Source organism: Psammomys obesus, unplaced genomic scaffold, assembly GCF_907164565.1.
Source record: "Psammomys obesus unplaced genomic scaffold, mPsaObe1.curated_primary_1811, whole genome shotgun sequence".
Taxonomy (NCBI): domain Eukaryota; kingdom Metazoa; phylum Chordata; class Mammalia; order Rodentia; family Muridae; genus Psammomys; species Psammomys obesus.
In genome coordinates this window covers 669,904-741,992 of record NW_026596356.1, presented here as the reverse complement: position 1 = coordinate 741,992, position 72,089 = coordinate 669,904, and the positions used below count along the sequence as shown (strand labels likewise).

The window sequence follows — 72,089 nt, the reverse complement described above, 5'->3', positions numbered from 1 at the left end:
ATCTTAGCCATTCTGATGAATGTAAGATGAAATCACAGAGCCATTTCAATTTACATTTCCATGATAACTAAGAATGTTGAACACCAGAAAGCGGCTACAGAAGGATGCAAAATGAATAAATTATAATTAATAAAAAATAAAGTATTTAAGAAAAGAAAAAAAAGAATGTTGAGCATCTTTGATCACACCCCCCCCCCCCCGCTGGGGTAGCAGCCTTATCAGGCCACAGAGGAAGGCAATGCAGTCAGTCCTGATGAGACCTGAGAGACTAGGGTCAGAGGGAAGGGGAGGAGGACCTTCCCTATCAGTGGACTTGGGGAGGGGCATGGAAGGAGATGAGGGAGGAAAGGTGGGATTGGGAGGGGATGAGGGAGCGGGCTACAGCTGGGATATAAAGTAAAAAAAAAAAAAAAAAAAAAAAAACCTGTAATTTATAAAAAAAATAAATAAAGTTTTAAAAAAGAATGTTGAGCATTCCTTTAAGTACTTCTCAGCCATTTGACATTCTTCTGCTGAGAATTCTCTGTTTACACTTACCAAAGTTAAATCAAGATCAGGTAAACAGCTTGAACAGTCCTATAACCCCTAAGGAAATAGAAGCAGTTATCAAATGTCTCCCAACCAAAAAAAGCCCAGGGCCAGATGGTTTTAGCACAGAATTCTACCAGACTTTCAAAGAAGAGCTATTACCTATACTCCTCAAATTATTCCACAAAATAGAAACAGAAGGAACAATGACAAACTCATTCGATGAAGCCACAGTCACCTTGATACCTAAACCACCCAAAGAGTCATCAAAGAAAGAGAATTTCAGACCAATTTTCCTCATGAACATTGATGCAAATATATTCAATAAAATACTTGCAAACGGAATCCAAGAACACATCAAACAGATCATCTACTGTGACCAAGTAGGCTTCATCCCTGAGGTGCAGGAATAGAATGACATATGGCAATCCATCAAAATAACCCACCATAAAAACAAACTGAAAGGAAAAAAAGTTGCATGATCATCTCATTAGTTTCAGAGAAGATCTTGGAGAGATCAGGGATGAAAGGCCAATAACTAAATATAATAAGGACAATATACAGCAAACCAATAGCCAACATCAAAATAAATGGAGAGAAACTCAAAGCAATTCCACTAAACAAGACAAGGCTGCTCACTCTCTCCATATCTCTTTAATATAGTACTTAAAGTTCTAGCAACTAAAGGAGATCAAGGGGATACAAACTGGAAAGGGAGAAGTTAAAATATCCCTCTTCAAAGGTGATATAATAGTATAACTAAGTAACCCCAAAAATTCTACTGGAGAACTCCTACAGCTGATAAACATGTTCAGCAACAGGGCTAGATGCGAAATTAACTAAAAAAAAAAAAAAAAAAAAAATCAGTAGTCCTCCTGTATACAAATGGCAAATGAAAATTAAGGAAACAACATCCTTCACAATAGCCACAAACAATATAAAGTATCTTGGTGTAACTCTGACTAAGCAAGTGAAAGACCTGTATGACAAGAACTTCAAGTCTCTGAAAAAAAGAAATTGAAGAAAATATCACAAGGTGGAAAGCTCTCCCATGCTCATCAGTAAAATTTGCATAGTAAAAAAATGGCCGTTTACCAAGAGTAATCTCTAGATACAGTGCAGTTCCCATTAAAATACCAACACAATTCTTTACAGACCTTGAAAGAACAATCCTAACTTCATACAGAAAAAAAAAAATAGAATAGCTAAAAGAGTCATATACAACAAAAGAACTTCTGGAGGTATCTCCATCCCTGACTTCAAGCTGTACTGCAGAGCAATAGTAATAAAAACTGAATGTCACTGGGATAGCAACAGACTAGTTGATCAATGGAATCAAATTGAAGACCAAGAAATAAACCCACACACCTATGAATACTTGATTTTTGACAAAGAAGCCAAAACCAAACAATGGAAAAAAAGATAGCATCTTCAACAAATTGTGCTGGTCCAACTGGATGTCTACATGTAGAAAATGCAAATAGATCCATATTTATCACCCTGCACAAAACTCAAGTCCAAGTGGATCAAAGACCTTAACATAAAACCAGAAACACTAAATCTATGAGACAAGAAAGTGGAAATCTGTCTTGAACTCATTGATACAGGAAACAACTTCCTGAACAGAACACCAATAACTCAGGTTCTCATATCTACAATTAATAAATAGGGCCTCATGGAAATGAAAAGCTTCTGTAAGACAAAGACACTCTCAAGAAAACAAGAGGGCAACCTACAGACCGGGAAAAGATCTTCACCAACCCTATATCTGACAAAATGCTAATATTTAAAATATATAAAGAACTCAATAAATTAAACACCAAGAAACCAAATAATCCAATTTAAAATGGGTTACAGAGCTAAACAGAGAATTCTCAACAGAGGAATATCGAATAGCAGAGAAACACTTAAAGAAATGCTCAACATCGTTAGTCATCAAATCAAAATACTCTCAGATTCCATTTTACACCCATTAGAATGCTTAAGATCATAAACTCAAGTGACAGCACATGCTGGTGAGTATGTAAAACAAAGGGAACCCTCCTCCATTACTGGTGGGAATGTAAAATTGTACAACCACTTTAGAAATCAATCTGGTGCTTTCTCTGCAAATTGGAAATAACACTATCTCAAGATCCAGCTATACCACTTCTGGGTATATAGCCAAAAGATGCACCACCATACCACAAGGACATTTGCTCAACTATGTTCATAGCAGCTTTATTCGTAATAGCCAGAAACTAGAAGCAACCCAGATATCCCTCAACTGAAGAATGGATAGAGAAAGTGTGGTACGTTTACACAATGAAATATTACTCAGCTATTAAAAACAAAGAAATTATGAAATTTGTGGGCAAATGAATGGAACTAGAAAAGATCATCCTAAGTGAGGAAACCCAGACCCAGAAAGCTGTACATGGTATGTACTCACTTAGAAGCAGATATTAGACCTATAGTACAGGATAACCATATTATATTCCATAGACCCAAATTAGCTAAGTAACAAGGAGGGCCTAAAGAAGGGTGCCAGAATATCACTCAGAAGGGGGAATAGAACAGACAGCAGAGTAGATGAAGAGAGTGACCTGGGCAGGAGATAGAATGGCAAAGGAAACAAGGGTAGGGATCAGATGTAGGAAGAACCAGGGTAGGAGGTAAGAGGGCTGGGAATAAGAAGGGAAACTGAGGGAGCACATCTCTCTGTCAAGCTGGAAGCCTGCAACAGGGTAGGCTCCTGGGAGGATAAGGGTGTGTCTCTAGCTGAGACTCCTAGCAGGGGGACATGAAGACCAAAGTGACCAGCTCCTAGCCAGACAGTGGAAGGTGGGGAAAACAACAACCCACCGACAAAACCTTTGATCCAAAAACTACCCTGCCAACAAGAAATGCAGGGATAAAGAGGGAGCAAAGCTTAAGTGAATGTCCAACGAATTACTGGCCCAACCTGAGACCCACCCCACAGTAGAGAGCCAGCCTTGACACCATTAGTGATGCTCTGCTATGCTTGCACACAGGAGCCTAAAAGAAAAGAATTTTAATTGACTCAATCATTAAAAATTAAAACAAAGGATCAGAACCACTAATAACTGAGTTAATCACTACCCAGTGTATATGTGAATCACATTGTACCTCGGATAGAAATATATATATATTGCATTTTATAATAAATCCTACTCTATTAAAAAAATTCTGTAACACTTTTCACAAATGTTAGTGTTATAGTGGTGATAAAGAGTTTCAGTAGGGGGTGGCACTACTAGGAAGCATGGCCTTGTTGGAGTAGGTATATCTTGTTAAAGGAAGTATGTCCCTAGTGGGTGGGCTTTAAGTTTCATGATCTCAAGCCAGACCCATTGTGTCACTGTGTCTTCCTGCTGCCTGCTGATCTGGATATAGAACTCTCAGATGTCTCTCCAGAACCATGTCTGCCTTTGTGCTGCCATGCTTTCCACCATGGTGACAATGGAAAAAACCTCTAAACTGTAAGCCAGCCCCAATCAAATGCTTTCCTTTATTAGAACTGCCATGGTCAGCCAGGTGATGGCTATGCATGCCCGTAATCCAGCTCTCAAGAGACAGAGTCAGGCAGATATCTGTGAATTCAAGGTCAACCTGGTCTACAGATTAAGTTTCAAGACAGCCAGTGGTAAACAGAGAAACCCTATCTCAAACAAGAAAAAGAAAAGGAGTCGCTATGGCCGTGGTGTTTCTTCACAATAATAGAAACCCTAAGACAGTGACATTTTATTATTTTACAATTAAAATGATTACAAAAACAAAAGACGGGGGATCCAAGATGGTGGCGACCAGCTCGCACCATTTCTGAGAGGCAGAGGATTAGAAACTCCGAAATTGGTGAGTGGAGGGGCAACTGAAGACGGAAAATCGACATTGTGGTTTCCTGAAGGAGGGAGGACATAACAGGAGCAGAGATATTTTTGATTCATGTCAGACACGAACTTTTCGGGGAATGGAGAGGAGCACTTTCCTTCTTTGGGCCTCCATCCTCCTCAGAGGAGTCGAGCCACAGTGCCAGTGACACTGAACTTGCTGCCTGAAAACCGAGACAGCAGAAGCGGGGATACTAGCACCTCAGCCTCAGCAGCCAGCCTCACCCACTTGCCAAGGCCGAGATCTGCAATACTACCCTGTCTGGGTCCCACACCTGTGAGCGGTTGGCCATATCAACTCCACAGAGCCTGACTGTACCAGCTGCTCAGTCCCTCAGTGGCAAACAGCAGGCTGTGCAGCCACCGAAGTCCAGCAGACCTGCAAAACCACCCAGGTGCACCAAGTGCCGAGCCACGGTAGTGGCTCCACAGGACTTCCCGGCAGGCACCTGGACATCCCAGTTCTGCAGCTGCAGCTGGACTCCCAGATACAGCGGCTGCAACACCACTGAGCTGTCTGAGCACACATTTGGCTCAGCACGTCCAAACCTGCCAGTGGAAAACAGGAGGAACCCTTGTGCTTTACAGTTTGACCTACTAGAGAGTGAGAGCGCCCCCAAGTGTCTGCAGATCCCCAGATCCAGGATGCTTCTAAACTAGCAGCCAGACATCAGAAATCTCCCACCCACACAGCCACTGTGGGAAACAGAGGATTTCTTGGGACAAGGAAGCCCCCAGCTCTGTGGAACTACCAATGGAGTTTAGGCAAATAACTCCTGGAGCTCAGTTACCAGTGGCCTGGCCACTGAGGTATTCAGGGAATTTGTACACATGATCATCGCCAGCTCTTGCAATAACTTCAGCACCCGTGACCCCTTCAGTGACCACAAGACTTGCCTCCCTCACACTGAAGGCCTCTACATTCTCTGTCCCTCAAGGCAAACTTCTACACACACACACACACACACACACACACACGTGCGCACACATGCACACATACACACTTGCTCACTTTTATCCTTCTTCACTTCAGACTTTCCTCCCACAGGTACAGCTGAAGCACCAATTCACACACTGAAACCACTGGACCTCTCTCATTTCCCTGAAGAATTTTCCAGACACCAGAGAAAGACGGTACCAATCTGAACTTCAGAATCCAAGAACAAACAGTGAAGGTTACAGATAAGCAAATGGCCAGAGGTCAGCGAAAGAACACATCCAGCAAAAATCAGGAAATCATGGCTTCACCAGCAACCCCCCAAAACAATGGATACTCCAATTCATCGGAAACACAGGAAAATGACCTTAAAGATATGCTAATCCGGTTATTAGAGACACATAAAGAGGAAACACACAAATCTCTCAGAGAAATAGCCATGCAAATACAGACAGTTACAGAGGAAACGAACAAATCTCTCAAAGAATTGGCCTCCCAGGTGGAGGCAAAGAAAAAGGAAATGAACAAAATTCTCAAAGAAACACAGGCAAATATAGCCAAACAAATAGAGGGACAAGTAGAAGCAAAATTACTGGCATATAGAGAAGAAACAAACAAATAAATAGAGGCCATCATACAGAGACAGGAAGCCACATTTAAACAGATGAAGGAAATGGTGCAAGACAAAAAATAGAATTAGAATCAATAAAGAAAACACAAACTGAGAAAACCCTGGAGCTGGAGAACTTAGACAAAAGATCAGGAACCACAAAAGTAAGCATCACCAACAGAATACAAGAGATGGAAGAGAGATTCTCTGGTGCTGAAGATATGCTTGCAGAAACTGATACTTCTCTCAAAGAAAAAGTAAAATGAGAAAAGTCCCAAACACAAAACATCCTGGAAATCAAAGATGCCATGAAAAGGTAAAATCTAAGAATAATAAGAATTGATGAAAAAGAAGATTCCAGTCTCCAAGGCCCAGAAAATATCTTCAAAAAAATCATAGAAGAGAATTTCCCCAGCCTAAGAAAAGAGATGTCCATAAACATACAAGAGGCCTACAGAACACCAAACAGACTAGACCAGAAAATGAAATCCTCATGTCACATCATTGTCAAAACACTAAATATACAGAACAAAGAAAAGATATCGAAAGCAGCAAGGGAAAAAGGCCAAGTAACATATAAAGGTAGACCAATCAAAATCACACTGGACTTCTCATCAGAAACTATGAAAGCCAGAGGGCCAGGGCAGATGTCATGCAGACTTTAAGGGACCACAGATGCCAACCCAGACCACTCTACCCAGCAAAGCTTTCAATCAATATAGATGGAGAAAACAAAATACTCCATGATAAAACTAAATTTAAGCAATACCTACACAGCAAAACGGCCCTACAGAAGATACTAGAAGGAAAACTCCAATCCAATGAAAACAACTATACCCAAGAAAACATAGGATACAGATAATGTCCCTACAAAAATTAAAAGAAAACAATCAATGAATTACAGTAAGACCACCAACTCCACAATAAAAGGAACTAATGTTCATTGGTCACTATTATCTGTCAACATCAATGGACTCAACTCTCCAATAAAAAGAGTAAAAGAGTGGATGGGGAAACAGGATCCAACATTCTGCTGCATCCAAGAAACACACCTCTGCAACAAATAAACACTACCTCAGAGTAAAGGGAAGGAAAAATGTGTTTCAAACAAATGGACCCAGAAAAAAAAAAAAAAAAAAAACCTGAGGTAGCTATCCTAATATCTAATAAAATAGACTTTCAACCAAAATTAATTAAAAAAGAAAGATGAGGAGGGGCACTACATTCCAATCAAAGGAAAAAAAATCTACCAAGAGGACATCACAATTCTGAACATCTATGCACCAAATACAAGAGCGCTACATTCGTAGAAGAACCATTTTTAAAGCTTAAATCACACATTGATCCCAACACCTTAATAGTGAGAGACTTTAACACTTCTCACCAAAGGACAGATCATCTAGACCAAAGCCAAATAGGGAAATAAAGGCACTTACGGAGGCCCTAATTCAAATGGACCTAATAGATGTCTACAGAACTTTTCACCCAAACTCAAAAGAGTATAGCTTCTTTTCAGCACCTCACAGAACCTTTGCCAAAATAGACCATATAGTTGGTCACAAAGCAAGACTCAATAGCTACAAGAAAATTGAAATAATTACCTGTATTCTATTTGACCACCATGGACTAAAGCTGGACCTCAACAACAACAGAAATTACATAAAGCCTACACAGACATGGAAACTGAACAACTTGCTACTCAATGACAGCTGAAGAATTAAAGAAAGGAAGAATTAAAGAAAGAAATTAAAGACTTCCTAGAATTCAATGACAATGAAGATACAACATACCCTAATTTATGGGACACAATGAAAGCAATGCTCAGAGGAAAATTCATACCACTAAGTACCCTCAAGAAGAAATATGTAACATCAGACAGCTAGAAATAATCAAACTCAGGGCTGAAATCAATCAATTAGAAACAAATAAAACTATTCAAAGAATCAATGAAACCAAGAGCTGGTTCTTTGAGAAAATCAGCAAGATAGATAAACCCTTAGCCAAATTAACTAAAAGGCAAAGAGAATCTATCCAAGTCAGCAAAATCAGAAATGAAAAGGGGGACATACCTACAGACACTGAGGAAATCCAAACAATCATTAAGTTGTACTAGAAAAGTCTATATGCCACAACATTTGAAAATATAAATGAAATGGACAATTTTCTTGATAGATTCCATCTACCAAAATTAAGTCAAGCTCAGATAGAAAGATTGAATAGCCCTATATCCCCCAAGGAAATCAAAGAAGTCATCAACAGTCTCTCTTCCAACAAAAGCCCTAGGCCAGATGTTTTCAGTGAAGAATTCTACCAGACTTTCAAAGAAGTGCTAACTCCAGTTGTCTTCAAACTATTCCACAAAATAGAAACAAAAGGAACATTACCAAACTCATTCTATAAAGCCACAGTCACCTTGATACCTAAAACACACAAAGACTCAACAAAAAAAAAACTTCAAACCTATCTCTCTTTGAACATTGATGCAAAAATACTCAATAAAAATACTTGTAAACCGAATCCAAGAATACATAAAAGATATCACTCACCATGACCAAGTAGGCTTCATCCCAAGCATGCAAGGATGGTTCAATATATGGAAATCCATCAATGTAATCCATCATATAAACAAACTGAAGGAGAAAAACCACATGATCATCTCCTTAGATGCCAAAAAAGCATTTGACAAAGTCCGACATCCATTCATGTTTAAAGTCTTGGAGAGATCATGAATACAAGGTACATACCTAAACATAGTAAAGGCAATATACAGCAAGCCAATAGCCAACATCAAACTCAATGGAGAGAAACTTAAATTAATCCCACTGAAATCAGGGACAACACAAGGCTGACCATTCTCTCCATATTTATTCAACATAGTACTTGAAGTCCTAACTAGAGCAATAAGACAAGTAAAGGAGATCAAGGGGATACAAATCGGAAAGGAAGAGGTCAAAGTTTCACTATTTGCAGATGATATGATAGTATACCTGAGTGATCCCAAAAATTTAACCAGAGAACTCCTTCAGCTGATAAACACCTTCAGCAAAGTGGCTGGATACAAAATTAACTCAAAAAAATCAGAAGCCCTCCTGTATACTCAAGACAAAATGACAAAATGGCCAAAAAAGAAATCAGGGAAACAACACCTTTCACAATAGCAACTAATAACATAAAGTACCTTGGGGTGACTTTAACCAAGCAGGTGAAAGGCCTGTTTGAAAAAAAACCTCAAGTCTCTGAAGAAATAAATTGAAGAAGATATCAGAAGATGGAAAGATCTCCCGTGCTCATAGATTGGTAGGATTAACATATGGAAAATGGCCATCCTGCCAAAAGCAATCTACAGATTCAATGCAATTCCCATCAAAATGCCAATAAAATTCTTTACAGTTCTTGAAAGAAAAATTCTCAGCTTCATATGGAGATACAAAAAACCCAGAATTTCCAAAATGATCCTGTACAACAACAGATAATTTGGAGGTATCTCCATCCCTGATCTCAAGCTGTACTACAGAGCAATAGTAACAAAAATGGCATGGTATTAGCAAAGAACCAGAAAGGTGGATCAGTGGAACTAAATAGAAGACCCAGAAATAAACCCACACACCTATGAATACTTGATTTTTGACAAAGAAGCCAAAACCATTCAATGGAAAAAAGACACCATCTTCAACAAATGGTGTTGGTCCAACTGGATGTCTACAAGCAGAAAAATGAAAATAGATCCATATTTATCACCCTGCACAAAACTAAAGTTCAAGTAGATCAAAGACCTCAACATAAAACCCAATATTCTAAATCAGTTAGGAGAAAAAGTGGGGAACAGCCTAGAACTCATTGGTACAGGAGACAACTTCCTGAACAGAACACCAACAGCACAGGCTCTAATAGCCACAATGATAAATGGGACCACATGAAACTGAAAAGCTTCTGCAAAGCAAAAGACATTGTCATCAGAACAAAACGACAGCCTACAGATTGGGAAAGGATCTTCACCAAACCTTTACCTGACAGAGGGCTAATATCCAGAATATATAAAAAACTAAAGAAATTAAAAAGCAATAAATCAAGCAATCCAATTAAAAAAATGGGGTATGGAGCTAAACAGAGAATTCTCTGTAGAGGAATATAGAATGGCAGAGAAACACCTAAAGAGATGCTCAACTCCTTAGCCATCAGAGAGATGCAAATCAAAACGACCCTGAGATTTCACCTTACAACCATCAGAATGGCAAAGGTTAAAAACTCAAGTGACAACACATCCTGGAGAGGATGTGGAGAAAGAGGAACCCTCCTCCATTGCTGGTGGGAATGTAAACTTGTACAACCACTTTGGAAATCAATCTGGTGCTTACTCAGACAATTAGGAATAGTGCTTCCTCAAGAGCCAGCTATACCACTCCTAGGCATATGCACAAAAGAAGCTCGAGTACACAACAAGGAGATTTGCTCAACCATGTTTGTAGTAGTTTTATTCATAATAGCCAGAAACTGAAAACAACCCAGATGTCCATCAACAGAGGAATGGATACAGAAATTGTGGTACTTTTACACAATGGAATACTACTCAGCAATTAAAAACAAGGAAATTATGAAATTTGCAGGCAAATGGTGGAATCCAGAAAAGATCATTCTGAGTGAGTATCCCAGGAGCAGAAAGACACACATGGTATATACTCACTTATATAGACCTATAAGATAGGATAAACATACTAAAATATGTGCACCTAAAAAAGATAAACAAGAAAGAGGACCCAGGGTAAGATGATCAATCCTCACTTAGAAAGACAAATGGGATGGACATGGGAAGTAGGAGAACACAAGTAACAGGACAGGAGCCTACCACAGACTCTACCTAGCAGTGTATCAAAGCAGATGCAGAGACTCATAACCAAACCTTCAGCAGAGTGCAGGGAATCATACAATAAAAGGGGGAGGTAATATGACAGGGAGAGGACAGGAGCTCCACAAGGACAAAATATATCAGGACACAGGGGTCCTCTATGAGACTGTTTTTCCAACCAAAGACCATGTATGGAAATAACCTAGAACCCCTGCTCGGATGTAGCCCATGGTAGCTCAGTATCCAAGTGAGTTTTCCCTAGTAAGAGGAACAGGAACTATTTCTGACATGAACTCAATGACTGACTCTTTTACTCCCCCCCCCCCAAGGGAGGAACAGTCTTGCTAGGTCACAGAAGAAAACATGGCAGCCAGTCCTGGTGAGACCTGATAAGCTAGGGTCAGATGGAAGGGGAGGAGGACCTCCCCTTGCAGTGGACTTGGAAAGGGGCAGGGAGGAAATGAGGAAGGGTGGGTAGGATTGAGAGGGAGTGAGGGAGGAGGTTCCAGATGGGATACAAAGTAAATAACCTGTGATTAATATAAAAAAATTAAAATCAATTAAAAAGAGAAAAAAAACAAAAACAAAATCCGACAAGAAATTTCAAGTCATAGTATTGATTTCAATTATTTCAAAAACAAAAGATTTCAAGGCTTAGTATTAATAGCAATTAATTAATTTCAAATTGATTTTATTTTTAACATTTTCTTAAGGAACCATATTTCCCTTGTGTTATTGTAAGACATTTTGCTGAACACTAACTGTACGGGAACTTAAAATCACTCATTTCTGTTAGAAAAAAAGTATTCCTTAGAGTACTCATCTCCTCTAACTGAAAAATTATAAAGATTTCCTTTATCTCTGGGCAATTATCCAGGGAAACAGAGATTGTGCTTCACCAAGATAATTCCTATGACCCCTGTTATCACTGTTAAGCTTTTGATTACTTTAAAAACAAAGTCCAATCTATTGAAGTAATTACAGTTTTTCTAAAACTATGAAACTTTATATTTGTACTTGTAGTCTTTGAATAATGATTTTAGTTAAATGAATGAGAACCATGTCACCGACATATGTAATCTTACTTGGTTATTGTGCTGTTGTTTCTTTTGCATTATCTTATTTGGTTTATAAGATAGCATCTTGTTATGTAGTTCAGGCTGATCTAAAACTCATCATCTTCCCACCTCAGCCTTACGAATGCTGTGATTACAGTTGCCTGCCAACACCTCCTGGATAGTGTGGGTATTTTGTCTTTTTCTATCTATTCTTTTGTGCTATCTTGGCTTGCTTAAGTGGTTTTCAGAATTGTCTCATTTGTATGTTTTTTATTTTGTTTTTCAAGACAGGGTCTCTCGTCAAAGTCATGACTGTCCTGAAATGCACTATGTAGACCAGGCTGGCCTCAAACTCACAGATAGCTGCCTGCCTCTGTCTCCAGGAATAAAGGCATGTGCTACAATGCCTCACTGGATCAAATTTTGTTTGGTTTGGTTTAGATTCCAATTCTTTGTTTTGTTCTTTATTTTTTACACATCTTATAGCCTAATCACATTTTCCCCGACCTCCATTCCTCCCACCCCAACCTGCCCTCTCCACCATTTCCCTTAAAAAAAAAAAGAAAACAATAAGGCTAGGCACAAACCCTCATATCAAGTCTGGATAAGGCAACTCAGGAGGAAAAAGCCCTAAGCACAGGCAAACGAGTCAGAGACACTCCTTCTCCTGCTGTTAGGAGTCACACATGAGAATACAACCTTAGCATGCATATATGCTAACTCATACTCTAGAGGGTCTAGCTCAGACCCGTGGAGGCTCTGTGACTGCCACTTCAGTCTCTGTGAGTCCCTGTGAGTTCTGCTTAGTTGACTCTGTGGCTTTAGTTCTCTTGGTGTACTCAACCCCTCTGGTTCCTAGAATCCTTTCTCCCCCTCTTATGTGGGGTTCCCCTGGCTTCACCTTATGTTTGGCTGGGGGTCTCTGCACCTGCTCCCAATAGATGCTGGATGAAACCTCTCTGATGACATCTGAGTATAGCAGAATAGTTGACCTTTGTTTTGTCAGTCATGTTTGGTTCTGTCCTGAATCTCTAGGCTGGCCAGCTTCTGGTGTGAGCCTCTGTGCAGTGTCAGCCCTGAGCTCCCTCTTCTCGTGTGGGTCTCAAGTTGGGCCAGTCATTTGATGGCCATTCACCAAGTTCTGTGCCACCATTAGCACACACATCTTCCAGGCAGGACATATTGTAGGTCAAAGTTTTTGTGACTGAGTTGCTGTCCCAGTCTTACTGATGGAAGTCTTGCCTGGTTATAAAATATAGCTGTTTTTGGCTCTGTCTGCCCCGTTACTAGGAGACCTCACTAGGGTCACTCTCATAGACTCCAGGAAGTTTCCACCACACTGTGTTTCTACATTGCCCCCCAAATGCCCAGTTCCAGTTGTCTTTCCCAGTACTTTCTTCCTGCATCCTCAACTTCTTCCCGGACCCTCCTGTTCCCACCCTACCAATTCCCATTTAACTCCCAAAATCTATCCTACTTCCCCTTCCCACGGAGATCCATGTGTCTTTCCTTGAGCTCATTTCTTAGCCTCACTAGGTCTGTGGATTGTAGTATGGTTATCCTTTACGTAACAGCTAATGTTTCTCCCACTTTCCCAGTATTAATGCAACTTCGATCTAGAACAAATGGAATTTTATACACTCTCCTGTTCCAAGAAGTCAAAGAAGTAACCAACACTGAAGGTCATAGGGTCAAGCAATACTAACAGCTAAGCATTTTTAAAGGGCCAGTTGACTAGCAACTAAGGATCCTTTAAAGGGCCAAGCAAACAAAATTAATCATGGTATAAATTAGTCCAAGGCTATGCCCCACTTTTCTTTTAGGTTCAGTATATTGGATTTATGTTGACATCTTTGATTCACTTGAAGTTGAGTTTTGTGCAGAGTGATAGATATGGATCTATTTACACTCTTCTACATGCAGACATCCATCCTGTTAGACAAGCAGCATTTGTTGAAGATGCTTTCTTTTTTCTATTGTGTATATCTTGCTTCCTTATCAAAAATAAGGTCTCCATAGGTGTGTGAATTTATGTTTGGGTCTTCAGCTCATGTTCCTCAAAATATAAATAGAACTGCCATGTGATCCAGCAGTCTCCCTACTGGATATATATTCAAAGAAAATTACATCCATGTATGTGTTCCCAAACTTTTTACAGCCGTACCCACATGTGAAATATATCTAGGAGTCTACCAAAGGATGAGTAGATAAAAAAAAAATGTGCTGTAACATACACAATAGAATATCATGCAACCATAAAAGGTGAACTCCTCACCTCCCCCTGGTCTTTAATTACCTCCCCCTGAGGGGGAAGCAGCCTTACCAGGCCACAGAAGATGACAATGCAACCACTCCTGACTAAGATCAGAAGGAAGGAGAAGAGGACCTCCCCTATCAATGGACTTGGGGAGGGGAATGCATGAAGAAGGGGGAGGGAGGGTGGGATTGGGAGGGGAGGAGGGAGGGGCTTATGGGGGATACAAAGTGAATAAAGTGTAATTAATAAAAAAAACAATGATAAGGCATATGGAATTAAAAAAAAAAAAGAATTGTGTTGAGGGACTGCCTCTGACATAATCTGATTGGCCTGCTCTTTGATCGCCTCCCCCTGAGGGGGGAACAGCCTTACCAGGCCACAGAAGATGGCAATGCAGCCACTCCTGATGAGATCTGATTGACTAAGATCAGAAGAAGAGGAGAGCCTCCCCTATCAGTGGACTTGAGGAGGGGCATTCGTGAAGAAGGGGGAGGGAGGGTGGGACAAGGAGGGGTGGAAGGAAAGGCTTATGGGGGGATACAAAGTGAATAAAGTGTAATTAATAAAAAAAAAAAAAAAAAAAAAAAAAAAAGGTGAACTCCTGCTATTTGTGACGTGGATAAAACTGCCAATCATCATGTTAACAGAATAAACCGAACACTGCTAGGAAGGATGGCACAGGGTAAAAGCACTTTCAGACCAGAGCTTTTATAAAGGTTTCAATAAAGCATATACTCTGTGAACAGAAACAGTAGTTGAATGTTCAGAATCACCCATCAGAATCATAATTACGGAATGATGTCCATAATTAGCAGGGCTTTGATTAGGGTGGAGGAGTGTGTTTCTGGTTTGGTTTGTTTTTGAAAAGTGGTAGGCTACAGCCCTCTAGCTAGTCATAGTCACTCCTGGAAAATGTATATTGTGTTTATAGACATTCTGTATTCCAAGATTATAGAATGTAATCTTGTGTGTAGTATGATTAATTAGTGTGATGTCCCTAATTTAAATCCAGAAATGTCTTTTTCCATTCAATGTGAATGTGTTTCCTTATAGCATGCCATAAAGGAGCCACAAAAATCTTGGGGCTGGAGAGATGGTACAGTGATTAAAAGTACTTGCTGCTCTTCAGATGATCAGGGTTTGATTTCCAGCACACATCAGGATGCTCAGAGCTATCTCTAACTCTTCTAAACTCCACAGATACCAGACATGCATGTGGAGCACACACACCACATGCACACACACAAGCAGGCCCTCAAACACAAATATAAAATAAAAATAAAAAGATTTTTTTGCTAAGTTTCTCTCTGTTTGGAAGCTACACAAACATGGGACAATTTAACTGAACTCTGTCTGAACATGACTACACCATCTTCTCCATCTCCTGGGATCTACATGGGGTAATCTGTTTACTGTGTTCTCCTCCTTGCTGGTTGGAAGCTTGGCATACAGATTGGCTCACTACTGCCTTCTAAGAGCTCTGAACAGTCTCTGAAAGTTCCCCCAATATTTCCATAATCATGTTTAACAACTGAAGTTAAAGCCAGCCTTAAAATATATGAAAGTGTGAGTGTTTCCATTAAGAAATAATGTCTGAGTTCTCACTTTTGCTGGTAGTAGAGGGTGATAAGTGTGGAAATTTAAATTAAACTGTAAACTGGGAAATTTTTAATAGCATAGCCAAGCAGACCTCCTAGGAGTCCACAGATTGAAGACTCCTCTGAAAGAAAGATAAAACATTTGTTCAATGAAAACATTCAATGAAACATCACAAAGCGTTAGGCCTTTTTTCTCATGCAGGGGGCATGCATTTGGTGTTGAGCAAAATTACTGTTGCACTTACCTGTCTTCTGATTTTTACTGCTTAGAGAAAGTTTTAAAATGACTGATAACAACACAATTCTTTACAGACATTGAAAAAAAAATTCTCAACTTCATATGGAATAACAAGAAGCCCAGAATCGCTAAAACAATCCTCAACAATAAAATATCTTCTGGAGGTATCTCCATCCCTCATCTCAAGCTGAACTATAGAGCAACAGTAATAAAAACTGTATAGTATTGGCATAGAAACAGAATAGTGGATCAATGGAATCAAATAGAAGACCCAGAAATAAACCCACACACTTATGGACACCTGATCTTTGACAAAGATGCCAAACCATACAATGGAAAAAATATATATCTTCAACAAATGGTGCTGAACTAACTGGATGTCTACATGCAAATAGATACATACTTATCACCCTGCACAAAACTAAAGCCCAAATGGATCAAAGACCTCAATATAAAAACGGACACACTAAACCTGTTAGAAGAAAAAGTGGGGAAGAGCCTGGAACTCATTGGCACAGGAGACAACTTCCTAAACAGAACACCAACAGCACAGGCTCTAAGATCAACAACCAATAAATGGGACTTCATGAAACTGAAAAAGGCTTCTGTAAAGCAAAGAACACTGTCATCAAAACAAAATGACAGCCTACAAATTGGGAAAGGATCTTCACCAACCCTATATCTGACAGAGGGCTAATATCCAGAATACATAAAAAACTGAAGAAGTTAAACAGCAACAAATCAAGTAACCCAATTTTTAAAAAATGGGGTACAGAGCTAAACAGAGAATTCTCAATAGAGGAACATCGAACGGCAGAGAAACACTTAAAGAAATGTTCAACATCCTTAGTCATCAGAAAAACACAAATCAAAATGATCCTGAGATTTCACCTTACACCCATCAGAATAGCTAAGATCAAAAACTCAAGTGACAACACATCCTGGAGAGGATGTGGAGAAAGAGGAACCCTCCTCCATTGCTGGTGGGAATGTAAACTTGTGCAACCACTTTGGAAATCAATCTGGCGCTTACTCAGACAATTAGGAATAGTGCTACCTCAAGACCCAGCTATACCACTCCTAGACATATATCCAAAAGACCCTCAATTATACAACAAGGACATTTGCTCAACCATGCTTGTAGCAGCTTTATTGGTAATAGCCAGAGTCAAGAAACCACCTAGATGTCCCTCAACCAAGGGATGGATACAGAAATTGTGGTACATTTACACAAAGGGATACTACTCAGCAATTAAAAACAAGGAAATCATGAAATTTGCAGGCAAATGGTGAGATCTAGAAAAGATCATCCTGAGTGAGGTAGCCCAGAAGCAGAAAGACACACATGGTTTATACTCACTTATAAGTGGATATTAGACATATAATATAGGATAATCATACTAAAATCTGTACACCTAAGAAAGCTAATCAAGAAGGAGGACCCTGGGTAAGATACTCAGTCTTCATTTAGAAAGGCAAATAGGACAGACATTGGAAGAGGGAGAAAACAGGGAATGGGACAGGAGTCTATCACAGAGGGCCTCTGAAAGACTTCACCCAGCAGGGTATCAAAACATATGCTGAGATGCATAGCCAAACTTTGGACAGAGTGCAGGGAATCTTATGAAAGAAGGGGAAGTTAGAAAGACCTAGAAGGAACAGGAGCTCCATAAGGGGAGCAACAGAACCAAAATATCTGGGCACAGGGGTCTTTTCTGAGACTGATACTCCAAACAAGGACCATACATGGAGATAACTTAGAACCCCTGCACAGAAGTAGCCCAAAGCAGCTCAGAATCCAAGAGGGTTCCCCAATAATAGGACCAGGGACCATCTCTAACATGAACTCAATGGCTGATCCTTTGACCACCTTCATCTGAGGGGGGAGCAGCCTTACCAGTCCACAGAGGAAGACAAAGAAGCCAGTCCTGATGAGACCTGATAGACTATGGTCAGATGGAAGGGGAGGAGAACCTCCCTATCATTGGACTGGGGGAGGGGCATAGGAGAAGAAGAGGGAGGGAAGGTGGGATTGGGAGGGGGCTACAGCTGGGATGCAAAGTGAATAAACTGTAACTAATAAAAAATATGGGAAAAAAGTGGCTGATAATGGTGTTTCTCTATCCATTGCAACCAAACACCCTAAGGAAAAGTCTTGTGGTGAAATGAACACAATACATTTCACAGGATCAGAGAACAGTCTGGCTGTAGAAATACTAGCCAGTGAATAATAGACGTGGCTATCCAAACTGCCCCAAATCTTCATGTTTTTAGTGGATCTCTGGTCCTGGCTTGTGTTGCCAGGCCAACTAGAAAAGTATAAATGTGTTTTTATATCAGGTCATTTTATTTGGAACTGTTGTTCTGAATTGCCGTTATGGCTCTAAGAAAGCCCAGGACAAGGTGGGCTCAAATTCTGTTACAGTATCTTTATGACCTGAACTTTGAGCTGTGTGAATGAGATCGGTTAGGTTTATGGGGCACTTGTTAAGGTGTGTACTTGAACTTCTTGATAATTTTTAAACCTAAGAATCACAATAAAACTTAAGCACATCACAATGAAACCTTTCATAAAAATTAAACCAGTTTTTTTTTTGCTTTTTTTTTTTTTTTTGTGTGTGTGTGTGTGTGTGTGTGTGTGTGTGTGTGTGTGTGATTGGTTATTTTTTTTTCCTGCTCTGAGGATAAATTCAGTTCCCTCCTCCACAAAGAGCCAAATCCTGAGCTGAAGCTGTGAGTCAGCAGACTGTCAGCCTTGGGAAAGACGCTCCATACAGGTTTCTCGGGAGCAGCATGCTACAGGAATTTTGCCTCAAGGAGACAAGTAGGTAAAAAGAATGTGGGAAGCGGGGTAGAAAGAGATATCACAAACCTACAGAGTAAAATAGAAAGGGAAACTAATTGAAATGATCAGAGAAAATAGAGACACACAGAGATTAAGACATGCTAAACACGAAGATGAAGTTGACAAAACCAGTAACGTTAAAAAAAATAAATAAATAAAACAAAGGGAGGCATGGTGGCACACACCTTTAATCCTAGAAAACAGAGGCAAGTGGATTTCTGTGAGTTTGAGGCGAGGCCAGCCTGGGCTACATCACGAGTACCAGGCCAGCCAGAGTTTATAATGAGAACTGGTAAAAAAAAAAAAAAAAAAAAAAAAAAACAGCTGCAAGCTGCAAATCCAAATCAGGAGATGAGGAAGGGCAAATATTTTTAGTAATTTGGCATATTAAATGAAAACAAATCCAGAATTAGAAATTTTTATTAGAAAAAAAAGTATTACAAGTGGAATGGGATTACTGGAATAGAAAGAAACAGTCCAACCATAGGGTTTTTAACATCTCAAAGGCTACAAAGAATAGGATTTTTTTTTTTTTCAAGGAGACTCAACAAGGATAGGACATGATGCCTGGTAAGGACCAGTGGGATCATCTGGGAATGTTCTTCCCAAAGCCAGCAGGTTCCAAGGGATCCTTAAGGGGGCTTTCTACACTGTTTCAGAAAATATTAAAGTCAAACTTCAGGATCCTAGATGAAGAAGCTTATCCAGTGTTTGTTCAGGCAGTTTGTTTCAACTAATCTTGAAAAAATAAATAATTCAGCTAATCTGTGAGGCAAAGAATAGGGACTAGATGATCCTATGAGCAGCCTGTTGCCAGTTCTAAAGGGAGGCATGAGTCCCATCTTAGGCTTATGAAGCTCTGCAGTAGGCACTGAATCAAAACATAAAAGAATGAATGATTTTTTTTTCACTATAGTTAAAAAATTTTCCAGACTATTTCTGACATGAACTCAATGGCTGGCTCTTTGACCTCTCCATCCCACCCCTGAAGGAGGAACAGCCCTGCTAGGCCACAGAGGAGGACATTGCAGCCAGTCCTGAAGATATCTAATAAGCTAGGGTCAGATGGAAGGGGAGGAGGACCTCCCCTATCAGTGGACTTAGAAAGGGGCAGGTAGGAGATTAGGGAGGGAGGGGTGGGATTGTGAGGGAATGAGGGAGGGGGCTCCAGATGGGATACAAAGTAAATAACCTATGATTAATATAAAAAATAAAAATTATTTTAAAAAATTTCCAGAAACAGAGAGCTCAGATGAGTTATAACATTGTTTTTACAGATCAGGTGAGTGGTAAGAACTATTGTTGCTAGCACAGAGGAGAGCCAATCTTTTGACCAGTATGGTCCATGAAAGATATCACAAGGAGAAACTTACACCAAGATAGGTACAGAAAGCTCCAAGCACAGACAGCATGAAAGTGACCAGGAAATAATGTACAAGGTCAACAAACACCATGAAGAAGAAGAAAGATGGCAGAGTATGGCCTTTTAAAAAAAGGGTGCATTATTGTAGCCCCTAACCATGCTGTCTGGCTCTGGATATGAACGTTCACCTGCATTTAGGGAAAACAAAATAATATAAGTAGAAGTTGAAGGTAAATTTATTTACAGTTTTAGCAAAAACTGAAGATGTTAGGAGTAATGGCACAAGACAGCGTGTGAAGACGACCCCAGCATCCTGATGAGTTACCTTCACCCTTAGGGGCTTCCTACTCAGGTAAAGCTGGCTCCTTAACTATACTGTACAAAAGACTTCAGGATGACCCAGAGTAAAACAAAATTAATGATCCGGTTAAGCATTTAGACACAGAGACATAAGGAAATGACAGTGCATGTCCCCCTGCCAATCGCTACATATACCATCCTGTGGCTACATTACATTCCTCACAGGATATACTTTGTATCAAGGCTTAAAATTAAGCTAAACTTAGCTTTAAAGAAAAGTTTAAAAGTTAAACATACATAATCTGCTTTACTTATTTTGACCTTAAAGAATTTTCTTTCACCGGGAGGGAACAGGAGCTCCAAAAGCAGACCAACCCAGCCAAAAAAACCTGAGCCCTGGGGGCCCTGAAGAGACTGATATGCCAATCAAGGACAATGCACAGAGAGGACCTAAAACCCTGACTCAGATGTAGCCCACAGACTCAGTATCCAAGTAGGGTCCCTAGTAAGGAGAGCAGGGGCTTTCCCTGACATGACATCAGTGACAGGCTCTCTGAGTACCTCCCCCTGAAGGGAGGGGCAGCCTTGCCAGGCCACAGAGGAAGACAATGCAACCAGTCCTGATGAGACCTGATAGGCTAGGGTCCGATAGAAGATGAAGAGGACCTCCCATATCAGTGAACTAGAAGAGAGGCATAAGGGGAGGAGAAGATGGAAGGAGGGAGAGATTGGGAGATGAGGGAGGGGGCCACAGCCGGGATACAAATTGAGTAAATTTGTAATAAATGATAATAAAAACATACATATAAAGAAAAAGTATTTATCAATTACATGAAAACATCAAAAAAGAATTTTCTTTCAGTTTTGTGATTAAAACTGTATTCTTATAACATTGTTCAGATTTGGAGAGGATAGATGATAATTTGACATAGCTCGAAATTACAAAATTATTGCCCTAAGTAAATACAGTTCATTTGTTAATGTTTTTATCCTGTTTGAGATGTCTTCAGGAAAACAGATTATCTGTATAGTTAATTTTGGCTTTTTCCGTTATATTGTTTCTAGATTCTCAGTCATCAGGAAAGTCAAACTAGAACCCAAGGTAAAAAGACTTCTTTCTTTTCTCATAGAACATTAATTTTCCTTGTCTTTTTATCTAGCCTCTGTTTCCCCTCCTGAGACTTTGGTACATTAATCTTAGGAATTGGTGATCAAAGATCCTGTTTCTAAACCTTGCTCAGGCTTCAAATTGATCTTGCCAATAAGGGATCAATAAATCTGTCTGGCTGATCTAAGGGGGATATCAGAGAGCTTGAGCTTAGAGATCTGAAATAAAACAGGGCCAGACGAAAGGGGAGGAGGTTCTCCCCAATCCCTGGACTTGGAAAAGGGCAGGGAGAAGCTGAGGGAGGGAGGGTGGGATTGGGAGGGAATAAGGGAAGGGGATACAGCTGGGATACAGTTAATAAAATGTAACTAATAATAATAAACAATAAAAAGAATTCAGACGCCAAAAAAAAAAAAATGAAATACAAAAGAAATGGTGTCAGGACTTGTGATATCAAAACAATAAAGCATCTGCTACGTTGTTAACTTTAATTTTTTTCTTTTTAGGCATAGTACTGTTAGTAGGCATTTTTTTTCTTTTTAGACTAATTAAGTTATGATTCCCTTAACAATTATTTCATCGTTTTGTTTGGGACAACACACTCATGTCTCCCTTGATTTCAACAGCCATTTTTAGTTTGAGAGGCCCATTCCTTCTTCCTGTGCGAGATGAGCTTGCATTTACTTTAGGGATAAAGGTTCTCTGTTGCCCCCTGGAGGACTGCATGTGTACTTTTGTTTCTCTGTGTAATTTTCTTACGGGAGTGAAAATTCCTTAAAATATGCCTTTGCCTATAATAAATATCAAAAACAGAACACAAGAAGAGGACATTCAATGTTAGGTAACCATCTATAACAGCTGTGACGGGGAACCCATGAGAGATGACCAGTCAGACACAAGTTATAGCCAATTGAAAGTCTTTATTCCAGCCAGTTGGGAGGAGGGTGTTGCACAAGAAGGCAGTTTAAAAGAAGCTAAGATAAACTAACTGGGGCATCCTGGCCTCAGGGCCTAGAATAGAGCTGAGTAATTGTCCACATCATTCTCCATCAAGGACATCAAATTGTAGTTAAACCTGAAATATCTTCACCAAGAATACAAGCTGGAGGAACCCCTGCATTGTCTTTCCCTGACACAGACTCATTTTCCATAACCACATGGCTTTAGTTACTTTTAGAAGGGCTGACACAAGTGACTCCACTGGTGTTGCTAGCTTTGCAACAATGTCTCAGTATGAAATCCAGGCTGTAAACTCATCATCCTCCAGCATTAGCTATCCTGGTCAAGGTGTGGTCCTGCTCACCATTGACCCATAGCTGTTTAGGCTCCAGTCTCTCCTGCAAGGTGGTCTGGGGAAAATTCCTAGTCCTTGGAGTGCCCTGCTTCAACAGTCCAGATTCTAAACATTCTGATTTTAAAACTCTTGAATTATACTCATAAATTATACTATGGTCAAACAAGAGAAGGAGGCTGGGGTTTCGTGAGAATAGCAGAGGCTTTCTTCCCTCAGATGAGCAACAGCTCTCCGAAATAGAGTCCCTGATAATTGTGAACAAAATTTCCTAGAGAGAAGCCATACCCTCAGTATAAAACCTGGAAGGCTTCAGTGGCTGGCTCTTTGATGACCCCCACCCCCAAGGGGGGAGCAGCCTTGCCAGGCCACAAAGGAGGACAATGCAGCCAGTCCTGATGAGACCTGATAAGCTAGGGTCAGATGGAAGGGGAGGAGGACTTGAAGAGGGTCATGAGAGGAGATGAGGGAGAGAGGGTGGCTTTGGGAGGGAATGAAGAAGGGGCTACAGCTAGAATACACAGTGAATAAACTGTAATTAATATAAAAATAAAAATTTAATTAAAAAAAGAGAACAAAGGTGAATATATGAATGGGGAAAAAAAGCCTGGAAGGCTGATTAGCTGAATAGTATTTTAATAGTATTTTAATGACTGTGGAAAGTTTGGAATGTTTCAGGTTCACAGCCTAATTACAATTTCCTTGGGCTATATTTAAGCCCCTAATAAGCCTTTCCCAACTCTGTGTCAGACCTAACATCCTGTGACTAAGAGATAAAAAGTCTATTGGGATGTGTTCATATAAACCTAGTCAATCAAAAGACTGAGTTATCCAGTAGCATCTGAGGCCTGTTCCTGATTTCTCCATTTTGCTTTCACTACCTATTTAATGTTTCCAGCAATATATTTGAAAAACACCTCTATTTCTGACTTTGTTCTTTTATAAAAACTTCATAATTTGGGGTAGCCTGAATCTATGTTCCCAGACCATAGTCACTCATCTTAATGGGGGAGGGGTGCTGAGGGGGTCTTTTCTCTGCCAGTTAAAGAATTAACAGGCAGGAAAATTCTTGAGCACAAGTAGCAGAAGAGAAATCCCAAACACCGCAGAAAACAACAGACAGAATCACCAGTTGGAGAAAGGTGTTTATTAGGGATAAGGAAATGCATGCACACAGCAGAAAGAGAAATAATAATAACAAACACTCTTGCAAAGAAAAGGGGGCTGGGGAGAAAGGCTCAGAAAGGTGAAAAACCCAGTCTCTTCTTGAGGGTTAAAGTTTTTGTTATTGCTTTGTTTTTGTTAAGCCTCTGAAAAGTCAACCTAGGGTTGATCAGTTTGAAAAAAAAAAAAAAAAAAAAAAAAAAAAACCTAGTGTAGTTGATTGGCCCAGAATTGTGTTGCATGTCCTGAGCAGGCATGGAACTTGTTGAGACAGTCCACCAGCTGGGTCCTACTGGTGGAAGACAAAAGCCTACAAGCCTTTCTTTTAAGCTGACAGGTTTTTTTGTTTTGTTTTGTTTTGTTTTGTTTTGTTTTGTTTTTTGTCTCAAGTCACGAGGATGAGGAAGAAGCCAGCCATCTTGGAAAGTCACCACCTTTATGACATCTAGCTGCCTACCAGGACTCTCTCTTAACTCCTAGTCTCTCAATATCTGGCTCCAGAATAAACTCTTCTTATCCCATTTGAGTTGAATGTTGTGTTTTTGTGTTGCTACATCAATGGCCATCAAAGCCACCCTGAGCCAGTGGCTTCTATGTCATGTATTTTGTAATCTTAAAGAGTGGATTTCACAGACAACAGGAGGTGAGATTTTAGAAGAGTACTAAAACTCTTCTTCGGTTTAGATAGAAGAGCTTAACAGAAAGGAAATGAGCAGAGTTCCTGTATAGTAAGAGGGTTACACCACTAGGCAGAGTTTAATGACAGTCACCACCTTTGAGTAGAAGCTTCTATTTGAGTAGAAGCACAAATAGAGAGCTGGTCAGAGCAGTTAGCCCACCCATGTAGTGTCCCTGGACTAAGATTCTGAACCCACCTTCATGAACAACTGCTATGCTACTGTGGTTGCTGTAAAAGAAAAAGAAGGCTAGTGAAAAATTCAACGAGAAGAAAAGACAGACAAGAGATCAAATTGACTTGCCCACAATCCCAATTTATTTGGAGAAAAAAAAAAACTGCAGAGAGGGTTCCTGTAAGAATCAGAGCCTGCCATCCACTGATAAGCTAAGGTAGTTAAAGGACAGACATACAGCAGAAAAGAGGTTTAAAAGTTTCCCTTTTGGGCGCACTGTTTGGCCACTGCTACAGGTAACCAGTGAGTAGTTAAAGAATGTGAGGTGCTCCATAAATATCTCTCCTAGGTGGCCATGATTTGGGGTCCATGGAGAAGGCAAGAATGCAGAGCAACTTTAGTTTACCTTAGTTCTGGAAACCAAATTACTGAAGTTATGTGAGTTAACACAGTTCAACCAAAATGAAAGTGGTTTTACAAAACAGCATGACCCTTGCTAACAGACAAGAAACAGAAGTGTGAGCCAGTACCCCTAAATATTTCTAGCATTTCTGGCCTCTGACAAAAACAGAACCCCCATGGAGCCAAAACCATTTCTAACCAAGAACAAGAAGCACCACTAGTCATTTCCTGTTCTGGACCTAAACTTCCTTACTAGTTTCTTTCTCCTTCTCCTAAACTGAATCACATATTAATTTTTTTTAAGTTTTGGCATCATCTGTTTTAAATTGCTCCTATTCTAGAGTACTAAAAGGGCTCCAACGGAAAGTTCTCAGGGATAGATATTTGATCACTCCTCATATTATACTGTCCTTTTGCTTAGTTAGATACCTAACAGATAAAGGATTCAGACAGAATCTGTGGTACACATTGTTCTGAGTCCCACCCCCCCTTAAAAATCTAGGATGCTCCTTTTTCTAAATTCCTCTTTTTATAGTAGGCACTGTGGACATTCCTGTGCTGAGCTGCTGTTTCCAGTGTGATGCAGCCCCAGTGCTCAGGAGCTTCTGTGGGCACCTGGGAGATCTCTGAGCATATTGCAGCTGCTTATCTTCATCTCCTTGCAGAGTTTTAAAGATAAAGCTAGAAAGCACACCCTGCTGCACTTCCTTATCAAGCTTTAAAGATAAGGTTAGCTATATAACTTCAATACAGAGCCAGTCAGATACACAGAGCAGCCCTAGAGGTTCAACAGGTTCAACCAGGAGACAGAACATAGTGGTGTTTTGCAAGCCTAGGCTTGAAAAAATCAAACATGCTATTTGTCTCAAAGAAATGCATTTTCTAAATTTTTTAAAAAAATGCATTTTCTTTAGTATCTGCAGGGGAAGGAGTTGGGTTGATAGGTGGTAGATGCTTATGCTCAGAGAAGCCCATTTTCTTCGATTCTTTCTTTGAAAGTTATGTAGGGCAGAACCTAACTTTGTCTTTCTCTTTGAACTTCACCTTCAGGCCTGATCTCCTGTGGCCCTGTTAAAATGCTTAATTTTGCAGGTTAAAAAAATCACTGCTTGCACTAAGGAAGATACAGGTATTTCAACTGTCTGAGATTTAGAGCCCGTGTAACAGAGGTTGATTGGACTGGATTGGCACCTTGCTTGTAAGTTTATTTTTACTTTCTTGACAGCCTTCAGTCTGTTCTGTTACATTTGGCTATTTCCTACTTAGCAGTTGATCACAACCAAAATTAAGGCGAAACAAACAAACAAAAATACTTTGAAAGATTAAAATCAGTGGTGAAAATGTTTAACAATCAAGTTTCAAAAAAAAAAAAAAATCCAGGCTTGTAACATTTAGCTATTTCCATTACAAAAAGACATCCTTCTTCTGTGTCCAATTTAAAGTTCCTAACTCCATTGGAAATTTAGGAAGGAGTGCACTTTCACACCCAATTCTACATATCTGTTATACATACACAGCAAACCGAAGTAAGCTCCAGAACTTAGCGAATAATAAGTCCTAGGAAAGTGATGAGCTCTGCGTTTCATTATTATTTTACACCTTAATCACACATCTATAGGACTTAATTTCATTGAAGTGAAATTTATACGACATAAATTTAATCATCGTTAAGTTGTGCAATTCAATGACATTCAGTATATTCATGAACTTGTGTAACAATCATCTCAAGCAAATCTTAAAATATTCTCCTTACCACAGAGGAAAGCCCCACACCCATAAACGCAGTCAGCTCCGTTCGTACCTCTCCAATTCCTGGGCAACCACCTGTCTTTAATGTCCAGGATTTACCTACTATAGATCTCATACAGTGTTTGACATTCTGGCTTCCTTCACTTGGAACAATGTTGTCAAAGTTCATCCATATTGTACCACACATCATTATTTTATGCATTTTCATGACTTTATTTTTATCATGACTGTTCCACAATTCATTTATCTACCATTAGTTGATGGGCATTTGGATACTGTGACTAGTACATTTATGTACAAGCACATATTTGAACACCCATGCTCAGTTTTTTTGGTTTTTTGTTTGTTTGGGTTTTTGTTGTTTTTTGTTTTGTTTTTTGTTTGTTGTTTGTTTGGGGGGGTTGGTTTTGGTTTGGTTTGTTTGTTTTTTTCTTGGTGGTGGTGGTGGTGGTGGTTTTTTGAGACAGGGTTTCTCTGTGTAGCCTTGGTAGTCCTGAACTTGCTTTGTAGACCAAGCTGCACTCAAACTCACAGAGATCTTCCTGCCTCTGTCTCCCTGAGTGCTGGGATAATTGGCATATGTCACCAAGCCCAGCTTCTTAGTTCTTTAGAGTATTTATCTAGCAGTAGAATCCCAGGCTAGTATAATAAATTCAATTAAATTTGCTCAAGAACTAACAAGTGTTTCATTCTAAAAAGTGTCTTCAATTCCTAGTTTATTATTTTTATCATGAAACAAGGTTGGATTTTGTCAATGCCTTGCCTCCATGAATTCAAGTACTTGTGCGGAGTGTTTTCCCTTCATACTATTAATGTGGCCATATTATATTCAATATCTTTCATAAGTCAAATGATGCTTGTATATCTGAAAGAAAGTACACTTGGTTAGTGTATAATCTTTATATTTCTGGATTCCACTTGCTAGTATTGTTTTCACATCAGCATTCACAAAGGATATTCATTTATTTATGATTTACTTCTCTATGACATCCTTGTCTGACTTGAGCACTAAGGTACTGCTGACCTCACAGAATGAGTTAAGAAATGTTTCCTCTTCTTCCATTTTTGTAAGAATGTGCTAAAGATCGGTATTAAATTGTTAAGTGATTGGTGGGATTTACCAGTGAAGACATTTGGCTTACTAGGAAGTTTTTGATTGTTAAGGTTATCTCTTTGTTATGATCTACTGAGGTTTTTGTTTCCCTGCTTCAGTTTTTGTGTAGTGTTCTTTTCTTTTCCTCTTTAATCAAGGTTATCTAATTATTGGGTTGCATATCTTCACAATATTCTCCCATTTTTGTTCTGTTTTGGTGTGTGTACATGTACAGTATATGTGTATGCTACATGCACATAGCTGAAATTTGATGCTTTGACTAGCTAGATCCTAGGATCTACTTGTCTCTGTTCCTCAGTTCTGAGGTTACAGGCAAATGTAACCATGTCTAGTTTTTTATTTGTGTTTGTTTTGTTTTCAGTGCAGTTTTTTATTAATTTGACATTATTTTGAGAGGTAGCTTGGTCTTCATGTGGGACTCCTAACAGTAGGAGCAGGGACTGTCTCTTACCCTGTTGCCTGCCTTTGGGAAATTTTTCTCCTACTGGGCTGCCTTGTCTACCCTCAACAGGAGAGGATGTGCCTAGGCTTACTGCAACTTGATATGCCAAGGCAGGTTGATCATGGGAGGCCCCCCTTTTCTAAAGAGAAACAGAACAAGAGTGGATGAGGATGGGGAAGAATTTGGAGGAGAGGAGGAAAGAAAACTGTGCTTGGGGTGCAAAATTAATTAAAATTTAAAAATAAAAAACAAAAAATTTGAGATTATAATATAATTACATAATTTCCTCTTTCCCTTTTCTCCCTCCAAACACTCCCATGTACCCTGCTTTTACTCTCTTTCTAGTTCATGGCATCTTTTCCTTTGTTTATATGTGTGTGTATTTACTATATATAATATATAATAATATATATTATTTGTATGTGTATATGTGTGAATATACCATTCACACATATACATAATATAAATTTTTATGTATAATATATATTAAAGCATGCATACATAAGCTTATTCTATATTTATATATCATAATAGATAAGTAGTAATCTATATTGTATATATATGTATATATATATGCATGTACCATAAAAAAACATATACATAATATATATATTATGCGTATAATAAGCACACATATGTAAGTTTATTGTAGATATTATATATCATATAATATAAATAATACAGCATATTAATGTTATTATATATACTATATAATAAGCACACACATATATACACATACATATATTCCTAAATGCATAAATATAACCTGTCAAACTATATAATGTTACTGATATGTAGTTTTTTCAGGATTGCCAATTTGGTATCAGATAATCAATTAGTATGTTATTCCCTGGATGAGACTATTTCTCCTGCCCTCAACAGTCTATAGTTGCTTGTTCTATTTATAGGGTTGAAGCCTTCTCTCTTCCTTATTAATATGCCTTTTGTTGTCCTTGTTCAGCTCATGTTTAGGCAGCCATGTTAGTGAGACTTTATAAGTATAGCCTTTGATATTCCTAACAGACACAATGTCACAGCACACTCCCTGTTCCTCTGGCTTTTATAATTGTCCATCCCCTCTTCTGCAATGATCCCTGAGTGTTAGGAGCAGAAGTTGTATTGTAGACGGATCAGTTAGGACTGTGCTCTACAATTCTGTTTTTTGATTTGTTGTGGTTTTCTCTATTTGTCTCAGCCTGTTACAAAGAGTTTTCTTTTTTTCTCAAGACATTATTTTTTATTAATTATTATTATTTATTCACTTTGTACCCCAGTTGTGGCCCTCTCCCTCTTCTACTACCAATCCCACTCTCCCTCCCTCATCTTCTCCCATGCCCCTCCCCAAGTCCACTGATGGGGTGTGGTCCTCCTCCCCTTCTATCTGACCCTAGCCTATTAGGTCTCATCAAAACTGGCTGCAATGTCTTCTTCCATGGCCTGGCAAGGCTGTACCCCCCACAGGAGGTGATCAGAGAGCCTACTCCTGAGTTAATCCAGAGACAGCCCCTGCTCCCCTTACTAGGGAACCCCACTTGTACACTGAGTCTATGGACTACATCTGAGCAGGAGTTCTATTACTTTTTTTTAATAGTTAAAAAGGATTGGCTATAGATCTTATTGGAGCATCTGATAAAAGTCTTTCTGTGAATCCATCTGGCCCTGAACATTTTTTGGAAGGGTTATTACTATTTTATTCTACTCATTTGTTATGGGTCTGGTTAGGTTATTGACTTCTTGATTTAATTTTGGTGGTTTGGCTAGATATAGAACTTCATCCCTTTTTATTAGGTTTTCCAAATTAATGGAATAAAAATTTTTAAATAATCACTTATAATATTCTGAATATCTTCGGTGTCTATTGAAATATTTCCCTCTTCATTTCTGATTTCTTTCTTTTGGTTAGTTGGTCTAATTATCAATCAGTATTGTTTGTATTCTCAGCTATTAAATTTGTGGATTCTTTGTATTCTTTCTTTCTATTTCATTGACTTCAGCTCTGATTTTTATTATTTCTTGCTGTCAACTGAGTTTAGATTTGATTTGTTCTTGATTTTTTAATTTTTGAGTTGCTTCATTAAGTTATTTGTACCCTTTCTGAATTTTTTTAGCAAAAGCACTTAGATTCTGAACTGCTTTTGATGTATCCAAGAATTTTTTTTTGTTTTTTGTTTTTTGTTTTTGTTTTTGTTTTTTCATTTTCATTTAGTTCCAGAAATTTTTTATTTCTTCTTTGACACATTCAACATTTGGCAATGAGTTATTTAATCTTTATGAATCTGTGTCTTTATTAGAGATTTGTTTGCTTTCAAGTTTTATTGCATTATGGTCAGATAGTACCTGGAATTATTTCAATCTTTCTGAATTTGTGAAGATTTGCTTTGTGTTCAAGAATGTTGTCTGTTTTAGAGAAGATTCCATGTGCTGCTGAGTGGAATGTTTGGTGTTTGGGTGTAATGTTTTGTGAATATCTGTGAAATTCATTTAACAAGTCATTCAATTCTGATGTTTTGAGTTTTTGCTAATTTTTTGTCTAGATGTGATGTCTATCAGAGAAAGCAGATGTTGAAATCACTAACTACTATTAATGGGATAATATTAATCTGTGCCTTTAAATCCAGTAGTACATTTTTATGAACCTGGGTGTGCCACAGTCTGATGAACATATGTTTAGGATAGTAATGTCATCCTGGGTAATTGTTCCCTTGATTAGAATAAATTGTCCTTTATTTATTCTAATTACTTTTAATTTGAAGTCTGTTTTGTCAGATATTAGGATAGTGATACCTGCTTGCTTCCTGGTTCCATTTGATTGGAGTATTTTTGTCCATCCTTTTATTATAATGGGTTGTCTATTATTAAAGCTACCTATAAACAACAAATAGATGGATTTTGTTTCTTGATCCCTTCAGACAGGCTATGTCTTTTGATTGGAGGATCAAGGTCATTAATATTTAAAGTCATTATTGAAATGTCTGTGTTTATTGCAGCCATTGTATTGTTATTTCTAGTGGTGTGTTCCCAGCGGTACTTAATGTTTTAGTAATTATGCTTTCATATTTCTTTTTACAGCCTCTTGACCAAGTCCATTCCTCTCTTCAGCCTGAAATATTGTTTCTTATATTTTATTTAGGTTTAGGTTTGATATAAATTTTTAGGATGATTAGATCATGGAGTTTTATTTATTCAACTGTGGCAGGTAGTTTTGCTGAATATATAAGTCCAAGTTGAACATCATGGCCTTTTATGACTTGAAATACATTGCTCCAGGCTCTTCTGGCTGTCAAGTTTCCCCTGAGAAATAAGCTGTTATTCTGATGGGTTTTCCTTTATATGGACTCTTGCAACTCTTAATACAGTTTCTTTCTTTTGTATATGTAGTGTTTTAACTATGATAGGCCACAGGAATTTTCTTTTCTTGTCTTATATGTTTGGTATTCTATGTGCTTCTTGAATATGTATGAGTGTATATTTCTTTAGTAACAAGAACACTGAATCTGAGACTTTATAAGGATCATTATTTAGAAGATGGTTTGAGTTATGTATTAGTAAAGGTATAGTTCTCTAAAGAAACAGAACTTATAGAAATATATATCTATGTCAGGTAGATATAGATATATCTATATCAGATAGATATAGATTAGATACAGATATAGATGATATAGATAGAGAGTGAGAGAGAGATACATGTAGATATAGTTGGATATTTATTAGAATGGCCTACAGATTGTGGTTCAGCTAGTCCAACAGTGATTGTCTACCAACAGAAGGACTTAGAATCCAGCAGTCCACAAGGCTGGATATCTAAGTTGGTCTTCAATATACATCAGAATCCCAAAGAAGTAGGTTCTAATGACAGTGAAGGAGTGGACCTGACTGCTTGCTAGAGCAAGAGCAAGCAAAGAGCAAGCTTCCTTCTGCCGTGTCCTTTTATGTAGTCTGCCCACAGAAGGTATGGCACAGAGTAATGGTGAATCTTCCCACCTCAAAAGGGCTGTATTAAAGATGCATCTTCCCACCTCAAAAGATACAGATTAAAAGTGGGTCTTTCCAGGGGTCCTGTCTGAGACTGATTTTCCAACCAAGAACCATGCATGGATATAACCTAGAACCCCTGCTTGGACATAGCCCATGGCAGCTCAATATCCAAGTGGGTTCCCTACTAAGGGGAACAGGGACTGTCTCTTACATGAACTCAGTGGCTAGCTCTTTGACCTTCCCACCCCCCGTGGGAGAACAACCTAACCACAGAGGAGGACATTGCAGCCAGTCCTGGTGAGACCTGATAAACTAGGGTCAGATGGAAGGGAAGGAGGACCTCCCCCATCAGTGGACTTAGAGAGGGGCAGGGAGGAGACGAGGGAGGAAGGATGGGATTGGGAGGGAATGAGGGGGGGTTACAGCTGGGATACAAAGTAAATAAACTGTAATTAATATAAAAAATAAAATAATTAAAAAATATTTCAAAAAGTGGGTCTTTCCACTTCAAATAATTTAATTTAAAAAAATATCCTTAACAGGTGTACCCAGCTACTTGGGTTTTAGTTAATTCCAGATGTAGTCAAGTTGACAGCCAAAAATAACTATCATAGGTTATACAATGACATCTGCCTTTAAAACAAAATGTTCTTGAATTTGCACATTTATGAATATCCATCTCACAGGCCTTCTACTGTCTACTTTTGAATCAAATTTTTGCTTTTATTATTGAGAATTTTTAGTTCTTTATGTACTCTAGATACTACTGTGTTATCAGGTATATAATTTGCAAGTATCTTCTAACCTGTTGTCAGTTCACTTCTCAGGTAAATTCTGGGTATATACCCTACTCTTAGAATGCATGTTGTTTTCTAAATTCTTATAAACAAAGTGCTTCTGACATCCTACTTCTGCATAAAAATCTCTGTCCCAAGTCCTTTTTAGGTTTCTAGAATGCTTGCGGGTTTCTTCATAATCCCTTTCTATGTAGAAATGGGTTGTTCTTTTACCATAGCAATTTTTATCTTATATATTTATTTATTGGTTCTGAAATAGATCTAAGCTAGGGGGAGGAACATTCTGTTGTTTTCCTTCTAGAATCAGAGGACCCACAATAGATACATGGGCTATCTTCAAGACCTCTGCTGAGCAAAAGGAGGCAATCCAATTCCACGATACTCCCTAACCATTTTTAAGCTGCCTTTTTCTTGAATTATCATTTTCTTTATTTCTGTTTGTTGGTTGATTTGATTTGGTTTGATTTGGTTTTTGAAACAAGGTCTCACATTGTCATCTAAGCTGGTCTGGAAAGTCAGTCTGCAGCCCAGAGTAGCTTCTTATTTGTTATTTTGAGCAGTATTTTTCTATCTGATGATTTTTTTTAGTTTGTTCTTTGGGGTGTTGACATAGATCATCTGTGAACAAGGACATTTTTATTTGTTCCTTTTTAATATATGTACCTTTTATTTGTCCTTTCCTCTGTATAGAATTCCCAGGAAATTTTTAATTTGTTGGGGATGGATAAATAGTCTGATGGCACAAGTGTTTCTTTAGAACAGCTCCTCTCTTTCCAGGGTGATTACAGAAATGCTTTATCATTCATGTTACACACCTTTTCTATCAGGCATTCTTCAGTATCTAGTAAACTCTTTGAAGCTCTAAAGATCTTATCTTAATTGTTTTGCATTTATTTATTATATATTAATGTGTATGTGTTTGTGTGGGTGGATCTGCCTGTGCTATAGCACATATATGAAGGAATGGAATCCGGGTTGTTGAGCTTGTTTATAAGTGCTCTTAACCACTGAGCCATCTCATGAGCTCTTCATCTTAAAATTTTATCAAGTTACTTTATATATCTTCATTAAAAGGTTAGTTTAGATGGTCTTAATCTCATTAGAGTTGATATTCTAATTTTAGTAACATAGATAATAAAAGCACAAGATGAAACGGGCAGGGAGGAGATGAGGGAGGGAGAGTGGGATTGGGAGGGAATGAAGGAGGAAGCTACAGCTGGGATACAAAGTTAATAAACTGTAACTAATATTAAAAAAAGAAAGAAAGTAAAAAAAAAGAAATTAAGAATGTGTTTTAAAACGTGTTGTAATACCTGAGATTACATACATCAATTTAAATACATAATTTATAAGGTGTGGAGAATATCAGTAAATTTTTTGTGTAATTCAAAGGAAGGATAAAGAGTAGAGGGATTGGCACAAACCAAGTTAGTAATGCATCTAAAATCCAGGAGAGATAAGTAATCTAGGGAGAACATACGTGAACTGGCTTGCAGTTCTGGAGACAGGGAAGCCCAACACAAAGGCACTGGTGTCTGGCAAAGACCTTCTTGCTACTTGTCACATAAAGTTAGAGAAGTGAAAGAGTAAAAAGAGGCTGCACTTGCCTTTTCACACAGTCATCAGCCCTGTACATAATGGATAGCTCTCATACCCTAATCCCCACCTCTCATTTTACTATTCAACAGAAGGTAAATCTCATTCTTCTATAATTTTGAAAAACAAAATTTGAAAAACAGAATTCTACAACAATACTACCTTAAACATGCTTGATTTCATCTGAAAAACAGAATTTAACCTCTTCTATCACACTAATTTCTTTATCAAATGGCTGTTGGACTACTTCTTTGGTTTTCTCTCCCAAATCTATTTCCTTATTTACACAGGTAGAATAAGAATTTTATAAATCTTTAAATACTGCTTCTCCTTAAATTCTATCTTTAAATTACTTTTCTTTTTACATTTTAATACATACAGTTTAAAACTAGCCATGTATTTTGTTGATGCATGGCTGATTAGATATTTCTTCAGCCATGTATTCTAACTCATCACTCTTAAATTGTTATTTCACAGAGCCCTACAGCCAAGGAATAGAACACAGTTCAAGTTCTTTGCCACTTTAGAATAAGTAGGTACTTTCCTCTAGTTTTCCAATACTGTTTTCTTGTTTTTATCCAAGACCTCATGAGAGTTGCTTTAACTAACCAAATTCTAATCATAACATTCACGTAATCTCTAAGAAATTTCAGACTTTGCATGTAAATCTTTTTTATGAGCTATCGCCAGAATTGCCCACTATAGTCTTATTCATGGTAAATATAAGCTTTCATAGTTTATGCATACAATTTCTTCTAGCCTCTATTACCCAACTCCAAGGTTATCTCTCCACTTCTCTGGTATTAATTCTGTCTTCATCCCTTCAATGTTGCCATAACATTGAATACCTTAATCCAGCCTGGAAGTTAAGAAGTTCAAGATCAGGGAGCCAGCCAGCATCAGAATACAAAGAAACAAATGAAGCTAACCTTGCTCTTTTATAACAGGATTAACCTCAGCTTCATGACATCAGCCAGGCAGTGGTGGCACCTTCCTTTAATCCCAGCACTCAGGGAGGCAGAGGCAAGTGGATCTCTGTGAGTTCAAGGCCAGCCTGATGTACAGAGTGAGTTGCAAGACAGCCAAAGCTACACAAAGAGAACTTGTATTGAAAAATAAAACAACAAACAAAAAACAAAAGTATGACATCTTGCCAGTCGTGATAGCACACGCCTTTAATCCCACTGCTCAGGGGGCAGACTCTTTGAATTCAAAACCAGGTTGATCTATATAACCAGTTCCAGACCAGCTGGGGCTACAAAAATGGTCCCCTATCTTAAAAATAAATAAATAAACCTCACATCTTAATACTGTGCAGTGGCTAATAAGTTTAAATGTGGGATTCTGCGAAGACAAACACTCAAACCATGGTAAATGGTTTAACTATGATTGCGACCCATAAACATAAAGAAGGTAAAATCCGAAGAAGACATAGCAGAGGGTATGAATTGAAATGAGACTGAAAGCAGACTTAAGAGAGTAAATTAACTGTTAGTAATATGCTAAATTTATATCCAGAGAAAGAGAAATAGGCCACTTTCTGGCCTATACACATGGTAGTGTAATTCTGTAGGGCAAAAAATGATAGAAGGAAAGGAAACCAGTAAATAAGAAGTTGAAGAGTGAAATCTTATCTCACTGGCTGCTTTAGAGGCCATGAGGGAGAGGTTTCCATAAAAACTGATAAAATACTGGATAAGGAGAAGTATTTGTGTCTACATACATACGTGTGTATGTTATTAGTAAATGGTTCTTCTTACGGTTCAAAGGTGATGTTAACAAAGGGACAATGAAAAATAAGATGCCTAGCACAAAACATTTTAGTAGTGTTTTTAAATACCATAAGAGAAATTTAATAGTATGAAATGACCTACAGAGAAGTGACAGGGCCAGCATGGTGATACACAGGGGTAATCCCAGCAGTTAGGAGGCCAAAGGGAAAAAATCATGAGTTACAGTCCAGCTTAAGCTCAATAGAAAGCTCCAGGCCAGCATGAGATAAATAGTAAAACCCTGTCTAAAGAGGAAGGAAAATGTGACAGAAAAATAGGAATGGAACCAGTCAACACTAATTTCACAAAACTTAATAAAGACAACATAAACAACTGATGCTATCACTTGTTTTGGTTTTTTTGGTTTTGTTTTTGGTTGGTTGGTTTTACAAGAAAAGGTTTCTCTGTGTAGCTTTGGCTGTCCTAGACTCACTTTGTAGACGAGGCTGGCCTCACTGAACTCACAGAGATCCACCTGCCTCTGCCTCCCTGAGTGCTGGAATTACAGGCATGTGCCACCAAGCCAGACTGATGTCACTTGATTTTAAAAACATCAACCAAGAAAACTCACATATATTATTAAACACTATCCTTCACATTAATTCTCTCAGGCAATTGATTCTGTGCAGGAGAAAGTTTAAAAATCAGGCAAAGTGCCAGCAGCGGTGGCACACTCCTTTAGGCCCAGCACTCAGGAGGCACTCCAGGTTCGGGTCCAGCCTAATCTACAGAGTGGTTTCCAAATCATCCAGGGATACACAAAGAAACCCTGTCTTGAAAACAAACAAATAAAATCAGGCAAACGGGCAACTCACTATATTCTCCAACAACATAAGCCATGCTGAGAACTCACAAGGATAGGCTGCACATACACACACACACACACACACACACACACACACACAGAGAGAGAGAGAGAGAGAGAGAGAGAGAGTTTTAAAATACATTGAAACAACAGGAGATGAAAAAAAACTAACAGAGTTGAAACTTATAGTAATTCACTTTTCTAGCCACACAGCTGACACTTCCTCAGGTCAGGACACAGACAAGACTAACTGCAATCTGTTCCTCACAGAGCCATGGCAACAGCGAAGAGCAACCCTGATGAGCTCCAGCTAAGATGCAGAAGGAAGCTAGAGCTCCAGGATATGCTGACAGAAGCGGGACTGTCTGTGGACTACTGGCTGCCTAAGCTTCAGGAAGACCTGGGTGTGACCTGTGCCCAGGCCTTACAACACTTAGAAGGAAAAGACCTCCAGAAGCTGAAGTCCCAGACACAACATGCGTGGGAGGAAAAGGCTCTGGAGAAGCTGCTCGACCTCTCACAGACACGCAGTGTTGAGATCCAGGAGACTGCAGGGGAGATGGTAAAGAGCAGGCAGAGGCAGGCAGGACAGGCGCTGCAGGAGCTGAGGGCCTTGCAGTCAGAAGGGAAGCACAGACAGGAAGAGGCAGTGAGGAGAAAAGAAGCAGAGCTGAGGCAAGCAGTGGAGATCCCCGAAGAGTGCTGGCCGATGCCTGAAGTGCCCCTAAGAGAAGTCACTGAAATAATGGAGAGACACCTCAGTCACATGGAACAGACCCTCGCTCACAGTCAGAACCTCTCAGATAGAGACCTGGTAAGATGGGCATCTGGAGGGCTGGCCCTGCAGGGAATTTACAAGACCAGCCACCAAAAGGATCTGCTGGCAAGGAGAGAAGAGCTACTCAGTGTCCCTAAGGAATTCTCACTTGCTGGCCCAGAACACAGCACATGGACAGAATCAAAGGAGTTCTCATCTTTTCGAGAACAAGCCATGTTCACACAGACAATGGAGAAGCTGGGTTTCAGTCGCACCTCCTCGATTAAAGGTGGAGGTTGGGGACTTAGTCTAGAAGCTGGTGTAGGTCAAAGCAAACATACTGAATCTGAGGATACTCACCAATCACATTCAGAGCAATCTTACTTCTGCTCAGCCAAATTCAGCTACATCCCACTGGCCACCTGCCACTTTCCCATCGACCATCTTCAGCTCTCCGAGGCAGCTCTCCAGGAACTCCAAAGTATTGAAGAACTCCTGGGTCAGACTACACACCCAGACAAACTCCTCTCGGTGAGGCACAGGGCTGAAAACTTTTTCCACAGGTTTGGCTCTCATGCTAGCCAAGGCCCACTGCACCTGGGAGGAATCTACTGCTGGAGGGCCATTGCAGAGGGTTTTAGAAGGGAGCAGCTGGCTGGTGTAAAGCAGCAGACAGAGGAGTCCTTGAATATTTACATAAAGGGCAGCTATAACGGCTTTGGAGTTAAAGGTGGTGCAAGTCTAAATATGCCAGACTCACATTCAAAAACAGTGTCTTACAGTAAAACTCATCGAAACTTCCAAACAAAGGTGCAGCTGTCTGTGGCCCAGACTGGTGGACCAGCAAAAGCACATGGAATTGCCCAGTGGACAGCTGGTCTTGTCGCTAGCAACCAAACCTGGTCTGTCATTGACCGAGGACTTCAGTTGGTACCTATTTGGGACATCATCCTCAGCAGCCACAGAAGTGATTTTAAGGATGCCCTTCAAGTGGCTAATTGCCTAAAAGATAACTACACTGCTCTGACTGGACTCACTGTGGAGATTCAGGAAGGAGAAGAATTTCTCACTGCTGGAAAAGAGGCTAGGCTTTTCCTAGATAATGTGAAACGCTGGGAGGTTTCTGATCCTGAAGAACAGCTCAATAAGTTGATGGATTTCATGCAAACATTAAGTCAAAAAGTAAAAAGTTATAGCATTTGGATTAATACATGCCTCACAGACTGGGATCTGCAGAATTTTCTAGTAAACACTGTCAACTTTTGCAAAAATTCACCCACCTACAAAACTCGATTTATTAAATCTCAGTTGTGCAGCCTTCTAGAACCTCACGTATACAAAGTGACAAACTTTCCTCAGGCACACGCCATCATACAGTGGATCAATCAGTCAGAGCCAGAAGAAGAACAAGTCAAAATCACCTCGTTTTCTGAATTCATTAAGACCTTAGAGAATACCTGCACAAACCTGATGGAAGTGAATATCAGAAATGAGTCCCCAGAAACAGGGGAAGAAGCAAAGAGAACGGCTACATATGAGGTCACCACAGCTCTCAGCTCCTTCCTGCTGTACCTCAGAGAAACAGAGCAGCCAGACCTGCAGCTGCTGCTACTCTCCATTGCAGCTGGTGCAGGCTATCAGGTGGAAAACAATATTTTTCAGCATCTTCTGGGATGTAATGAGTTAAACTTCCTCTTGGATCAAATGCAAAGTAACCAAGACAAATACCAAGAGCTTAAAAATATTTGCAGTTACAGAGCCCAGGCATTCCTGGTGCTCACAGCTCTAACAGCCACAGTTGAAATCACAGATATTTCTACAGAAGAGAAAAGAAAACGATTGACATTAATAAGACAACATATAGGAAATTTGTTTTCTGAAGAAGTTGAACATGTTCTCACAAAACATGGCATGCATTGTGATTGGGAAAATCTGGAGAATGATTTGAGATTACTCATTGATGGGGACTACAAAGCCACCATCCCTTCCTTGCAAATGGATGAGGTAAAAAAACAATTACAAAGTCTCTGCCATGAAAAGAAAGAGACTTATAAACAACAAAGTAGTGAAAACAACACAAAGGAAATGACAGCAGAGGGACCTTTCCTAGACTTACTCCAACGTCTAGGCCTAGAACATCACTATCCAAAAAGGATGAGCAGAGCTGACTTCCATCTGATCTACAAGACATCTGTGTACAATACACAGCCAAGATCTGAACAGGAGCTTCCATTCTACTTCCTACAAAAGCTACTGATGTTGGATTATGGGTTGAGACATCTTGTCTTCAAAGATGATGAAAACATAGAAAACCATATCTCTATAGGTTCTTCCAATCATGAAAGTGAAGATTTTGATCCATATGAAGATGTCATTAAAGACAATGACAGTCTTACCTATCCTTCAGCCACTCAGTCCCGGCCCCACATTCACCCAATGGATATCCAGATGGCCATTTTACACTGTGCAGATGATCTTACCAGGCAATATATTTTGTCCAAACTTTCCATTTGCCAATATGCACTCCCCCTTGTAGTGCCAAATCCCAACACTTCTCAGATTGAATTTTATCTCTGGTCTCTCAGACAAATTAGGAAAAGTTGGCAAAATGCAAGTAGGTCACCAGAAGACAAGAGCTACAGCCACAAGAACCAGCAGATGTGTTGTGTCTCTACCCCTATTGTGTCCTTCATTAGAGTTGGAAATGGCCTCTCTGCTTCCAAATCTCAGATCATGAACTCTCTCCTCAGTAAACGTAAACATGATGTGTTTTTTCACAGACACTGCAGAGGAAGCAGCAAGCACTGTCTCCTGATGCAGGGAGTGGTAGAGATCTGCTGGTTCTGTCCTGGGGGCCAAGGTGAGGACACATTTGACAAGTGTCTGACCTTCACCAATCTTCATGGAGATGCCAAAGAACATAGGCAACAACTCAGCTTCCTGCAGGATGTCTCTTCTCTCATTGTGATCCTCATGTCAGCTTCTGATGACAATAAAGAGAACAAAAACCTTGTCAGACACCTCTGTCAGTCATCAAGACCTTTGATCTGTTTGATTGATGACAAAGAAAAGGCTATAGCAAATAATTCTGGTAAAAGATTGAGAATTGGCATCAGGAATAGAAATGAGGCAGAGTTAACAGAGGAGCTTACAAACGCCATCAAACATTTTCTAGAGATGTCTGATTCTCCTCTCAGCTTAGAGGACTGTTCACAGATGGCTCAAAAACAAGGATTCCTTATTGATGAAGACCAGAGAGACTGCAAGGAAGCCAAAGAAAAGGCACAGACTATAATGGCTCTCCTTGAGGAATACAAGTTACCTCAGACAAAAGAAAATTTACTACCCCTTCAAGGACAACTTTGGCACCTTTGGTGTAAGAAAGACAAAGAATTCTATCATCTGAGAGAAAAGGGGAATCGAAGCATTGAGCAACACAAGAGTGAGATTGAGACGGATAAAAGAATGATTCGATGTCGGCAATTGGAAAAAGCTTTTCCTCTCAATGATTTAATGCGCTCTGTTCTCGAACTTCTCCAGGAATATTCAGAAACTCATAACAGACTCTATTTTTTACAGTGGCTGACTCTGTTTTTTGACAGCCTGTTTTTAGAACACCTGAAAAACTTGCATGAAAAACAGAGATCTTTGTGGTTGATGGTACAAAGAGAAAAGCAAAGAGCACAGAAGAGCAACTCCCTAACACTCTGGCAGCAGCAGATAGAAACCATCTCCACAGAGATTCATGACTGTACTTTAGGAACTGAGCATCTTCTCCGAGAAGTGGGCCAAATCTATGAAGCTCTGGAAGAAACTTCCTCCTCTAGAGATAGCCTTTTTCTCTGCCTCCCTGAGATTGCTGCAGACTTGATGATAGCTGGTGTTCCCATTGAGCTGATGGATGGGGATGCTTCTTATGTGCCTCTAAAGTGGGTGGCAGCTATTTTTGACAAGGTCTCAGAGAAAGTTGGAGACAAAAGGCTGTTTGTTCTCTCTGTCCTTGGCCTACAGAGCTCAGGGAAGTCCACCCTGCTGAATGCCCTGTTTGGGTTGCAGTTCACAGTCAGTGCAGGAAGATGCACCAAGGGGGCCTACATGCAGATCCTGAAGGTGGAAGACACATTCACAGAAGACCTTGGCTTTGATTTTGTGCTTGTTGTAGACACGGAAGGACTTCGGGCTCCAGAACTCAACAACAAATCCCAGAATTGGGACAATGAGTTGGCCACCTTTGTGATTGGCCTTGGAAACTTGACTCTGATCAATATTTTTGGGGAGAATCCCTCTGAGATGCAAGACATCCTACAAATAGCTGTTCAAGCCTTTCTAAGGATGAAACAAGTGAAAATCTCCCCCAGTTGCCTCTTTGTCCATCAAAATGTGGGAGAAATTATAGCTAAGGACCAAAATATGGAAGGACGAAGGTGCTTAGAGCAGAGACTAGATGAAATGGCAGTAACAGCTGCAGAACAAGAAGAGTGCTCAAATGTATCCCACTTCAGTGATGTCATTAAGTTTGATGCCAATAATCATGTCTACTACTTTGCTCACCTCTGGGATGGCAATCCCCCAATGGCCCCACCAAATCCTCGTTATAGTCACAATGTCCAGGAACTAAAGAGCAGAATTATTTTGACTGCCAAGCAGGAATCCAGAAGTAGTATCATGAAAATATCAGATGTCAAATTTCGAATTCAAGATTTGTGGAAAGCCCTGGTCAATGAGAACTTTATTTTTAGCTTCAGGAACACCAGAGAGATCATGGCCATGAGCAAGCTGGAAACTATGTATAACCACTGGACCTGGGAGCTCAGGAGTCACATGCTGGACTTTCAGAACCAGCTGATCAATCAGATTCAGAATGGGAAAGTGCAGGCACTCCAAACAAGCATATTTGAGGCTCCAGTCACAGAAAAGTATATAGCAATTAAGCAAGAACTTGAAAAATATTTTAGTGAAGACCCAGACAATGAAATACTGATTCAATGGAAATCAAATTTTGAAAACAAGCTAATAATCCTTAAAGAAGCACTTATTTCAGACACCAGAAGGAAAGCTAATGAACTTATTCAATTTAAAAAAAATCAAGACAGGCTGGATAAGAAAAAATCAAGTTATGAAAATGAATTATTAGAAAGGAGCAGAAAGTTGGCTTTAACTGTAAAGGATAAAGAATTAAATGAAGAAGAGTTACATGAAAAATTCAATCAACTTTGGAAAAAATGGGTCTGTGATGTGTCCTCAGATCTTCCTCCAGTCATAGAACCTGACATTGACACAGATTCTGAAAACATCCTTTGGGAACATTTCCAAAAGGAGATAAACATGGTGGACATACTTATGAGAAATTCTGAAGATAAATTTCAAATAAATTATGATGAACATGTAAAAATGAATAAGAAGTATAGCTTTGTGGCTCGGACATTAAAGGTCTGTGATAGAGAATCTATTAACATGACTACTGAAAAAATTATTACAAGATTTAATGAGACTATAAACAATATTCATAAGAAACAGTGTGATTATAATACAAGTTATTTCCATGAAATCCTGAGGCTAATAGAGGAAGAAGTAAAATCTGCACCTACTGAGGACAGATACACATTTACAAGCAAATACAGCATTGATTTGTCTTTATGCTTATTCCAAAGAGCAGCTAAGAGTTTTAAGGAGATGCACAAGGCATTCAAGAGAGCAAATGACCCTGTGAACTATCTGGAGAGAAAGAAAGATGATTTCTTCATGAGTTTTAAGATCTCCTGCCAAGGTGCCACCTCCATCAAAACATTTGTTGATTTTCTTTGGCACAAGCTCACCCCTGCTATCTCTGCCACCATAAGGGGGAAAATGGTCATTAAAATTGCTGGAGCCATGCGAGCTAACTGCCCTGAATTCAATGGAAACAGAGCTAACCTGGAGAAACATATTCTTATTTCTCTGGCAGAAGAAGAAAACTTTGATAATTACTGGCAGTATCTTCATTACACAAAATCTTTTTTTAGCAGCTATATTGAAAACCATATTAAAAAATACTGTTCAGATGAAGGAAGTAAAAATATAAAGACTTTTTTAAAAATATGTTTAAGTGACATCAAGAATGCCATCCTCTCTGCCATTCATGAGTCTACAACAGTAGCTAAAGATAAAGGCAGCACTGCATCTGGCTGGTTAGATTTGTTCTGTGATTACCTAGGGAGCAACCTGGTCTTTCCAAGAAGAGACCTGGTAAGCATTGAGCACCAGGAGATAAAGGATACTGAGTTTCTCAAAGAAGCCATGAGTGCAGCTTTGGATCCTGCAATGAGGAAAGTAGAAGAGGACTGTTCAAGTAAGCCCATAGATGAAATGGTTCCTGACATTGAGAAAATTCTCTCTGAACATCTCTGTGGCTGCTGGAAACAGTGTCCTTTGTGTAATGCAATTTGTACAAACACCATTCCCCAACATGAAGGAGACCACAGTGTGCCATTCCACCGTCCTCAGGCTGTCAGTGGATGGCATAAGCATAAAACAGACCACTTTGTCATTGATTGCTGTACTAGTTCAGTAGCAAGTGACCGCTTCATGCTTTTGGGAAATAACCAGGAAATCCCATATAAGAATTACAGGCAGGCAGGGGGGGATTATGCCACATGGAGCATCACCCCAGACTCATCTACCCAGTCATACTGGAAATGGTTTGTCTGTCACTTCAGATCAGAACTAGAGAAAAAATACCAGAAAAAATTCACAGGTACAGGTGAAATCCCAAAGGCATGGGCCAAAATAACAAAAGAGGATGTGCTCAATGACTTGAAAGAACAATAATATTCAGTGAGTAACCCAATATCAGATAGAGTCACAGTATTCCTAAAAAATTCTAAAACTCCTCCTCCTTACAAGAGTCTCCAATAAATCCATTATTAGGATGAAATGTGTAAGAGCCTGAGGCTTTCCTATAAAATATCTTTAATTCTCTTTGTCTCAAAGATGGCTCAGAAGTTATAAGCAGGTGCTGTTCCTATAGAGGACCTGGGTTCAATTCCTGGCATCCATTTGGCAGCTCCTCAGCCATTTGTAACTCCAGTTCCAGGAAATCTGACGCCCTTTTCTAGCCTCTGTTGGGAGCTTGCACACACATGATATAGATAGATAGATAGATAGATAGATAGATAGATAGATAGATAGATAGATAGATAGATAGATATAGATATAGATATAAATATAGATATAGATATATATATGATGCAATCATAAAAATTAATTACCAATATATGTAAATATATGATAAAAAATAAAATCCATTTAAAAGACCTAAGTCATACTTCAAACCATAGTTATGTAATTTTTAATAGTATTAAGCTTAGAGACATGCCTGTCAGTTAAGGAAGAGATACCAGGAAGGACAGGAAAGGAACCACAAGGCTAGCATATGTGTAGGATTCTGCAACATCCAATCTCATAAGATGGGAGTTACTCACTTATAAATGGACTCCAAAATTAGAATAAAGAATATATAGAAGTAGAGAATACAGTGGCATCTATCATCAGCTGAGGGTAATATAGGGGGGAAAAGACATTATTCAAAGGGGAGAAAGTCTCAGGCACAAAGAATAAGTCCTGGTGACCATGGGTAATAACGTTGATTTTGAAACTGCTGAAAGAGTAAACTGTAAATGTCCTTGAGCAAAAAGGTAATTAGTTGGTGAGGTGATGGATATGTTTATCTGCTCATATGTTTATATGCTTATTTGCTCTTTTCACAATGTATAAGTAGCGCCACACTGAACCCATCAATAAATATAACTATCAATAAAAATATTGTTTCAAAAACATGTAGGTTTCTTAAATAAAGACTGACAATTATACCGAGACTTTCAGTTTTGTTTGTTTGTTTGTTTGTGTGTGTGTGTGTGTGTTGGGGACTTGAATGAGGGTTGTTTTTTGTTGTTGTTGTTTTTTAAGTAGAGTTTCATGTAGTCCAAGCTGGCCTAAATAATTCTAAAACTCCTCCTCCTAACAAGAGCCTCCACTATATCCATTATTAGGAAGAAATGTGTAAGAGCTTGAAGCTTTCCTATAAAATATCTTTAATTCTCTTTGTCTCAAAGATGGCTCAAAAGTTATAAGAGCAGGTGATGTTCCTGTAGAGGACCTGGGTTCAATTCCTGGCATCTGCTTGGCAGCTGTATAGCTGAAGATGACCCCTAACTCTTAATCCACCACAATTTATGTGGTGCCAGGAATCAACCCCAGAGCCTTGTTGTGCTAAGCTACTCTACCAATCGAGCTACCTCTTCCGGCATGTACTGAGAATCTTTGAAATTATTCTCTTTTTCTTAGAGGGTAGAGTGTTAGAATATGAGAAAGTCTAACAATTGAGATGTGTCTAAAAACTACATCCTTAACTTAATGTTCTTCACTTGGACTATGGAGAAATATATCTGTAAAACACACAATTTTTATTACACCTTCTCCTCAAAATTGCAATTCTCTTCTTTCCAACACCTCAGTAATACCTAAGAAAATAATTCAACACTTTATATTAGTGCTGTGCTACATGTTGACAAGAGAGTGAAGGAAAAGTGTGATATTATCCCAGATACTGTCATAATCACTAGTACTGCTATCATTGTAATAATGGTGCCTGTGGGAACAGAGCCACTGTGCCCACACAGGAACCTTAACAGTGAAACGGTAGATTCCTCATGCTTTCTAAGGAAATAAATAAATCACTACAAATAAAATAGAAAAAACACAACACAGCAAGTATTTATAAGCATAAATAATTACATTATAGTGCCTATTCTTACTCTTTTTTATCAAATAACATTTTATTAGGACACACTGATAGTCTCAAACAGCCTCAACCACCCCTCACTAGGAGAAATATTCAATAAGACTCCTACATAGGAGAGAAAAAGGAGAGGGAGGAAGGTAAAGAGATCCCTGAGAGGAGATGAGGGAAGGAGGGGGGGTGAGATTGGGAGGGAATAAGGGAGCAGGATACAGCTGGGATACAGAGTTAATAAACTGTAACTAATAATAAAAATAAATAAATTTAATTTAAAAAATAGAACAATGAAAAAAAACAAGGAAAAAAAAGAGAGATCTCTGAATAAAGTTCGGGGTCTGAAAGAGGGGCAGAATTATTGTTATACTACTTCCTGATGATTCAGGGTGTCAAGCTCCTTGGGGCAACTTTGACCCTCACCATCAGGACATATAATTTCTTGTTGTTGTTTCCTCTTTGTTCATGACTACTTAACAGACTGTGATCAACAGCAACGAGCAACCAAGCAACAACCCACTGTCCCTCTCAAGGCTCTAGCATTTATACCCTCTGAAAAGTCCCCAGATTCGATATGTCATACAATCGTAGAAATTATATGCAACTTGCAAAAACATGTTCCTGCTAGAGAACAAGGCAAATGACAGCCAGCTCCTGAGGTCAGTCAAAGCAGCCCCCACCTGGGATTAAAACAAAAATACATTCTTATAACATTTTGGTGTTTTCAAAGAATAAAATTTCAAAATTCTCACTACACTTATGTATCTCATAATCTAGCTATGCAATTATTCTTTACAGCCTCCCAACTTTGAGACCTTAGTTCATCCAAAATCCACCTGAACATGAAAGTTGCAGGCCCTTTTGTCACCACCAGATGGTGGTAATGAGTTCCATCAGGATAAAGAATCCCAAGATAATTCGACTTGAGCACTAAGAACAACTAAGGCCAGACAATTCTCTGTTGTGGTGGACTATTCCACATATTACAGGATGATAAGCATCTCTAGACATTTCATACTGGATGCTGATACAATTCCCAACAATCAGGATAAAAAAAAAAAAAAGTCTCCAGACATTGCCATATGGCTTTGAAATACTTGTAATGCAGTTTGAGAATCGCTATGTAGCCAGGTGTTGTGACAGAAGCTTGTAGTCCCAGCAGCAGGAGGCTGAGGTAAAATAACCAAGAATTTGAAGCCAGCCTAGGCTACAAAATGAAACCCTATTAAAAAAAAAATGAGGAAAAGTTGGGGGAGATTTCATGGTTGTTCACGGGGTTACAATATGACAGTCCCCGCCCCTACCAGGCACCAGGGTAACAGCAGGGACTAAAACAGCACCCCAGTTCTTCAGCCTGAGCCATCACATGCCATCAGTCTTTAACTTGCCCCTGGGCCCTAAGCCAGGGCTTGGGCAGAGAAACAGGAACAAAGAAATGGGTTTCATTGCCACCTGAGAAGCCTCAGAGGGGAGGACCCAGCCTCAGTTTCCCTCCTCCCAAGTGCAAAATGTGTAAACAGTAAACGGAAAATAAAAGTGCAGTTTTAAGTGGAAAAAAAAAAAAAAAAGTTCGGGGAGAAAGAAACACTATATGATGAAACCTGAAAGAATTTTTCCATCAACTGGAATATTTGAAAGTTTGTTTGTTTAAGATTTTATTTATTTATTTTATGTATGAGTGCTCTATCTGCATGTGTGCCTGGATTTATTATAGAACCTTGCACTTAATGGGCCTTTGTCACACTTAATACGGGTCTTTATTAGAAACCCCTGACCTAAGAAGAAGGGACAATCACATAAGTGTAAGAGAACTATTGATACAAATTCAAATCCCTCCAAATTTCCAAACACTCAAAGACAAATCAGGAACCATAAATAAGAGAGGAAGAAGGAAGAACTGACATGAATTCTCTGATACTTTTCCTTATCTTCTTAAAACATGTTTAAAAAAAAGAAAGAAATCTCAATAACTTTAAAGAAGGGCAATCTGGGACTACAGTTAAAATCATGTACAAGAATAATTTATTCTCTTTTTTCAATAATCTGATATCCTGTCCAAATCCCCATGCACTGAATAGCAGGAGAAAAAAAACATTAAGTGTTCCATCTAGCTTAAGCTTAATTCAGTCTGACAGTCTGGGTGTATATATTCAAGAATGTATTAAATTTCTATCAGTTAAAATAATACTTGATCACTCAGACTTTTCCTTTCCTTGCTCTTCTCCCTGGGGTTCCATGGAAAGAATGTGGAATATGCAGTCTCCTGGCACTAAAGGCACAAATCTTCTTCAGTCTTTTTGTGTTATAATAGTGCCATCTGCTGGTTACTAGGGCACAGCTCTTTTGCCATCTAAGTATTCTGCAAGATACGCTGTTAGCATAGCAGTTCTGTCACTGCAAAAAGAACTGTACTGGCTACAGAACCCCAAGTATATTGCTATATCCTCCATCCCTACAAATGGATCTATCTGTCCATATCACCCATGCTAGCTAGTTTTATGTCAACTTGACACAAGCTAGAGTTATCTGAAAGGAGAGAACTTCAGTTGAAAAAAATGTCTCCATAAGATACGGCTGGAAGGCATTTTCTTAGTTAGTGATTGACAGGGAAGAACCCAGCCCATTATGGGTGGTGCAATCCCTGGACAAGTGGTCCTGGGTGTATTAGTTAGAGTTTTAGTGCTGTGAAGAGACACCATGACCACAGCAGCTCTCAGAAAGAAAAACATTTAACTGAGGCTGGCGTACAGTTTCAGAGATTTAGTCCATTATCGTCATGACGAAAAGCATGGTGGTGCACAGACAGGCACAGGCAGCAGGAGACTGAGACAACCACAAAGCCCATAGCAGTAACCCACTTACTCCAACAAGGCCTCCCACTCCAATAACCCACAGCTCCTAATAGTGCCACTCCCTAGGATCAAGCACTCAAACACATGAGTCTAGGGGGCTATTCCTATCCAAACCATCAACTGGATTCTAGAAGGAAGCAAGCTGAGCAAACCATGAGAAGCAAGCCAGTTAGTAGCACCCCTCCATGTCCTCTGTATCAGCACCTATCGCCAGTTTCCTTCCGTGTTGGAGTTCCTGCCTTGACTTCTCTCAGTGATGGACTGTTACCTAAAAGTTTAAGCTGAACTAAAACCCTTTCCTCTACAAGTTGCTTTGGTCATGGTGTTTCATCACAATAATAGGGATCACAAACTGTAATAGGACACCACAGTATAGTTGAGCCAGCTCTACTATGAGAGGCCAATATGCAGTCTTTTTCCATGTAACATATTCACAGGTCTTAGAGATTAAAACGTGGACATCTTTAGAGATCTTTATTAATAACGTATCAGAGAATAGCCCTCATAGGTCAAATCCTATAATGAGTAAAGATATTCTCTTTTATAATTTTAACTGAGATACAAGTTATACTACAACTAATGTGCACATTCACTGAATTTGTGACAGACAAACACAGTCTAGGACTATCCAGGCCAAGTTGTAGAGCATTGCCAACACCCCAAGTTCCTATCCCATGTTCTTCTAACCTTGTTTTAGAAATTCCCCGAGGGAATTTAACACCACAGGTTTTAAACAGGCAATTGAATAAATACAGTATTGTCCTTTGCATCGACTTCCTTCACTGAATATTATGTCTATGATATTTAATCATGTTACTACATGAGATCTTCACTAGCTCATTTGCATTGCTATATAATGTTCCATTATGTGATCATATATTGATGATTGTACTGATTTTACCAATAGTTGGCATGTGGGACGTTTCCCAACCTAGAAGAGCATCACAGATACTTAAAAAACTATTACCCTTCACTGAAGTTTAACATAGACATATATTATGCCTAGAAATTCTAGAAATTCTACCCCTAACATATACCTAACGAAAGCATGTGTATGTATTCCGAAAGATATGTGTAAAATCTTATAGAAACATTACTTTAAAGTATCTGTGGCACTTTCCGCTCTTACCAGCAATGTGTGAAAATTCTTGTTTTTTTAAAGAAATTTATGTATTTATTCATTTTATATCCCAATCGTAGCCCCTTCCCTCCTCTCCACCTTGTCCCACTCTCCCACCCTCTTCCCCTATCTCCCCTTCCCCTCTCCTCAGAAAAGGGGAGTGCCCCATACAAACCCATGCTGGCACATCAAGTTGCATCAGGACTTCCTGGTGAAGAGGAAGCACATCCTTGGCCAGACAAGGTAGCCCAGTTAGGGGAAAGTGATACAAAAGTAGGCAATAGCATCCATGTTAGAGACAACCCTGGCTCTACCTGCTAGGGGACCCACATGAAGACCAAGCAGCCCGTCAGTTACATATGTGTCAGTGGCCTAGGTCCAGTTCATGCATGCTCTTTGGTTGGTGCTTCAGTCTCTGTAAACCCCTATGGGCCTAGGTTAGTTGACTCTGTTGGTCTTCTTGAGATCTTGTCTCCTCCAGGACCTTCTATTGTTCCCCCCTCTCTTCCTCAGGACTCCCTGAGCTTGGCCTATTGTTTGGCTGTGAGTCTCAGCATTTGTTTCCATCCACTGCAAGGTGGATCCTCTCAGAGGACAGCTATGCTAGGCTCCTGTTTGCAAGCATAGCAGAGTGTCATTAATAGTGTCAGGGGTTGGCTTTCTCCTATAGGGTGAGACTCAGGTTGGGCCAGTCATTGGTTGGCCATTCCCTTAATTTCTGCTCCATCTTTATCCCTGCACACCTTGTAGACAGGGTAAATTTGGGGTTGAAGGTTTTGTGGGTGGGTTCATGTCCCCCTCCCTCCACTGGAGGCCCTTCCTGGCTAGAAGGTGGCCTCTTCAGTCTCCATGTCTCCCCAGCTAGGAGTTTCAGCTAGAATCTCCCCCTTCCCCCACATCCTTCCTAGGAGCCTACTCAGTCACAGATCTCCAGCTTGTCTCAGAGATGCCCTGCCACCTCGGTTTCCCTTCTCTCTCCCAGTCCTCTCACCTCCCACACCCCAACCCACCCCTGCTTTGCCCACATCTGATCCGTACTCTCATTCCCCTCCCCATACTCTATACTACCCAGTTCCCTCTCTTAATCCATTTCTGATATCTGTTCTATTTCCCTTTTGAGTGGGATTCAAGCATTCTCCTTGTTACTTAGCTTCTTTTGGTCTGTAGATTATAGTATGGTCATCCTATACTATATTCCACATATAAGCGAGTACATACCATGTGTGTCTTTCTGGGTCTGGGTTACCTCATCAGGATATTTTCTAGTTCCATCCATTTGCCTGTGAATTGCATGATTTCCTTGTTTTTAATAGCTGAGTAGTATTTCATTGTATAAATGCAGCATATTTTCTTTATTCATTCTTCAGTTAAGGGACATCTGGCTTGTTTCCAGTTTCTGGCTATTACAAATAAAGCTGCTATGAACACAGTTGAGCAAGTGTCCTATTTTTGGATACATACCCAGGAATGGTATAGTTGTATCTTAAGATAAAACTATTCCCAGTTTTCTGAGAAAGCATCAGACTGATTTCCAAAGTGGTTGTTATGAGTTTTCACTCCCACCAGCAATGGAGCAGGGTTCCCCTTTCTCCACATCCTCTCCAGCATGTGCTGTCACCTGAGATTTTTATCTTAGCCATCCTGACTGGTGTAAGATGGAATCTTGGAGTCATTTTGATTTGCATTTCCCTTATGACTAAGGGCATTGAGCATTTCTTTAAGTGCTTCTCAGCCATTTGAGATTCCTCTGTTGAGAAGTCTCTGTTGAGAAGTCTCTGTTTAGCTCTGTACCCCCTTTTTAAATTGGATTATTTGTTTTGTTGATTTTTAATTTCTTAAGTTCTTTATACATTTTGGATATAAGCCGTTTGTCAGATGTAGGGTTGGTGAATATCTTTTCCTAATCTTTAGTCTGCCATTTTGTCCTATTGACAGTGTCTATTGCCTTTCAGAAGCTTGTCAGTTTCATGAGGTCCCTTTATTGTTTATCTTGGTGTCCGAGCTATTGGTGTTCTGTTCAGGAAGTTGCCTCCAGTGCCATGAGTTCAAGGCTCTTCCCCACTTTCTCTTCTAATAGATTTAGTGAGTCTGGCTTTAGGTGGAGGTCTTTGATCCACTTAGACTTTAGTTTTGTGCAGGGTGATAAATATGGACCTACTTGCATTCTTCTACGTGCAGATCCACTTACACCAGCATCATTTGTTGAAGATGCTTTCTTTTTTCCATTGTATGATTGTGGCTTCTTTGTCAAAATCAAGTGTCTGTAGATATGTGGGTTTATTTCTGGGTCTTCAATTCAATTCCATTGATCAACCAGTCTGTTTTTAGGCCAATACCATGCAGTTTTTATTACTATTGTTTTATAGCACTGCTTGAAATCAGGGATGGTGATACCTTCAGAAGAAATTTTTTTATTGTACAGGATTGTTTTAGCTATTCTGTTTTTTTGTTTTGTTTTGTTTTGTTTTGTTTTGTTTTTCCATATGAAGTTGAGAATTGCCCTTTCAAAGTCTGTAAAGAATTGTGTTGATATTTTGATGGGAATTGCATTGAATCTGTAGATTGCTTTTGGTAAGATGGCCAGTTTTACTACTGATCCATGAACATGGGTGATATTTTTTTAATTTTTTAATATAATTTTTTATTTATTCACTTCGTATCCCAGCTCTAGCCCCACCCTCATCTCCTCCCAATCCTGCCCTCTCTCCCTTCTTTATCTCCTCCCATGACCCTTCCCAGTCCACTGATAGTGGGGGACCTCCTCCCCTTCCATCTGACCCTAGCCTATCAGGTCTCATCAGAACTGTCTTTCATAGTCTTCCTCTGTGGCCTGGTCAGGATGCTCCCTCCTCAGGGGGAGGTGATCAAAGAGTCAGCCACTGAGAGACAGCCCCTGCTCCCCTTATTAGGCAGCCCATTTGGAGACTGAGCTGCGGGCTACCTCTGTTCAGGGGGTCCAGGTTATCTCCATGCATGGTCCTTGGCTGGAGTATCAGTCTCATAAAAGACCCCTTGGTCTAGATTTTTTGGTTCTGTTGTTCTCCTTGTGTAGCTCCAGACCCTTCCAGGTCTTTCTATCTCCTACTTCTTTCATAAGATTTCCTGCACTCTGCCCAAAGGTGGCTATGAATTTCAGCATCCACTTTAATACGATATTTTCATCTTCTGATATCTTCTTTGGTTTCTTTCTTCAGAGACTTAAAGTTCTTGCCATATAGGTCTTTCACTTGCTTGGTTAGAGTTACACCAAGATATTTTATATTACTTGTGGCTATTGTCAAGGGTGTTGTTTCCCTAATTTCTTTCTCAGCCCATTTGTCATTTGTATTTAGGAAAACTACTGATTTTTTTTAAGCTAATCTTTTTTTTTTTTATCCAGCCACTTTGCTGAAGGTGTTTATCAGCTGTAGGAGTTGTCTGGTAGAATTTTGGGGATCACTTGCGTGTACTATCATATGTCTGCGGATAGATACTTTGACCTCTTCCTTTCTGATTTGTATCTCCTTGAGCTCCTTTAGTTGTCTTATTGCTCTAGCTAGGATTTCAAGTACTATATTGACTTGTAAAGGATATGTAATTTTTCTTCAATTTGTATGTGGGTAACAAACTGCAATATTACTAACAACTGTACTTCACCAGCATAAACAGTAATTTTCCTATCTGCAGTTGTAGTACATACCTCAACACACCATTTATGCTCATCACTACTTTAAAATACCGTAATTATAAAACCACTAGATCTTTTTATTTAACATATTAACAAAACAGCACACATTGGCAAGTCACCAATTTGGAGAGTGTTGAAAAAAATCTTGATAACAATATGTTTCCTTTCCAATACCTTATATTTTACTTTAGTTCAGTTTATATACCTAAAAATGTTATTTTCCAGAGAGCCAAATTTATATTCATCACAGGGCAGAGAAAGTTTTAAAATATCCTTGGACTAAGTAATCAGTCATAGCTCCTTGGGCAAAGTAGTCCTGACTCCAATCCCAGTACTCCACAATCTGAAGTAGAATTGCTCTTAAGTTTGAAACCAATCCGAGTTCCAGAGTACACCCTGGGGCAACCTGGGCTCATAGTAACAAGGCCCTATTCAGAACAAACAAAAACAAAATGCTGGTCTTTTCCGATGTGTCTACTGTCCAATTTTGGAGGTAGTAAGGTAGCTCAGAAGATAAAGTTGTTTGCCATAAAAGCAGGACAATCCCATGGTGGAAGAACAGAACAGACTCCAGAGATTTGTCCTCCAACATTCACATGCACATGCACACACACCATGGCACGTGAGGACCTGCACTCAAACATCACACACACACACACACACACACACACACACACACACACACACACACTTCATTTGAAAGGGTTATCTGAATCTAGGATTTCTAAAGTCAGTAGGAAATAAAGGAAAACCCAGCTCCCAGTGGCGATGAAGTATACCCACGAGGGTTAAAGGAGGGTCAAAAGCAGGGTTACCGCGTGGGTGCACAATGGATGATATACGTGACGCTGGCGTGGGACGAGCGCGGCCGACAAGCCCAGCTGAATACAAGCCCAGCTGAATAGGCACTTTCCTTCAGATCAAAGAAGATGTCATCTTTCTAAGTAAAGGCGAAATTATCAAGAAACACCAAAAATTAAAAGAAAATAAAGTGTTAAAAACTAAAAGACGGGGCTGGAGAGATGGCTCAGTGGTTAAGAGCACTGTCTGATCTTCCAAAGGACTCGGGTTCAACTCCCAGCACCACCTACAGCTCACAACTATCTGTAACACCAATTCCAAAGGATTTCACACCTTCACACTAACGCACATTAAATTAATTAATTAATTAATTAACTACTTAATTAATTAAATAAATAAAACTAAAAGACAAACAGAAAAGCATAGCACTGGCTTGACAGTAGAGGCAAGAGGAAAAGAGATCAAAAGCACAATTCGGTTCCCCTCTGACCTTGAAGGACCTTATAATTTCGGCAACAGGCAGTTCACCTCACTAATAATACAAGGAAATGAAGCAGGGAGGAGACAGAACACCACAAAGAATGTAAGCCAAGTTGGAAACAGCTTGTCACTATTTCCAGAGTGAAACACCATCTGAAGGGCTATGTTGATACCATCAAACTCTAGGCCCCTTTTTAGCCCTGGGCCACCTCCGCTTCATCCTGCATATGATCAGGAACTTATTTTTCTAATATCAAACTGTTTTAAAAATTGATCCTTTCCTATTTTTTTAATTTATTATTTTTTCTTTTTTTATTGATTATACTTTATTTGCTTTGTATCTCCCCATAGCTCCCTCCTTCCTTCCTTTTCAACCCCTCCCAATTTATTATTTTTTTATAAATTACACTTTATTCACTTTGTATCCCAGATGTAGCCCTCTCCCTCATCTCCTCCCCATCCCACCCTCCCTCCCTCATCTCCTCCCATGCCCCTCCCCAAGTCCACTGACAGAGGAGGTCCTCCTCCCCTTCCCAATCCTTTCCATTTGAAATGTGTTTTTGTTACTGTCCTCAATATTCTAGTAACTCCAGCTGTGACAAATTCATTTTAAATAAGCTCTAATATGATCATTATTTTGGTAGACATTAGAGCTAGACTGTGCTTTCAGCCAATTCCTCCCAGAAAACTGTTTTCAAAGAGCAATAAGGATGTTGAGCAATGGGAGGGAACACACACACACAGAATTTTTTTAAGGTAAAAGTATTATATAATCTGCCCAGAGACCTAGGGAAGAACCAGCCCCCCCCCAAAAAAAAAAAAATCAGTGATTCCTAATGATGTTCTGCAATATCCATAGATGGGTGCTGAATTCAGTCATCCGAGAGACCACCTCTGGCAGCTGGCGGTGAGAGGTTCAAAAACTTAGAGTTAATTCCTGGGACTGGGGCAAAATCACCAGATCACAGTCCTTTCAGAGCGGGGATCCAGCAGCAGTCCCCTGCCCAGATAAACCTTAGGGTGTGACTAGGGTCATGTAGCCCCTAAGAAAGCCCATGAAATGTGTTAACTCCCTCTCCCCCTTGCTACAGTCTAACCTTCATGTAACAGGGCAGTACGCTAGGTCAGGCAGCCCGACCTGACCATTTGCAGTGTTGGGGGCCTAAAAACAAACCAATCACTTTAAAGGTCAGCTCCCCTAGAGACCCTTTCACCCAATCCTGTAACGCCAAGACTTGCACTTCCCTGCTTCCATTTTGTCCCCTAAAAACCCTGTTCTCCTGGAGTTGGGGGTCGCCTGCCCCTTTGTTCTTGTAAAGGGCAGCCAACCAGCTCAAGTTTGTAATAAAGGACCCTGTTGGTTATTTGGGGACTCACGATCTGGGTATTTCAATGGGAGCAGATGAAGAGACCCACAGACAAACTTCAGGCAGAGACAGAGCCCAGGTTGGAGACCTCCATCAGGTCCCTCTCCTTGGAGCTCTGGGAACCCAGTGAAAGAGGAGAAAAAAGTGTGCGAGCCAGAAGGGCAGAACACGGCAGAGTATGGCCTGAAGAATCAACTAAGCAGGGTTCATGGGGCCTCACAGAGACTGAAGCAACAATCTCGGAGCCTGAACGGGTCTGCGGGTCTGTGCTAGGTCCTCTGCTTATGTGTTATAGTATGTTGGCTTGGTGTTTTGGGAGGACTCCGGACAGTAGAAGAGGGTTGTTCTGACTCTTTTGCCTGCTCTTGGGATCCTTTTTCTCCAAATGAGTTTCCTTGCCCAGCCTTAATGTGAGGGTTCATGCCTGGTCTTACTTTATCTTCCTGAGCCGTGTTTGGTGGAAGTCCTTGGGAAGCCTGCACTTTTCTGGGGAGAATTGGGGGTCAGATCTTGGAGGAAGGGGATCTGGGAGGAGCGGTGGGAGGAGAACCTGCGGTCAGGATGTATCGTATGAGAGAAGAGTAAGTTTTTTAAAAAATGTGAAGTGTTTGTCTCCTCAGCTTTTAGTGCTAAATATCTAGCCGAAACCTTTATTTATAACAATACAATGTGCAGCGCCTGCAACTTTCATGGGCATTGTTCATCTCACTACCGTCGACGGAAACTGGGTTTTAAGCTAGCGTCCTCAGGACGCCAGGCAGGACAGCGAGAGGGAGGCGCGCCACCCCTCAGACGCGCTTCTCCTCAGATACTCACTTTCCCGGCATGCTCCGCCCGGAAGGTACCGTCGCCAAGAACGCCCCAGCCTGCTGACGCTACGCAAGAGGAGCCCACCAGGGGGCGCCGCGATCCCCGGCTCACGCCGGAGGCCCGCAGGCCCGAGGCCCGCCCGGCTCGCCGCGGCAGAAACGCCGGACTGCCAGCTAGGCAGGCCCCGCCGCGCGCACGCAAGCACGTCGGCCGCGCGCCGAGCCACTGCGCCTGCGTCCTGTGCGGAGCGTGCCCGCCCCGCCCCCGCCGCGGAGCTTCCCTTTCCGGCCCCTAGAGGTGGGGCCGAGGCGGGCCAAGCATGAGGCTGTCTCTCGCCGCCGCTATCTCCCACGGCCGCGTCTACCGCCGTCTGGGCCTCGGTCCCGAGTCCCGCATCCACCTGCTGCGGAACTTGCTCACGGGCCTCGTGCGCCACGAACGCATCGAGGCGCCATGGGCACGCGTGGACGAGATGAGGGGCTACGCGGAGAAGGTGAGAGCCGCGCTGGGGAAGCTCTCCGCGGACGAGAACGCCGTGGCACCCCGCTGAGCGCGTCGCTCCCGCGCCGCGTGCCCTGGGAAGCTGGTTGAGCTGCAAAGGAAGAGCGCCCTGAATTAGCTTGGCCAGTGGGATGGTTGGATGAAGGAAAGACACTGGAAGAGTAAGGTGGGCGCCTCGGCTCTTATTCGTGTGACATCCGCTCTGTTTCGTCCTCACAGCTCATCGACTATGGAAAGCTGGGGGACACCAACGAACGAGCCATGCGAATGGCTGACTTCTGGCTCACTGTGAGTGCCCCCTGCCTGGAAGTGGGGAAGGAGGCCTTAGAGAACCGGGTACCGGGCAGATTTAAGCCAGGTCATTCACTTATGTACCAGTGTTATGAACTACCCTAGACGGGTTTTCCTTATTTGAACCGGAAAAGAGTAAGAATGTGCGCAACTGCCTGTAAGCGGTTCTGTGTAACTTGGTACCTTATTGGATGGTGGGGAAAGCCGGTGAAGATGGTTTGAACCCCACCTCTGGAAATAATTGAAAGTTAAATGCCTGTACAGTTGTGACCTTTTTTCTGATTAATTCTTCCCATCTAGGAGAAGGACTTGATCCCAAAGCTGTTCAAAGTACTAGCGCCTCGGTTCCAAGGTCATAATGGGAGCTACACAAGAATGCTGCAGATCCCGAATCGGAAGGAGCAAGATCGGGCCAAGATGGCAGTGATAGAATATAAAGGGAACTGCCTCCCTCCCCTGCCTCTGCCTCGCAGAGATAGCAACCTTACTCTCCTAAACCAGCTGCTACTGGGACTGCGGCAGGACCTGCACCATGACCAGGAAGCAAGCCCCCACAGCTCCCGCACAGTTCAAACACCAAACACTTAACTGGAGCTGGAGACTGCATGGATGCAGTGCTGTGTTCACAGGCCTTGGAGCCCATGTAATGTGTGAGAACCTGAAGTAGCATATTGTAAAGTGGACCGTCTTCGTGGGGCCCATACCTTCCTGCTGACTCAAATGGTCCTCTTTGCACAGTAGATAAATTTCTTGATGTGACTATGAAATTGTTTTTCTTTTCTTCACCTAGGATTTCTGGAAAGTGAGAGGCGTCCAGAAGGTGGGTCACCTAAGACAGTAAAATCCATAGCTTATGTTTCTGAATCTTGGGTCCAGCTTTGCTTTGCTTTTTGTCAGGGTAGAGGAGCCCTGGTTATGTGATCCAGACTGTGATCCGTTACGCAGCGGTCCTGTCCCTGCTTCCCAAGTGCCAGACCAGTTTGCTTATCTTTTTTTTTTTTTTTTTTTTTTTTTTCTGGAAGGATTTCTGTGGCTGTCCTGGAACTCACTCTATAGACCAGGTTGGCCTCGAACTCCTAGATCTACTTGTCTCTGCCTCCCCTGTGCTGAGATTAAAGGCTTAGGGCACCACCTCCTGGCTCAGTCTGCTTATCTTAACACTGATTTAGGTGGACCCTGTATCCCTTGATTCCGAACTATCTTCCTGTGGTGACTCTGGTTGACATCCAGCCTAGAGACCCACCCCTTGGGAGTCCGTCGTTGTGGCATAAGTTACACATGAGAATGGGTTTCATTGTGACATTTTCATATATGTCTATAATATGTTGCTCATATTTACCACCACACACACACCATTGTCCTGTTTTGTTCCTATTCAACTAGTCACTCCTCCGCCTTCATGTCCGTGTGGGTGTCTTTCTGACCCAGTGAGTTTGAGTAGGCCTGCTTACAGGAGCATGGGTGTCTTACCAATGGCTCTCCTATGTCCCTTAGCAGCCATTAACTGCCTGTAGATCACAAGGTGGGGTGCGGCCACCTGAGCCCCTTCCCTCTTCATGACAGGGTTTTGACAGGCTATTGTAAGAGCAAGTGTTTACTCCCAGGAGATTGCTTCCTGATAAATAGCAGCGTGAACTTCGTGAAGCTTTAAATAACCTGGTACCCCTAAGACTGAAGGGAGATAGGGCAAGCATTGTTCCTAAGCAAGGTCAACCTCTGAATGAGTTTTGAATGTGGACTCAAAATAGATGTACTACCACCCTGCCCTAGATAGGGTTGTAGGCATCTGACAGGAAATTGGCCTTCCGGATAAGTTCCTTCCTCTTTGTGGAGGGTGTGAAGAGGAGGGTTGATGAGAGTGATGAGTTAGAAAATTAAGCCTGCTGGGAATTTCCTGGAAGCTTTGTTGTTGAAAGTAGACCTCTGTGGGAACCTGGAAAGAGGAAATCCGTTTTCCAAATGGCTGGGGTGTGTGAGAAGCAAGAAACTTGTTTATATCCACTAAGTTCTATGGATATGACCCATTCTGGCTGCCATTCTGTATGTTCAAGAGGCTTGACTGGGGAGTGATGGGAAGATACTTGATGTGGGGCTTGAGGTAAGAAGAAGACGGAGAGTCACTGTTGAAGCAGAAGGACACTGGCTTCAGTAACAGAACTGAACCTAGAGCTGCCTAGACTAATTCACCTGGTCCAAAGGAGGGAGCAAAGTGTCCCTCCTTTTACTTAAAACTCAGTATGTTTCTTTATAAATCTTTATGCCCGAGTCCTGACTTGTTCTCGGAAAAGTCCTTCCCTTAAAACCAAGTCTTGAAGACTTAGCAACAGATGAATGTCCGTTTGGAGCGTTACTATTTCCCGACACTCACTGAGGGGAGGGGTTATGTTGTGTGTGTCACCGTGTGCAGGTGGAGGCCAGAGGACAGCTTTCCCAAGCCAGTTCTAACGTGTGGTCCTAGGTACCAGAGTCAGGTTGTCAAGACTTAGTGGCGAGTGCCTCCACCTGCGGAGCCACATCTCTGCCCCCTCCCCAGCGCCACCTTAGACTAGAGATAGCATGCTTCTTGAATGTCTGCAGTAAGTCTGCCCATGGACAAATGTGAACTATCTGCTGTCAAGATGCACCACACACTGCATTTCTAATAATGTGGCTGACAGATCCTAAGGGCTTTGCTAATCTGACTCTTTGTAAATAACAATCTTGGGAGGTAGAATATGCCTTTGGGTAGATAGCAACCAAAGAGTGCACTTTGAAAGAGTCTCCAAGTTGAGTTCCAGTTCTTTTCAATAAGGTTGACAAACTAATGCCTCTCACCCACCAAAAGAACTTGACACATGAACCTAACACCTTAGCACTAGAACCCAATACCTGTCCTTTTTAAACCCAGTAACCATTTCCCTATATCTTTAGTGGAGTCATGTCCTACTTTATCCCAGTAGTGGTGGGAATGTGATCCTCTTAATTGCCTGATGGGTCCGTTTTCTGTGGGCCAGAATCCAGATTCCTTACACTGCCTACTGACCTGGCATCTGCTTGCTGCTCCACTACAAGGTGCCTCTGATTTTGTGCTTCAGAAGCATAGTGCAGACCTTGTTTGGGTGGTTTCCCTGGCATAGTTCCCTTTACTTTTTGTTCATGTAGTCCCTATCATCCAAGACTCCACTTCTACCTACATAATCTGCGCACAGACTTAGGTGGTTCCTCTGACCACCCCATCCCTAAATTCATTACTTAGTTGAACAAGATACACCTGCTGTGTTTCCGTAGCACACTGAACCTACTTCCTTGCGTTACAGTTTCTTCTAGTGCAAGGCATTGTGCTGAAGACAGTGAGACTGGCAGATTAAAACTAACAAATTAGGGGCTAGAGAGATGGCCCAGCAGTTAAGAGCACTGGCTAGTCATCCAGAGGACCTGGGTTCAGTCCACACCACTCATGGCAGGTCATAGCTAATTCCAGTCCCTGGGTACCCAGCACCCTCACAGAAGTACACATAGGCAGGACACCAATGTATGGATAATAAAAAATAAAGATTCTTTAAAAAAAAATAATAATACAGTGCTTCCAAACTGCTATGTGAATTTGTGTGTGTGTGTGTGTGTGATTATTGCCATTTGGAGCATTTTGCATCAGAACACTGGTCAAATATATATCTAAATAATTACATATCCTCACAAGATATCTTTTACAAATATGTGTCACCTTTTGACCATGCTGCCTCCAGAACTGGGCACATGACTTGGTAAAGTGTCTGCCACTCAAAGCATCAGGCCCTGAGTTGAGATCCCAAACCACATAAGCAAAGTGTGGGGTCATTAAGATGCCTCATTATGTAAAGATGCTTGCTGATAACCTCAATTTGACCCCTTGAACCCACATAGTAGAAAGAAAACATACGTGGCTATGGCACACTAGTGATAAAAGTTAAAAAATAATAACAATAAGCTAAGTGTGGTGGATATTCTGTAATCCTAGTGCTGGGGGTTAGGGCAGACATGCAGATTGCAGAAATACTGGTTGGCCAGCCTAGCCAAACTGATAAATTCTAGACTGAGGAAGAAAACTTGTCTCAAAAAAAAAAAAAAAAAAAATCTGAGGTTGACCTGTCTGTAGCCTGTGCCTGCATGTGCACACACCCACAGGAACATACACATACACTTAATACTGATCCAGATTCACTAAGATTTTACAACCTAGTGATGAATTACAACCTGCTTTTTACTGGGCTTGGTCAGCCTTTTGGTGCCTGAGAATTGCCTTTGCTGGATAAAATCCAGACATTACATTGACAAAGTCCTGCTACAGCCTGGTCCACAACATCTCAACCCTGCCATATTCAACCCTGGCTGAGGTTTATAAACAACTGTGCTTTGTGTGGAAATCCTAAACTACATTGTTGAGTATCCAAGACAAAAAAAAAAAAAAAAGTTTCCTTCCTCTCTGGGGACTTGAATGCTGATAGTGATTGTCAAGAATGTAAACATAGGTCTAATTAATTTCCCACATTTCATATTCCAGCTTTCTGGATTATTTCTAACCAAGCCACAGGCAGAAAATACCTATACATCGGCAAAAACAGGAATGATCCCTTTTTCATGATACAGTCACTGAATTCCTCAACCAACGCTCAAAATTATTATAGCAGTACAAACTCCACCTCACAGACCACCACCCTTACTGTATATTAATTAAATCTGGGATTTGTTCATTTAACAACTCAAAAGTTTGGACCCAGGACTAGGGAGAGGAGGGGGAGGAGGAGGAAGAAAGGGAGGAAGGAGAGAGAGAAAAGAATGGAAAAAAGAAAAAGTTAAGGCCAGGGTCACCTCATTTCCTCCACCCCTTAGGCAAATGACAGTTGCCGCTGTTGTGGTGAGTTTTGCTTTTTGTTTTGTTGCTTTGTTTTCAACTTTTTTGTTTTTGTTTTAATTGGGATAAATATTGGTTTAAAAAATACACCCCAAAATCTCTGGGCAATACTCTAAAATACAGTGAAAAATTAGGAAGAATGTTACACACTTTTTTTGGCGTACAGTGGTTCCTTCAGTGAGAGCAAAGGCTTTCCAGAAGTTTCCACATAATTTTACACTTTTTAGAAGTACTAATTGAAAGGACACTGAGGTACAGACACAAAGGTATTACCATAAGATCATTGTTTTTGTTCTTTTAATTTTACTGGTTTTAGAGAGAATGCACGTGTACTCATTTGCCATGACATACGGAGGTCAGAGGGCCACTTTGAGGAGCTTATTCTTCCCTTCCATCTTTGCGTGGGTTTGTGGGATCAAACTCAATTGTCAGACTGGTGATTAGTGATAATGCTGCTGTTGAGACACTATCTCCCTGTGTAGCCCAGGCTAGCCTCCAGAGTGTAGTGATTATATGTTTGCATCACCACCCAGCTAAATTACTGATGTTTGACACTTTTTTATGTGCTTCTTGGCTTGTCTTTGAAATGTCTCTTGCCCATGTTTTAGTCAAGCTATTTTGTTTGTTGAGCTATGTGAGGTCTTTATATATTTTAAATTTCAGTCTCTTACCAGATAGATGGATGGCTATTGGTGTTGGCCTGTTGCTGGTATTCTGATGCTAATTACTGGCCCTTAAGATCTGGTTACTGCCCTAATACACCTATCCTTGTGTAAATCTACCTAAGACATCATTCCTAATTGGTTGATTAAAAGGCCTAAAATCTGGGCAGGGTAGAATGGGGTAGGCAGGGATAAGGTTCCTGGGCTTTGGGAGCAGGAAAATCATGAGAAACCGACAGATGGATGAAAAGAGAGAAGGAAGGAGGACGCTGTGATGGGTTAGCATGGAAAAGAAACCACATGGGCCGGGAAGAAGGACTCCAATAATGGCATGGAAAGGACCAGATGAAGAATACAAGCAAGTATTTATAAGATTATGGATGGAAGATAGTTCAGATGATGATGGTTAAGGAGGATGGCATTGGATGGGGGTTAGAAGGTAGACGGTGAGGTTATTGAAATAAGGTAGATGGAATTATCTGCCCAGCCCAAGGTTTCTTAAGGCAGTTATAAAATCTAACAGGTGTCTGTGTTTTATTTGATTGTGATAGCAGGTTAAATAACACCACTGCAATAACTATAGTGTTAATAATAAATAATACATAGCCCAATATCACATTATTTGCAACAATGGATGTCAGATATTCTGCCTGCAGCAGGTTACCTTTTCCTGTTATTATTGCTTTTTTGATATTTGGAAACCTTTCGGTTCAATATCCAGTTGGCTTATTTTTTTTTCTATTCTTTGGTGTTTTATCCAAAATTTATTACCAAGATCAATGTGGAGAAACTTATCCCTGTATTTTCTTATAGCTTTTCTACTGGTCTTCCCACACTAAGGCCCTCATCTTCCTAGGACTTTCATTCATGTCTAGTACATTTTCTGCTAACTTTGTGTAGGATTCATAATTTAGCTCAGGATACAGCATGTGCCCTGACACTATGAGACCCTAGTTTCAATTCCCAGCACCAAAAACTGGGGAGGGTAGCAGACAAAATCAAGTTAGTTAATTCTGAGTCTGGTATAAAACAAGGATTCTGATTTCCACCCCCTTTGGCTTGAGGGTATATGGTTTCCCAACAACATTTATTGGAGAGATTTTTCCCATTGTACACTCTTGGCACATTTAACAAAAATTAGTTGACTATACGTGCTTGTGTTAATTTCTGGGCTCTCTATCCTGTGCCTTTGGTCTGTGTCTGCTATTATGCCGACATAGCAGTGTTTGGTTACTCTAGCTTTGTGATATAGTCTGCAATCTGGGAAGATAAAGCCTCTAGCTTTTTTCCTTATGACATTATTTTAGCTATATGGCATAGTTTGTGGTTACAAACTTTGTTTTTCTACTTCTGTAAAAAAGTCATTGGTATTTTGATAGGGATTACATAGACTCTATAGATTACGTTGGGTAGTGTGAACCTTTTAATATTTTAACTCTTCCAGTCCATTAACCAAGGCAGTGTTCTATTTATCTGTTATTTTCAATGCCTTTTAGCAGTGTTGTAGTTTTGGCTACAGTTCTTTTGTTTGTTTGTTTGTTTGTTTTTGGTTTGGTTTGGTTTGGTTTAGTTGGTTTGGTTTGGTTTGGGTTTTCTAGTTCTCTATAGCCTTGGCTGTCCTGAACTGGAGCTTGCTTGGTAGACCAGGCTAGCCTCAGACTCACAGAGATCTGCCTGACTCTGCCTCCTGAGTGATTAGAAGTAGAGGTGTGTGCCACCACTTCCTGGCTGGGTACAGATCTTTTACATCCTTAATTATATTTATTCCTATGTGTTTGGGGCTGGGGATTGGACCCATGTGTAAAAGTCACTTTTATTTGCCTGATGTAATTGTCATCTTGGAAGCTTACTGCCTCGGTCTGTTAACTTAGGCCTAGTCCTGGAAGCATCTAACCTCCATACAGACTAGTCTAGACCTAGAATGTTTTCAGCTTCTTGGACTTACCTGAATAAGCTCACCCTTTCTAACTCTTTCTGAATTCTGGCTGGCTGGTTCAACTCAGCTGTTCTGATCCAAACTCCTCTCCAAGATGACTGATTCATTCTGGCTTCTCTCATTTCTCACTGAGTTACTCTGCTTGGCCTCAAACTAACTCCAGCAATATATTCTAATCTTCTGGTTCCTTCTCATTCTCTGGCTTACCATGTCTTCACTTGTGTCTAGCTTGTTCTCTCTTCAACCTCTCCCTCTGTAAAACTCTCCTGGCAAAAATTGCCTCTGAATTCTATGAACTTAACTTCCACAAACTCAACTCCACTGCACTGCCTCTCAACTCACTGACTCAACCAAACTGTCTGACAAAACTAACCAGATCTCAGAGATCTGCGTCCTCTGTCTCCTAAGTGTTGGGATGAAATCCTGTGCCAGCACACCTGGACCTAAGCTTTTCTTTACCTGAAACTTGCTGTATACCAGGCTGGCCTTGAACTCAGAGATCTGCTTGCCTTTGTCTCTTGGGATTAAAGGTGTGTCTAAATTCCATCCAGATCACATAGACCTAGGAGTTCTTTGGATGAGATTTTGCCGGAGCAGCCATGTTCTGAATTAAAATTCCTTTACACCAGGTTTTTGCACATACTGGGCAAATACTTCAGCACTGAACTACATCACCAGCCCTGACAGTGCTACAAATGGAATCATTTCCCTTACTCTCCTTTCCAGTGGCCCAACCTCACACTGTACATCTCTTATTGCAGTAACTGAATATTCTATTATTTGGAACCTATCACTAAATAGTGAGTTCCTCAAGGGCAGAAAATACATCTAATTCACTTCTCCCACCACCCAGTAAAGAACAAGAGACAAAATTGGCATCAAATGTCTGTTGAATGAATCAATGTGTTTTACAGACTTCTTCAGCCTGGATCTGAGAATTTCTGCTTATGAACTCCTCCCTTCCCCTGTTTCCTCCTACTTAATCTGAAAAAAAGAACTTCCTGCAAAGCTGACTCTCCATTGTTCACCCTGAATAATGTCTGCACCCTGAAGGCTCCCTTCTGTATGCTCTTAAATGCATGGGCATAGTGCAGATGTCCTCTGATTCTTCAGCATAAACTCAGTTGTTAAGTCAGAGATGCTTTAATCTTAGAAGTAGTTTGTGTGCTTACATCTTGAGGAAAGGTTTTAAACTTTCCTGATATTTTGCATTCTTCTCCACACTGTTTAATATAAAAGTAATGTTTCAGTACTTATAACTTATATGTTGTATATAACACACATGAAAGTAAGACCTCTATTAAAATTGATGTTTTGAGAATACACATTTTGTTTACTCTGTAGCTCCACATATATCTTAGTAGTTCACTCTTCACCTGAGAACCCAGCATTAAAGGAGTTTTACTGGTAATTGTTTCTAGATGAAGATACAAAACTGCTGCCCTGTGCTGGCACCGAAAGTGTAATGCTGGTGCCCTGGCTTAATTTCTAATAGTGTTTCCTTTCAATAGTTTCCAAAACTTTTCCACAATTTTCTTTTCCTTCTATCCCATAAGGAATGAAAGAAAAGGAAGAGAGTTCAATTTTGTATGTGCTGAGTTTGAGATGCCTGAGACCATCTGGAGCTTGAGAATGAGGTCTTTTCTGGGAGAACAGATTTGGGAGTTGTCAGCAATTAAAGCTAAGGAAATGGATGGAGTGACTCAGAGTACACATGCAGAAGGAAAAGAGGCTGAGGTCAGACACTGGGAGGACAGACAGGAGACAGAACCTATGGGAAAAACTGAAAATTTAAGACACAAAAAGGAATTTTCAAGATTCCTCACAATACTTAACACAGTCACATCTGTTTACATAGGAGACACTCAAAAAATTACCAAATCAGTTTCTCAAACACAATCCTTCAAATTGCTGCTCTGAAAGGGCATGTGGAGATAAACCTTCAGAGGTTTAAGGGTTCCGTGGAAAGATGCATCCTAAGCAAACAAAGACAACACAGTCGCACACTTATATCAAAGTGGCTGCACGGGAGACACACTAAAGAATCAAGAGAGGAGGAGGTCAAGGTAGAACTCAGAAGAAATAACGCAAGTGCTGACTCTCAGTGAGCAGGCATTAAGAATGGGGGAGAGGTGAGCATCGTGGCACACACCTTTAATCCCAGCAGGGAGGCAGAGGCAGGCGGATCTCCTAATTATTCCGTCCAGCCTGGCCTATGCAAGTTCCAGGGCAGCTAAGGGTATACAGTAAGACTGTGTCTCAACACAATATAACAACAAAATGCAGAATGTGGAAGAAATTCCAGGCAACAAGATCTGCAGGTATAAAGGCACTGAATTATGAAACAGCATTAAGTGTTTTTGGAAGTTCCAAATAAGTAATTTGGTACAGCTGGGATTTCATACTTCAGGAATACATGCAGGAAATGAAGCAGGAAAGCCAAGCAAGATCTGGTTACAAAGGATCCTGTAGGGCATGATAAAGTGCTTGGATAGTATCCTGAAAACTAGAGGAAGCCACTAAAGGATTTTTAAATTGGAGAGGAAAAGGATCAGAGTTATATTTCAGAAAGATTATTCATGCATCAGACTGGAAGATGGGTTAAAGGGACAAGACAAGAAGCAAAAATATCATATAGGAGGCTAGTTGAGGAATCCAAAAGAACTTGTTAGAACTAGGCTAGGTCAGAGACAGCAGGGAAAAGGAAAAGATGAAAGAGCAAACAACTAAAGAAAAGGCTGACATTGTGTGTGATTATGTGAAGGAGAAAGTTTGTTGGGGTTTTGTTTTGTTTTGTTTGGCTTTTTTGTTTATTTCTATACAAAATAAAAAAGAAATTAAATAATTCTACTTGGAATAGAATCAATCAATAAGAAAGAAATCTATCAAAAGAGAACAAAAATGTACACACCGAAAACTACAAAGCATTTTTGAGAGAGACTTTAAGAGGACGAAATAAACGGAAAGTCATCACGTGGTGTGGATTAACAGACTTAGCACAATTAAGATTTCAGTGCCCCTCAAGCTGGCTTACACACTTCACCACCGTCCTATCAAAATGCCAAACTACATGCAATTCAGATGAAAAGTCAAGGGACTAAAATAACCAGAATATTCTTCAAAAAGAATGAAGTTGGAAGACTCACACTTCCCAAATTTAAAACTTACCATGGAGTAACACTGTGCAACAACAACATAAAAAACATGTATATTCATGTGATAGAACTCAGAGCAGAAAAACAAAATCTTACAGTTACTGCTGATAAATTTTTGGGACAGGAAATGTTGCCCACTAGGTGAACTAAGCTGACCTTGAACTCACTGAGATCCACCTGCCTCAAGTACTGGGAGTAAAGGCATGTGCCCCTAAACCTAGCCCACCAATTAATTTTTGACAAATATACAAGAAAGTTTAAAAGAATAGCTTTGTCAACAAATTGCCCCGGGAGGCCTAGATATCTATATGCAAAAGAATGAGGCTAGATGTTTGTGTTAGTCAGTTTCACATTACTGCAGCGAAGTACCTGAGAAGATTTAATTAAAAAGTTGGGGGGCAGGAGCCCCACAAGGAGACCAATAAAACTAAAAGTTCTGAGCCCAGAGGGTCCTGCAGAGACTGACGCATGGAATCATCAATGGAGGACCATGTATGGAAAGAACCTAGACCCCCTGCTCAGATGTGGCCGATTGGTAGTTCAGTCTCCAGGTGGATCTCTGAGTGAGGGGAACAGGGGCTGCCACTATCATGAACTCAGTTGACTGCTCTCTGATCACTCACCCCTGATGATGCAGCCCAGGCTACAGAGGAAGAGGATCCAGGCAGTTCTAATGAGACTTAACAAGCTATGGGCAGATGGCAATAGTGGAGAACTCCCCCTCTCAGCAAACTAGGAGAAGGGAATGAGGGAAATAGGGGGGAGGGTGGGGCTTGGGGCGTTGAGGGAGGGGGCTTCAATCGGGATATATAACGAATAAATAGTGAAGAAAAAATAAAAACAAATGTTTGGTAGATTTAAAGTTCAAACTGCAGAATTGCAGGCTTGGTAAAGGCTATCCCTGCTTGTATGAACTCTCGTGGCCTAAAAGGCAAGAGTAGGAAGTTCGGGTTGGAGCAAAATGTTTTCTCCAATCAGAACAGAGAGAAGGGATGAGAAGGTGTCTTAGTTTGCTTCCTATTGCTGTGGTAGGGACTATGACCAAAAGCAACGTGGGGCGTAAAGAGTTTAATTTAGTTTACAATTCACAGTTTGTCAAGAAAGGAAGTTGGGGCAGGAACCTGGAAGCAGCAACTGAAGCAGAAGCCATGGAGGAGCGCTGCTAACTGGCTTTCTCTGCTTTCTTAAACAACTCAGGACCACCTTCTCAGGGATGCCGCTGATGTGGGCGAGGCGGGCCCTCGCCAAATCAGCCAATAACCAAGAAAACGCCCCATAGGCCTGTCTACAGGCCCATCTGATGAAGGTATTTTCTCAGCTGAGGTTCTTTCTTCTCGTGCGACCCTTGCTTATGGCTTGTCAAGCTGAAACATAACATGTACAATCGTGCTCCACAACCTGCTTTGATTGTGTAACCCCAGAGGCCCTGACATCTCAATGGTCCTCAGCACCTCCCAATACCACTAACATAGAGGAGCAAAGCCTTCACATGTATGTCTTTGGGAGACACTCATTCAAACCATGGCAGAACCTTTACCTGACATCACATATAAACATTTAGCTCAAGTAGATCACTGACCTAAATGTAGGAGTTGAAGTTCCTGTTAAAATGCTGTCTATATACCTCCTGCAAGGCTCAGGGAACCTCAGGGAGGAAGGAGCAGAAGCAATGTAGAAGCCAGAAAATGGGGGACAAATTAGTAGTCTTTTGGACATAAGGTGAAAATGTTGCCTCTTCGGATACCTGACCTGCACAAGATTTAAGCCCATCAACATTGCATGTGGATGTGGAAGGGACCGTGGAGATCCTACCCTCCCTGAGGGTCTAATGATGGTTAATAGTTAATGCAGGAGGTGTTCTTTTGTCAGTGTTGTAACCACTGGTAAGTTGCCCATGATTCAATAAACAGCCTCCCACCCATGGTCCTGTAAGCAACTCTAATCAAACTCAGTGAATCACACCAAGAAGACTGAAAATAGGAAGGGGACTTCAGGAAAGAAAAATTTCAGTGGGAGAGAGATGAAAGAAAATAATGACTAAAGATCATTATATACAGGTATGACACTGTCAAATAATATAAACAAAACAAATAAATGGCAAGAAAATCTTTTTTAAGTTATTAAAACTCTTGGGGGGAAATCACAAAAGTAAATTTTAATCTTGAATTAGACAATATTATGTTAGATATGGCCTCAAAAGTACAAGCAACAAAAGAAAAATTAGATAAATTGAACCTTATCAAATTAAACATTTTTGTACTTAAACATACACCATGAAGAAATAAAAATGACGGGTGTGTATCAGAATGGCCAAGATCAAAAACTCAAGTGACAACACATGCTGAAGAGGTTGTGGAGAAAGGGGAACCCTCCTCCACTGTTGGTAGGAATGTAAACTTGTACAACCACTCTGGAAATCAATCTGGCATTTTCTCAAACAACTAGGAATAGCGCTTCCTCAAGACCCAGCTCTACCACTCCTAGGCATATACCCAAAAGAGGCTCAAGTACACAATA

The 72,089-nt window shown here is 40.4% G+C and overlaps 2 protein-coding genes across 10 annotated transcripts; both read left to right on the top strand.

The window, feature by feature from the left end:
- Positions 1–18,671: 18,671 nt before the first annotated feature.
- LOC129669291 (interferon-induced very large GTPase 1-like) lies at positions 18,672–46,143 on the top strand. 9 transcript variants are annotated; one of them, XR_008719013.1, is made up of 4 exons: positions 18,672–18,783; positions 20,414–20,519; positions 21,533–21,569; positions 24,421–24,556. XR_008719013.1 is itself a non-coding variant. In XM_055597454.1 (4 exons), exon 4 carries the CDS (start codon positions 37,808–37,810, stop codon positions 45,095–45,097), a length of 7,290 nt encoding a protein of 2,429 aa, XP_055453429.1. In that variant the 5' UTR covers positions 18,672–18,783; positions 20,414–20,519; positions 21,533–21,569; positions 37,804–37,807; the 3' UTR covers positions 45,098–46,143. The 9 variants fall into 9 exon arrangements, 6 of the variants coding, with proteins under 6 accessions (XP_055453429.1, XP_055453430.1, XP_055453431.1 ...); XM_055597454.1 differs by lacking the exon at positions 24,421–24,556 and adding an exon at positions 37,804–46,143; XM_055597455.1 differs by lacking the exon at positions 24,421–24,556 and adding an exon at positions 37,804–46,143 and having other exon boundaries at positions 18,672–18,787.
- Positions 46,144–58,438: 12,295 nt separating this feature from the next.
- Mrpl17 (mitochondrial ribosomal protein L17) lies at positions 58,439–60,082 on the top strand. Its single transcript, XM_055597462.1, has 3 exons — positions 58,439–58,650; positions 58,878–58,946; positions 59,250–60,082. Exons 1-3 carry the CDS (start codon positions 58,477–58,479, stop codon positions 59,535–59,537), a joined length of 531 nt encoding a protein of 176 aa, XP_055453437.1. The 5' UTR covers positions 58,439–58,476; the 3' UTR covers positions 59,538–60,082.
- Positions 60,083–72,089: the final 12,007 nt, after the last annotated feature.

Bases quoted from the DNA above. Each gene is read 5' to 3' on its own strand.
- Mrpl17 (XM_055597462.1), top strand. From the start codon at position 58,477: ATGAGGCTGTCTCTCGCCGCCGCTATCTCCCACGGCCGCGTCTACCGC. The intron at 58,651-58,877 runs GTGAGAGCCGCG...TCGTCCTCACAG, and splicing joins TGAGGGGCTACGCGGAGAAG to CTCATCGACTATGGAAAGCT. The intron at 58,947-59,249 runs GTGAGTGCCCCC...CTTCCCATCTAG, and splicing joins TGGCTGACTTCTGGCTCACT to GAGAAGGACTTGATCCCAAA.
- LOC129669291 (XM_055597458.1), top strand. From the start codon at position 37,808: ATGGCAACAGCGAAGAGCAACCCTGATGAGCTCCAGCTAAGATGCAGA.